The sequence below is a fragment of the Ictalurus furcatus genome, chromosome 20 (assembly GCF_023375685.1).
Source record: "Ictalurus furcatus strain D&B chromosome 20, Billie_1.0, whole genome shotgun sequence".
Taxonomy (NCBI): domain Eukaryota; kingdom Metazoa; phylum Chordata; class Actinopteri; order Siluriformes; family Ictaluridae; genus Ictalurus; species Ictalurus furcatus.
Genome location: NC_071274.1, coordinates 4682409 through 4753108, shown reverse-complemented (window position 1 = coordinate 4753108; position 70700 = coordinate 4682409). Strand labels below are relative to the sequence as shown.

At 40.7% G+C, this 70700-nt stretch overlaps 7 protein-coding genes across 11 annotated transcripts in view; 3 read left to right on the top strand and 4 right to left on the bottom strand.

The window, feature by feature from the left end:
• Window positions 1–3577: 3577 nt before the first annotated feature.
• sptssb (serine palmitoyltransferase, small subunit B) lies at window positions 3578–6125 on the bottom strand. The gene is made up of 2 exons (XM_053651516.1): window positions 5683–6125; window positions 3578–4370 (listed from the first exon to the last, which is right to left on the bottom strand). Exons 1-2 carry the CDS (start codon window positions 5701–5703, stop codon window positions 4092–4094), a joined length of 300 nt encoding a protein of 99 aa, XP_053507491.1. The 5' UTR covers window positions 5704–6125; the 3' UTR covers window positions 3578–4091.
• Window positions 6126–15574: 9449 nt separating this feature from the next.
• Window positions 15575–23934, top strand: otol1b (otolin 1b). Of its 2 annotated transcripts, XM_053651565.1 has the most exons (5): window positions 15575–15896; window positions 19503–19909; window positions 21714–21803; window positions 21932–22003; window positions 22096–23934. In XM_053651565.1, the coding sequence occupies exons 2-5, from the start codon at window positions 19510–19512 to the stop codon at window positions 22977–22979; spliced, it is 1446 nt and encodes a 481-aa protein (XP_053507540.1). In that variant the 5' UTR covers window positions 15575–15896; window positions 19503–19509; the 3' UTR covers window positions 22980–23934. The 2 variants fall into 2 exon arrangements, with proteins under 2 accessions (XP_053507540.1, XP_053507541.1); XM_053651566.1 differs by lacking the exon at window positions 15575–15896 and having other exon boundaries at window positions 19371–19909.
• A 99-nt stretch (window positions 23935–24033) lies between these two features.
• Window positions 24034–27686, bottom strand: LOC128624165 (high affinity immunoglobulin gamma Fc receptor I). Of its 2 annotated transcripts, XM_053651568.1 has the most exons (6): window positions 27597–27686; window positions 27466–27501; window positions 26912–27211; window positions 25376–25642; window positions 24774–25101; window positions 24034–24448 (listed from the first exon to the last, which is right to left on the bottom strand). In XM_053651568.1, exons 1-5 carry the CDS (start codon window positions 27619–27621, stop codon window positions 24797–24799), a joined length of 933 nt encoding a protein of 310 aa, XP_053507543.1. In that variant the 5' UTR covers window positions 27622–27686; the 3' UTR covers window positions 24034–24448; window positions 24774–24796. The 2 variants fall into 2 exon arrangements, with proteins under 2 accessions (XP_053507543.1, XP_053507544.1); XM_053651569.1 differs by lacking the exon at window positions 27466–27501 and having other exon boundaries at window positions 27597–27636.
• Window positions 27687–27879: 193 nt separating this feature from the next.
• Window positions 27880–38252, bottom strand: rabgef1l (RAB guanine nucleotide exchange factor (GEF) 1, like). The gene is made up of 9 exons (XM_053651567.1): window positions 38130–38252; window positions 36866–37058; window positions 36036–36208; window positions 33453–33625; window positions 32662–32743; window positions 32391–32523; window positions 32173–32264; window positions 31466–31722; window positions 27880–31138 (listed from the first exon to the last, which is right to left on the bottom strand). The coding sequence occupies exons 2-9, from the start codon at window positions 37042–37044 to the stop codon at window positions 30800–30802; spliced, it is 1428 nt and encodes a 475-aa protein (XP_053507542.1). The 5' UTR covers window positions 37045–37058; window positions 38130–38252; the 3' UTR covers window positions 27880–30799.
• Window positions 38253–38606: 354 nt separating this feature from the next.
• Window positions 38607–52932, top strand: znf407 (zinc finger protein 407). 3 transcript variants are annotated; one of them, XM_053651538.1, is made up of 10 exons: window positions 38607–38942; window positions 39044–39211; window positions 41690–44721; window positions 45222–45336; window positions 46273–46347; window positions 48701–48867; window positions 50134–50217; window positions 50300–50420; window positions 50500–50678; window positions 51425–52932. In XM_053651538.1, the coding sequence occupies exons 3-10, from the start codon at window positions 41724–41726 to the stop codon at window positions 52213–52215; spliced, it is 4530 nt and encodes a 1509-aa protein (XP_053507513.1). In that variant the 5' UTR covers window positions 38607–38942; window positions 39044–39211; window positions 41690–41723; the 3' UTR covers window positions 52216–52932. The 3 variants fall into 3 exon arrangements, with proteins under 3 accessions (XP_053507513.1, XP_053507510.1, XP_053507511.1); XM_053651535.1 differs by lacking the exon at window positions 39044–39211; XM_053651536.1 differs by lacking the exon at window positions 38607–38942 and having other exon boundaries at window positions 38957–39211.
• An 8747-nt stretch (window positions 52933–61679) lies between these two features.
• Window positions 61680–67326, bottom strand: LOC128624149 (prostaglandin reductase-3-like). Its single transcript, XM_053651539.1, has 2 exons — window positions 65624–67326; window positions 61680–62757 (listed from the first exon to the last, which is right to left on the bottom strand). The coding sequence occupies exons 1-2, from the start codon at window positions 65869–65871 to the stop codon at window positions 61842–61844; spliced, it is 1164 nt and encodes a 387-aa protein (XP_053507514.1). The 5' UTR covers window positions 65872–67326; the 3' UTR covers window positions 61680–61841.
• A 2835-nt stretch (window positions 67327–70161) lies between these two features.
• LOC128624516 (teashirt homolog 1-like) overlaps window positions 70162–70700 on the top strand; it is an 8736-nt gene continuing 8197 nt past the window's right edge. The window contains exon 1 of the mRNA XM_053652232.1: window positions 70162–70261. Within this exon, the coding sequence (XP_053508207.1) occupies window positions 70222–70261 (40 nt within the window). The 5' untranslated portion in view covers window positions 70162–70221. The remainder of the gene's footprint in view (window positions 70262–70700) is intronic.

Sequence of the window (70700 nt, the reverse complement as noted above, 5' to 3'; positions counted from 1 at the left end):
GCCCTGTGGGCTTTATCTCTCAGTTCATTCACTGCAGAGTTGAAGTTGCCTTTGGATATGATTTTCAGTCCTAGATAATTATAGTGTAATGAGTGAGTTATGTGGTTATTTCCTAATGTGAATGTTTTTTGTGTTCCCTGGGATCTGGATCTTTTCTGAAAGCTCAAGATTTTAGTCTTTTTGAGCTTTACTGCCACATTCAATAAGTTTATAAAATAATCCTTGGTGCTTGGTGTATTTTTTTAATTAGAGTATGTAAGGTGTAGATGTGGTCAGATGTGCTATACTTTGGTAAGAATCCAATTTGACTTCTACTCAGCACATGCTGTGTTGTAAGGAATTCTAAAAGTGTATTTAATTACTACCAGATAACTTTAACTATTAAGTTACTACAGAAATACAAGAACACAGAGAACTCTTTGGCTAGGTATGTAACGTTGTTTATGAAATTGTGGCTCTATGACTGAGTGGAGGACGGCCAGGGAGGAATCTTCCTGTGCAAATAGCAAAGTTGTCAGGCTCATCATCTTTCCCATTCTCATCTTTCCATATGACGTATACTACTGTATATATTATATTCTATTTGGAATGAACAAATAATGAGTTCTAAACAGATATAAACACAGATATAAACAGGAGGTGCACTATTCTTCTTCTTCTTCTTCTTTGCCACGAAGGTGAAGGGCATCTGGTTGAGACTAGAGGTATGCATGCTGGTGTTGATAAAGATGTCACAAGACAGCATTATTTCCTGCTGTGCTGTATTAAATACGCTAGAAGATGTTAAGGAAAGGAGCAGTGAAAACGTCTTATATATTTCTATGCTATACAATTAATGGTTCTCAAAGGGGGCTTTAGGGACAAAAGGAGTTTGTTACACACAACCAGGGGGTCCAAGATGGTTTTTGTTTGTTGATTTGTTTTTTTGTTTGTTTGTTAAAGGAAATCACGTTACTATATTTATTCTTGAGGTTTTATATTTATTTGCCTGTTTGATTGGACTCTTGAATGGAATGGATTTAATCCAAACCTTAAAGCAAGTAGACCTATATAACAATTCAACTTAGACCTAATGTTGTTGGAATGTTCAGGAATAAAAAGAGCCGATCCTCTTAACAAATATATTTTCCCCTACTAAACAAATACACTGCCACTCCTACCATTAAATATAATCCTCCTTAAAAAAAAGTGAAGTTGTAATAATTATCAAAACAATAATTATTGGGTGTTATGATTATTGAAAAAAAAAATTTTTCATGCTGCATCTCATCAAATACCACACTATTCCGATATATCCATTATATATTTTTTTATCCATTATACCTTTCAGTATCCATCAGTGTTGATGGTTTTTCTGCTTCTGGCTGTGAATTTAGCATGAGAAATACCATGACTGAACGTTGTCCTCTTGTGTGGACCACTGTTGTCTTTTAACACACATTGTAAAGCAGATTATATCGTGTTTGTCTTCAGGAAGCTGTAAAGAAAGCAGTAAGCTAACAGATTCACAAGGCAGGTCCTCGAGGCACCTTTAACACAGAGCTGGTGAAACTGGTTTGGACGCGCCACTTTATTTATTGTTCATTTTAAAGTACTTTTATCATTACGTCCGGACTGTTTTACATGCCGACTGAGCACTGTACGTTGTGAGACTAATATGGACAATTTATCAAAGACCCCATACTTCCAACATATTTACATGTAGTGTTTATGGTCCTTTTCTTGTGTTGAGTTTGGGTTGTGTTTTGAAAGTGTATCAGCTTTTCATTTCCTCATTACAGATTAAAATCTGGCAGAAAACCTTATGTACACAGCAAATGATCCTTTACTCCAAACGTATTTGATCAGTCAATGTTTGCACACTAAAGTTCATGGACAATATATTTTTCATAAATACATGCTCATAAATACTGTAAATATCTGCCTCAGACGGATCAGGTTTTTCCAGAGATGTCACACAAACTCAGTGTTGTGGTTTACGACACAGTGTAACTTACAATCTTAAAATGTTAGAATGTTATGAGACAGTCATTTTGGATAACACAGCTCTACTTTGAACCGAAATCTGTCCATTTGGATTATTGTGACTATGTAAATCATAGGTGACACTAAAGGGACAAAAAAGATCTCAGGTTCTAAGAGTCAGGATCATTGGTTAGTTTTCTTTTTTGATGATGGTGGTGGAGAGCGCTGTCTAACATGTCCCGCCAAGATCTGCTGACTGTGAAGGCCATATCATATGATTTAAATCTTATTTTCATACTCATTAAACCCTTCAACGAGCTGTGGATGTGGATGCGGCAGAGTCAACCTGGAAGAAGCCACTCCCATCAGAATAGAAACGTTTCATCATGGGATCCAAGCTGATCATCAAAAGGACTTTGTACTCATTTGCAGTGACTATTCACTCTAAGAGGTCAAGTGGAACCAACCCATGTCAAGCACAATGCCTCCTGTAGCATAACAGAGTCACAGTTTTTTTCCCTTTAATTTGTCACCTGTTTGTATTTATGGAAAAAAAAAAAAAAATGGGTGAGGTCAACTTCCATTACATTACCGTTGTAGCTCCAGGACAAAAAGAAAGAAGGAAATGTCATCCAACAACCCCAACATGTATTTGCTGATGGAGTATATTGAGGGTTAGGAGAACGTTGTGCAAACGTTGCTTGTTGTCTGAAATTTTATGTTAGGTTAAAACCCAAATCCCTTGAGGGAACATAAACATTACCTAGAGCTTCAAGATGATTGATGATTGATGTGGAATTTTCAATACTTCAGAATTTCACAATAAACATATGTTTCTACAACAGGGGGGTTCTAGGAGAAACACTTTCTAAGTAGAACCACTTTCTCAAGCATTCCAATGGGGACCTTACTGATGGAAACAAGGTTCTACCATACACTCCAGTCAAAAGTGGCACCCTTAAAGGTTATTTGATTTGTCTTATGTCCTATGTTGATGGTGTAGAGTTTGTAACACTGCAGTTCTGAAGCATGTTGGTATACAGGATATGCGAAAACCAGTAAGTATATCTTGTAAAATTACTTTATTTGTGAAAAATCAACTTCGTGTAATAAAAAAAAGAAACGTTCACTGACGAAATCTATCATGTCCATATACATATCAGAATCTATGAAATGTCCTATAAAATGGCATGACATCTGTGACTCTATATTCTATATATAGTCTCCAGAAATAAAACACAATATGATTTCCAAATTGAACATTCATAAAATACGTGTATGGCATAAAGAGCACGCAAAAGTGTACAAAACGGTTGGTTACTGACATTGTAACCAGCCAAGTATTCAGTATTCCAGTATTCTGTAGATAAATATATATATATATATATATAGATACATCATATATAAACAGACAAAATAACGACGCAACATAAATGAAGGGTGTGTGTCGATTGGTCGAGGTGATAATAATCCTTCAATCTAAATGTGAACGCATGCACTGTTCAGTACAGGACGGAAGACAGTTTGTTGAGCCAAGAAGCTTTCTTTGCATACCAGGTCATTCGAGTGTAGTTTATAAAACTTCAGGTGTCATGCTTGAACAGTAAGAGATTATATCACAAGGAAGAAGTTCAACTATTGCTCATGTGGATTTAACTTACCAGGAGTCATACACGATGATCAATATTACATCAGCTAACATTATTTTTGCACTCAGAGGAGCCTCATTGCATAGGGAACGTGAATACAAACAGGAATTCAAACAAGATTGACATGTTTGTAAAGGAAACAGACATCTACGAGAGGAAGTAATGCACACTTTGTCTCGCAGGCATATTGCAGAAATGTATAATGGGTAAAACCAATGGCGAAGCAGCCACATGCAAACGATCATAAGTGACGGATTGGTCCTGTCATGCAAAACATGAGCACTCATTCAGGGTCCCGTCCGACACCATCATGTACAATGTCACTGTGAGGCTAGATAGGAAAGGAGAAGACAGTTTGGACATGGCTTTTCATGTTGCATTTTTTTTCTTTTATCACTCCTGAATCTTCCTGAGAAAAGAGACGAAAAGCTCTAAAACAAGAAAAAGAAAAAAAAACTCCATTTCCCCCTCAGTTTTTTAGTTCATAAGCGCTACGGTACTCTCTGGCTGTTCCCCGCACAGTCCTGAGAAGAACTCCAGTGCCAGGCGCACGTGGATGGGCACGAAGACATAGGAAGTGTAGACCACCATGGCCACTACGGTGAAGAGCACCGTATTGAAGATAGACTTCTCCCATGGTTCCAGGACGTAGATGCCTGTGATGAGGAGATACTGGTAGTACAGCCAGCCCATGTATTCTCGCATGTTCTTCACATCCATGCTTCTGGATTTGTCCTTCCCAGATGCTGGTTGGCACTGGACAGCATGATGATGAAAACAAGACAAAACACAACAGGCTTCATGTTACAGAAGTGTTGCAAAGTTGTTTGTCTAGAACATTCCCCCCGTTTTTTCCCATAAGGGCATTCTATTACATATTTCCTAGGCTGAAACTTTCCTAAGCTACAGCCTTAATTTCCCACGGGGGCATGGAGAAAAAGGGAGATCAACAAAATCAGCCAGCTCTGAAACATGGAAAGAAGTTTTCAAGCACATGGGTTCATCAATGTTTACATAGTACAACTCTGTAAATATGTTTAAATGTGTTTCTGCAAGGAATATGAGCACAGTATTAAAGAGAAAGAGAACGTGAGAGAGAGAGAGAGAAAGAGAGAGAGTGAGAGAGAGAGACTCTGAGATGGGATTCTCAAAGGCAATTAGCGGTGTAACTCAGCATCTCCCAATCTGTGGTAATACCCTGAGGGGTAATCACCAATTGTAAGGGCAAATCTTTGGTGAAATTCTAGTACATGCGCATCCTCTCCCTGCAGCTACTTCAAATCGTCACGTATGCTATTAGCAGGTTATTATCCTACCATGCTGCAAGCCTGAAAGACTCCTGTCTCAAGGCTCTTATCAGATCTCCCTCCACTTGCTGACTGCTAACACTAAAGGCACTTGAGACATGAGGGAAAACCATTTACCATGTACCATCTTGCACCGTGAGCACAATGGTACAAAATCTCTTGCTTTGATCAGATAGATGGTTGACACCACAGTTCCAGTGAGCTGAAAACTCACCCTTCCTTCCAGTCAACTAAGGAGTAGTGGAACGGTCCATTTCATAATTCTTGCCCAAATTATAGAGCCGCTCGATGAAACCATCAGCCGACGTGTTTTAACAAGTCAATTAGTCATTTGTGTTAATCATTTGTTTAGAGTCAAGGGCAGGTGTCACAGTTCACCTGCGTCAACTGAGACAGTCGGAGACAAACAGCATAAACAAAGCTATAACCGCTAGAACATTCCTCAACAGTCCAGATGACAAGCACTTAGGAAATACACATTCGATTCAACGACAGACACGCTTTTGTGATTTAGTGCAAGATTTAATAAGACATTTAATATATCTGTATTGGTATCAGTACCATGGATGCTACTTTATTAATCAGGTAATCTGTCAGTTAATCTATCTATCTATCTATAAAAGCATCTATAAAAGATATCATAGACATCATTTTTTGCATCCCCATCCTCTGAAAATAAAGTTAGGATTCACAATAAACAGAATAAACAGATTAACAGATACAATAAACAGATAGAAACACAAGTTGTGATGATCACTCACCTCTGCGAGTCCTTCACCCATAAACACACGCACACACGCGCGCGCGTACGCACACACACACACAGACTAGTGGATAAAGTTGATCGCGGGACACTGCTTTGTCCATACGCAAAGCTGCTCCACCGGTCTGGGAATGTCAGGTGCACACACACACACACACGCGCGCACACACACACACGCACACAGCTTTTCTACTTTAGATCAGACACCACACCCACCCTGGCCTTTTTTTTCCTTTTCACTCTCACCTGTGTATACTGAGTGACTGCGCGCGTGAGCGTGCGTGCGTGCGTGCGTGAATGCGTGGGCGGCTGATTTACGGTCCGTGAAGCTGAGACGCAGGGAGACTCATTTGCGCAGAAACACGTCCCAAAGGCAATCCGCAGCGACAATGCAGGGGTTGTGCCTTCTTTTACATCGCTCCCCGTTCTCCAGTTTGGCGCAGAGACTCTGCCCTTCCTCCGGTCATGATGCAGCACGGCGAGTGACGTCATCGGGACCGTGCAACCGACGAGCACGCGATCCGAGCCGTTAAACCCGACGCCTCTCGCGATGCGCAAAAGAGGCTTCTCTCTCTCTCTCTCTCTCCTGACATGCAGCGGTCAAGAGATTAGCGTGCTCTGTAGTAATTCTGTGGCTATCAATGAAGAAAAACCCATTTGCTTCAGCCAATTCTGGCCACCGGGAGCACCGGGAGATTTCAGTCTCATCTGTAAATACTGTAGCTAATCAATACAAGTATTAACCACAGTTTCACTACTAACAAACGTTAGCACTGTTACTGTCAGCACACAGAATATGCTACAGGACAGCATTATCTACTGTATAGTTATAATACTAAGTAATTTAGCAGACAAATATCCAACGTGCATTTAGGGAGCCTTAAATGTAAATGTTGAAATTACAAGTACAGCTAGGGCAAACAACAGCAGCAAGAATAACAAACCAAAAAAACACTTTTCCAAGCTGTGAGTCATAAAAAACAACATCATGTTCAATATTAGGCCGTTAGAACATTCGCTTCACACCTCCAGGGTCGGGGGTTCGATTCCAGCCGCTGCCCTGTGTGTACGGAGTTTGCATGTTCTCCCAGTGTTGCGGGGGTTTTCTCTGGGTACTCCAGTTTACTCCCCCAGTCCAAAGACATGCATGGTAGGCTGATTGGCATGTCCAAAATGTTCAGAGTATGCATGGGTGTATGAATGTGTGTGTGATTGCGCCGTTCGATGGATTGGCATCCTATCCAGGGTGTACCCAGGCTTGTGCCCGATGCTCCCTGGGATAGTCTCCAGGTTCACCGTGACTCTGTAAGATAAGCGGTATAGAAAATGGATGGATGGATGGATGGATGAAGTAGTTAGTATTCCGCTAACAGATATTTAAGCAATTTAGAAAATTATGCCTGCCCATATGTGAGGTTGGGGAAAAAAACCCCCTTATTTCTCCTGTTTTTCACAATAAGGTGGAGAGAGTTAACCCGGCACTAGCTTTGGTGCAGTGGTCACACTTCAGGGTCAACCTGAGATGAAATTAAATGTGCTTTAATATATTTCTATGAAATATAGTATGGTTAAATCTCAGGTATTTTAAGTATTTTTTAAAATACCTGAGTATTTAAGATAAAAAAAAACCCCACATTGCCCTAATGTGATGCTTTAATTTTAACTAAAAGACATTTAGAGTCAGGTTAAAAAGTTGTCGTTTTCCAACAATGTGGAGACAGTTCTGTTCATAGCAGTAGACCTGGTAAAGAAGTGACAGGTACATGAAAAATGGCCTACAGTTGATAGCCTGCTCATTATCCTGATACATACAGGGATTACGGATAAAGAAAAATAACTAAATACAAAAATACAAACACAAACAACAACATTCAACAACAAAATTCATTATTTGTCAGCAGATCTTTAAAACATTAAAAACTGAAAAATGCTGCTTTCATAAGTATTCAACCCCTTCAGACTACATGATAGAACCACCTTTTACTGCAATTACAGCTTTAATTCTGTTGGGGTAAGTTCCAACCAGCTTTGCACACTGTTTGGGAGTGCTTTTCATCTATTCTCCCTGGCAGATTTGCTCCAGGTTCTTCAGATTGCTGGATGTTGTTTGTTAAATGCAACTTTTGAAGAGCACCATAGATTCTCACTTGGCTTCAGATCTGGACTTTGACATGGCCACTATAGAACGTTCCATGTTTTGTTTTTAACCCCTCCTCCAATGCCCTGGTCTTGTGTTTGGAACCATTGTCCTGCTGAAGGTGAAGTTTCTGCCACGCTCTAGTTATAGGTAATATCCCCCTGTATTTTGCTCCATCCATACTCTATTCAATTATGAGATGAAGCCCAGGTTCTGAGAATGAAAAGTGCCTCCAGACCAACATCATATTTCAATGCAGGATCAGTGTTGAACCTTGCCCAAATACAGTATCTCAATCTTGGTCTCATCGCACCAAAAACAAAACAAAACCACATCTTCACTAAACCACCTGTGCTTTCATATGGCACTTCTTGAGCAGTGCGTTCTTTTTTAGCCACCCTCCCATAGAGTCCACAATTATGCAGAGCTCTTGAAATGGTTGTCTGGTGCACCTTCACTCCACTCTCATGGAATTTCACACTGTGCACAAGGTAAATCAACAGAATGACTGTTGGCCTCACTGTGGCTACCCTCACCAGTCACTGTCTTGTAATTGAGCTGAGTTTTGAGGGATGGCCTTGCCTAGGTACTGCTTGGGTGGTGTGATGTAATGGTCTGCGGGGACAGTTTCATCTTGGGCCACTAGAGGGCACCCTGATTATCTGGTGTAGAACTTCTTTTTCTGTTGTCTCCCTCATTTCCTGTCTCAACCATGCTCACCTGTTTGTCATTGTTCTTAATTAGTTGTTCTATTTAAGTTCCTTGAGGAGTGCGTTCAGGTTGTGTTTCTGTTTGTGCTTGTATTTTACTTGCATTTGTTATAGTTTGAACTATTCAGAGTTAATTTTGATAGTTTAAGTTTGTCTATCTTTGTTTTTTTTTTTTTTCTTTCTAGTTTTACCTGGTTTCTGGTTGTCCTGCTATTCTGGTTTGTTTCTCCCTGTGTCTGTTTCCCTGGGGTTTTTGTTCTCTAAATAAAGAGCTTCCGCATGTTCATCCACCTCCACGGACTCGCCTCATGATCGTCTGATGTAGCTTCTATTTCCTCACTATTTCTTCAGCAGTGCTTACAAGGATGTCCTCTTGGATATAATTTTACACCCTATTCCTAAGTTGTGAAATTCTGCTACCATATCTTTAACTTCCATAAAATACTCCTTAGTCTTCATTTACACTCTTTTCAGACTGGACATTCTCTTCAACTGAGGTAGTTTTTGTTTGGAAAATGGAAGCTGTTTAATGTTTCTCATGTGATAGACAGTTATAAGTAAATCGTTTCCTGGTTAAGACAATATCTTTATCTGGAGCTTCTGGAACCTGTGGGTTGAATACTTATAATTACCAATAATTAATTTTGACTCAATTCATTGTGAGAGAAGATGAGTTTGCAATAAAAAAAAAGTACTGATGGAAGGAAAATATGTATTTATCACTTGTTATTTAGACAAATCTGTTCAATTCCAGAAAAGTTGAATACTTTTACAAGCCACTGTACAGTATAAAGACGCAGGGTCATACCATTCCTACCTTATCTTTACCTGCAGTAAATACAAGAGCTACATTCCTATGAGGTAGTCCTGTTTCTGCAACTGTTTATTATGCTGTGGGAACAGTTTATTAATATAGCTTCAAGGCAAATATTTGAAAGCCTTAGCTTTTTAATGTAGCCATAGTGATCAAGAGATATGAAACTCATAGCTGTGGCATTTGTTGCCATGCTTTATTAAACAACCTGAATGTCACCTCAGCAGCTTTATTGTGTGCTGTATCTGCCATACATAGAATATGGTTATGATTTTTAGCAAACCTGTTCATGTTATCAAGAATCATTCTAACCAATGATTAGAAATTTATAGCTAATTGTATAGAATTGAGAGAATCCACTTAAATTGGATGATCAGAGTGCTGGCTCTTATTGGGCAATGAAAAGCAAGATGTGGAAAAGTATAACGATCAAAATGTATAGAATATCAATAGACTGTAATGTAAAAAACTTTGGTGTGGCTCCTGCAACATGCCAGGAGATAAACTAAGACCCATGGCTGGAACATGTATTAAACCTGCAGTGACTATGGAGAAACATGAACATTAGCCTTAGCCTAAAACAGGTACAGGGATATGACAGAGATGAAAGTAAGCAACAGATGTGTCAATGGTATCCACTGACCAGTTTCTTTCAGAACTTTATAGTATACACTGTCTATCCAGACAGTGACTCTATCCATACACCTTTTTTTTCTTTGTGTACATCTTAACAGCTATGACTGAGTACCCTGAGAGCTACTTAAAGGCACAGGGTACACTAGGGTTTATATCAGAGGCTGAGCAAGGAGTAAAAACAGAAATGAATAGGAACAGAAACGACAGAGGTACAGTACATAGGTTAAGCCTGGGATTGGGACTAGAGCAATTACTAGACTACAATTTCTTCTGCCGTCACACTGATTTCTTTTGTTGTTATTTTAAAATACATGTGTGTATACCCTGCTCTCACATGAATTCAATCTTCACTTGTTTAGAGATTGGGTGCACTTGCATACCTTTTTTGAGCTCAGCTTTCTTGCTCTCATATTTTCAGTGCAAAGATCACTGCCAAGATCTGCAACCAGTTAGAATAGGTTACCGGCATTGGCCAGTAAAATAGCACCTGAGCTGAGGTAAGTGAAAGGCAACATGACACCTCTTCTGACTGAAAGCTACATGATGACCCTTCTTCTTGGTGCTGGGTTGAAATGAGCCAGAGTACGGCGTTCAACCTTTGCACTGTGGGGCATTCAGTGTTTCTTTCCAAAAGTTAGGCTCCCAGATCACTTATTAGTGTGATAAAAATATTTGCCTTTTCAGAAAGGGTTCTTCTTACGAGATGTCCCAAATTTTGTCCGGATCTCCATCATAAGATCACTATAAAAAAGCACAGCCAACAGCTTTTGAGCTGCCAACTCCACTTACCAAAGGACAAATCTGCTGGATCCTGTGACAAAGTCTGAAAGAGGACTGTAAATGTAAAACTTGAAATCCATGAGGAAAAAACAAGAAAAGAACCAAAGGGTAGAAACAGAGTAAACAGAGCAGTGGATGAGCTGATCTTACAATGCATGGACTCTGGATATAATATACTAATGGGGAAACAAAAACAAGGTTAAAATAAAAAGCTAAAGAAAAACTCCACAGAAGAAGGAAGCGAAGATTGAAATGATAGTAGGCAAAAACAGGATACGGAGCATGATGAAACAGACTTAACAGGGTACATGTGGAATGTTATGAATTAGTTTTTCGTTTTAGAAATGAAAATGGGAAAACATGGAAACGGCTTTAAACCTTGATCCCCCCCCCCCCAAAACCAATACAATTGTTTAAAAAAGTCAACTATTGACTCCTTTTTAAATGTTTCTACTTGTTTCACCACACAAAGTCTAGAAATCAACTCTATTAGCAACGGTGAGCTTTAATCTACTCTCTTCTTTCTACTCGCTAAACAATAACTGTTGCTACATATCCAGGTCATTCAAGATAATTTATTCATTTTAACCCCCAAAATAAATAACTGATGAAAAACAAGTAGTATTTATTCTCTTAAAACAAACAAACAAACAAACAAAAAAAAAAACATCTCAATTTGCATAGAATTGAAACGCAATGTAAGTGGACCTATATTAACAGTCAAAATCTGTGGAATGTGTAAGTGGCAAAGTTTTTTTGTTTGTTTGTTTTTGTTTTTTTTTTGGTTGCGACTCTATAGCCCTGGAATAAAATACATTCATGTCTTCTTTATGATAAGATGCTTGTACCTTGGACAGCAATGAATTAATGCAGGACCAGTATGTTTTATTATTATAAAAAAGAAAAAATAGGAAAGTAGGTGGTTTAGAGTGGTAAAGTGACGCTTTATACTGACTGTAGCAGTCATTGTAACCTTATCTTTAGGTTAGGTCTGCCGTTATATTCACAGTGATGAATTTGAAAGCACTCAAGTGATCAGATTGAATTTAAGCAGCTTTACAGAAACATATAAACACAGGATACAGATTTTAAGTGTGTGAATTTATCCCTATTGAGCGAGCCGGTGTAGACTGAGGCGAGGAAAAACTCCCTAAGATGATTTCAGGAGCTATGAAGTAGCAGTGTTGCTGCTGTTCCAGTCAGCTTATAAATAGCCCTCGTGGGCAGGATTGAGGCAACAGGCAATCAGTTTTTACTTAAAGAAACCTGTAATACCCATAGCTTCCTCAACCCCAAGGCATACCAGCAGAGGACAGGAGTGTTGGATTAAAGGTGTAATACTACAGAGTCTCTAGAGTTTTTCATCCTAATGAAAAACTATCCACTAATTCTGTGCTATATGAATGATTACACAAAAAAAAATTATGGACATCTAAGAGCAGTTGCTGAATTCCAACAATATGAGTTCATAACTACAAATGTTACCATATAACGGTCTTTATAAATATAAGAGAAAGTCTTACCCAAGCTATTCTTATGAAGTTTTATCCAACTTTCCAGCACTGGTGCAAAACAGTAAACGTTTAACCTTTACTTACACCTTTCTGAAGTTTTTGTGGGCTCCATTAACGATCAAGCGGAAACTGACTATCCTGATAACACCTCTTTGTCCAATCTCTGAAAGGATAATATACAGATTTCGGCGTTAATTCACAAATCATATAAACATTTTGCAGAAATGTCCTTAGACTTTTATGACAACTGAGTTAAGAAGGTTTTCCGATCGTTTCTCAAGACAGTGAAAAATATCAAGATTCGTTTCACGTTTAGTTGCACAAGTAATACAAAATTGGTAGAGATTTGCATTGTTTGATGGCTTTTCTGTTGTACATTTCGCTTTAGCACTTATCCTTTACACTCTTCAGGGAATTTAGAGAATATAAAATGCAGGGAGAATGCAGGGACAGCGACGGCTGTTCAGATCTCCCAAACTACAGGTAGGATCATATTTTAATGCTGTGACAATGATCATTTACGCTTTACCCTAGTAAACCTTATGCTGTAGTTTTGATGATTAGATGATTATACTGTATATACTGTATATATACTGTATATATAACTTATACACATACTGTATAAGTTATACATCAGCAATGTGACAGCCGACAGCTACAATGATCTTACAGTGGTGAAGGTGAGCATTGGATATGAAAAACACAGTCTTTGGTATTAGTGTAAAGTTGTTATTGATGGTGACCTTCACCTCTATGTGCACCTGTAATTGTCTCTTCTTTGTTTTAACCAGCAACCTAATACATTTTATTGTGCCTGGAATAATAGGACAATGAAAGGTACTTAAAGGCATCACAAATAGACAGATAGTGTGGTATTATGGGTTCTATTCATTTCTACGTAGCTAGTAATTTAGTCAGTGCCATTGTATTTCAACAGTTACGAAACAAACAATAGACACAATTACATAATATGTTAAATGGGCGCACGATGGCTTAGTGGTTAGCACGTTTGCCTCGCGCCTCCAGGGTTGGGGGTTCGATTCCCACTGTGGCCCTGTGTGTGCGGAGTTTGCATGTTCTCCCTGTGGTGCAGGGGTTTTCTCCGGGTACTCCGGTTTCCTCCCCCAGTCCAAAAACATGCATGGTAGGCTGATTGGCATGTCCAAAGTGTCTGTAGTGTATGAATGGGTGTGTGAGTGTGCCCTGTGATTGGCACCCTGTCCAGGGTGTACCCCGCCTTGTGCCCGATGCTCCCTGGGATAGGCTCCAGGTTTCCCCGTGACCTTGAAGGAAGGATACGTGGTATAGAAGATGGATGGATGGACAATACATTAATCCAAAACACAGCATTGAAATGAGACAGCATACATGATACAACATTTTTATCAATGTTACCAGAAATATAATATTAAACAATGCTGCATTTATGGAAGCAATCAGTAATAACATTCTGCCATAAAATATACAAAAATGTTACATTTAAAGGCTGTTTACTTTAAAAATGCTTCATATCAAGTTTTCAACATGACAAATGTGTGCCAAAAGGATGATAAATGATTGACATGTAGACTTCCTGTGAATGATTTGAGGATCACTTCATCTGAGGAGTCGTCAAATTTAAGGTTAATGTACACTGCCATAAAATATAGTTCTTACTTTTTTCACAAATTAAGCATTTTTATGTTTTAAAGATTGCTGCGTTCTCCTTTAACGCTGCAACTTTCTCCTTTAATGTTATCATGTTGTTCCTGAAAGCTGTCCTGTTCTTATCTTTTGTTTGTTTTGGAGATACTGTTGTGCTTTATGCCGGCAAGGTGGGTAGCGTTGCCTCCTGTAGTATAGGGTCCCCAGTGTGAGACTGATCTCTGCTTACTGTTTGTGTAAAGTTTCCCATGTTCTCCCCATGTCCGAGTGGGTTTCCTCCAGGTTCTCCGCTTTCCTTCCACCTCCCAAAACCGTGCTGGTAGGTGCTGGGAGGTGCTGTCTATGTATATTACCCCTAGATATGAATGAGTGTGTGAATGTGTGTGTGCATGATGCCCTGCGTTTGTCTGGTGTCCCATTCAGGGTATATTCCCATCTCACACCCAGTGTTCCCAGGGTAAGCTCCGAGACCCAGGATTAAGCAGTTATAAAGATAAATGAATGAATGTTGTGTTGTAACTCACTGAGCTCCTGTACTTTTGACACTGAACAATAGAACCACTGGATTACTCAAAAATCTGTTTTACAGACCTTAAACCAAACACATTATCTTTCTAAAAATTGTTCCTAATGTCCTAACGAGGACAGGATATAAATTTTTTTCTGCGTTGCCAAAGTCTAACCAATATCCCCCTCTAGTGGGTAAAGAAGTATTGGTAAAACTTTACAACAATAGTACATGAATCACTAATACTACCTCAATTAATACTTATATGAACTAATGATGAGTTAAGGTATGTACTAATCACGAACTAATAAAGAACTAATCTTATATGAATTCATGTGTGAGTACATGTTAGTACATGTTTGTTAGTTAATATATTAATTAACACGTAGGGGTAAACTAAATAAAACACTGGTTTTAAATGCTAATAGATAATAGCCTCTGCTAAATGAATACATGTTACTGTATTAATGTCACCCATGTGGGTAAAGGGGCAGTGCCCTGGAGCCTATAGCCACCCAGAGCACATATTAGTATAGAAATCTGAAGAGAAATGGATGGAGAATGATGCAGAATGGGTTGAGATGAAATTATTGGTGTTTATTATTAGTGCATCTTTCTTTGTTTGATAAGGAGGATCAGTGTAAATAATGAAAGTAATCCAGTATCATCCAGTGATGTTTGTGTACGCAGCTGCATATGGCAAATCATATAAACATTTTGAAATTATGCATGTTTAATTAATATTCTAAATTAAAGTTCTTATAGAGCATGTTTGATTTAGAAGGATATAGAAGTGTTTCACGGCAAGATCGTTCTTTATCACCTCTAGAAATAATCTTAAAGTAGAGTCAAGACAGATTTATTATTATTATTATTATTATTATTATTATTGATTCATCTCTGTATTTGGAGGATGGCGCAACAGTGAATAATAGTGAAATACGTTTTGTCTTTAATTAGATTTCAGACACACAAATTGCAAGATAAACCTCAGTCTCGAATTCTCGTATAAACTTTTCCCTTTTAATACATTATACATTAGAGGAGAGATGGATGGATGGAGGGAAAGAGAGAGAGAGAGAGAGAGAGAGAGAGAGAGAGAGAGAGAGAGAGAGAGAGAGAGAGAGAGAGAGAGAAGGATAAGCAGGTGAATGAAGTGCACAGTGCTCTGAGGGCCTGGGTCAGGTTTCTGGGTCACTCTCGGCAACAACACTTTGTTCAGATTCAGTCTGGGTGACTGCAGAGCACTGGGCCAGAACCAACATAGTCCACCCACTTCTGGGAAGTGTGTGTGTGTGTGTGACTAAGGAAAAAGAGGAAAAGTGGGTGACACTCCTCCTTTGGCAGGTATATCTTTATATCCAGTGCAAGAATCCTGATTAGAACATTTCCTCTCTCAGTTCTGGCCTTTAATCAGATGGAAATAGCTGGACTCACAGGAAAATAAGGCAGCACGATCTTGACATCCGGTAAATAGTTTTTCTAGATGCTTCTGAGTAATAGATCATTTCTGGAGACTATTATTACTGAGATTTAGACTAGATTGTATAATGTAAGATGTCAAATGGATAATGAAATGATATGCTAGTTGTTTCGGAAACACAGTGTTGAAATTTGAATATTGGCCATATTTTATAATTATGCTTAACACTTAATATGGAAATAAATTATTCCAGTGCATGATGTTATCTATTAAAGAACAACAAACCAGCATTACTATGATGCTAGGATATAACCAAAGACAGACACCTTCATCTTAGAGCAAGGTTCCTAGGTCATTTAAAACAAGTTTATTTATTTATTTTTTTTTTTCACAGATCTGTTTTCTTTTTGAACTAAAATCTACAAATTTGCTACATAGTGTATAGTAATAAATTACTGACAATGTTTTAAAGTTAATGTAGCTGTGCATGAGCTGTATATTACTTGTATCTTGGTTGTATCTGGTATGCTGTATATGTGTTACATTTTTCATCTATATCAATACATCCTGCTAACACAGTGTTGTCTGGCACACTATAAGGAAGATCAATATATATCTTTTTACACAACTTAGATCATTCAAACTATATTTTTATATGGATCTGTTTCTTCTTGAAATGAACAAGCTGGTTATATAATATTATTATTATATTATATTATATTATATATACATATATATAACATGTATATAACTCTAACACAGTCATATCGGAGATACATACGTGTTTTTAAAGCTTCTCAAATAAGGATGAAAATTAGACAGCATGGAGAGCCTGAGAAACAGAATGAGGTAGATGAAAAAGATAAAGAAATAGAATGAGGCTTTTTAGGCAATGGTTCAACAGCTACTCCTTTCTTTACAGGGTCATAGTGAACCCCATTAAGGGCTTACCACTCGAGCACAGCCTGAGCTGTTACTCTACCAGAGGCTAAACACACCTTGGGCTCGGATGGCAGAAATGCCCTCCCTTTACAAAAGGGGAAAGGGGCGCACATATGCAGACATATGCTCAGTGCACCTACACCTAGAGCACAATTCTTGTGCAAGTTTAAATATCTCAGTCAAAGACTTTTAGTCAAAATGATTTCTTCTTGTCAGCTTAGCTGGGTTGATGGAGCTGTATTGTGAGATAGGCTCTCACCTGTCTCACCCTATCTCTTCTCAAGGCTTGAGGGGTGCAGAGGTATGGGGGTGGCATGGGGACAAGATGAGAGCCTTCGCTAAGTGAAAGTGTTGAGTGGAAGGGAAGTAAACTGAGCACTATGGTTGAGGCTGTTGAATAGTGGAGTGATACCAATAGGTCAGTGTGCAGTAATACCCTCCGGAAGGACTCTTCAGTATCAGTACCTCTTATGCTATGCTTCCGATGTATATCGTTGAAAAGGGAACAGCTAGCATCCAATCTGTTAATTCATCAGTCAGTTTCAAGAGATTCTGCCGGTGATATATGGTTTAAAATTTTTGAATGGCTGTATTTTTAGTGTGTGTGTGTGTGTGTGTGTGTGTGTGTGTGTGATCTGTGGAATTTTCTCCTTTCTCAATATGGTCTTCATTCATTTTACCTGAACAGATGCTTCATTAGATAAGCTCTTTCCTCTGTTTAAAAAAAAAAAAAAAAAAAAACAGCTCAGGTTTAGGCTATGGTGAGATTATCAGTGCTCTTTTGGGCAAAAGCTTTTTTGGAGTAACACCAAATAGCTTGGAATAAAACTCTGATTCCCCGAGCTAACACATGGGGTGAATCTGAGACCCAAAACACAGGGAAGAAATAGCCAAGAGTTAAAATTAGACCTCAGGTGACTTTGTAGGTGTACAATTACTGACTGTTTCCATCTGTTGCTGTGCATGTGCACACCAACTCCAGTGCTTCAGTGTGAAGGTACCGTTATAGAGCCACTGCTGAACAGATATTAATTGGTGGACCATTCTCAGCATTACCAGCACAGCAGTGGCATTGAGGTGTTAAAAATTCCCAGTTATATACTATTCCCTCTGACACTTGTACTAGCAATATACACACTTATGCCATAGGTTATTGTATATCTACATGATGCATCTGTGTGCTGGCATGCTGGTATCTTAAAGGAAATTTAATGTTGTTTAAAGGAAAACGTGTTGGACCACTACAAGCCACCAGAACAGTTTCAGTGCACCTTACCATAAATTCTACAAGTCTGTGGAACTGTAATGTAGTGATGAACACCATTCGTCCAAAAGATATTCCCTCAGTCGGTGTTTTGAGAATGGTGGTAGAGAGTGCTCTCTAACACTTCCAAAATCCTTCATAGGTGGTCAATTAAGTTGAGATCTGGTCACTGCCAAGGTCATAGCATATGATTTACATAATTTTTAAACCAACCGGTGATCCCACATCCACAGTGTATATATATATATATATATATGTATGGACAATGGAGCATCCAATGCAATTGCAAAGTGAAACATCCTGCTTCAGTAACATGACATTGTTGCTGCTGAGTGCCCAAACCCTTAGCTTTGCTGCTTTAACCCTAAAGCTTGGCAGCAGTCCATTCATTGGGGTTTGGTAAAAGTGCTAAAGAAATTCTTCCCATATTGAATGACTAGTCTCATTGCCCTAAATCCAGCTGGCAAGCTGCATCTTTTTTCGTGTTGTTTTTTTTTTCTTCTTTTCTTTTTTGGCTGTCTACTAGATGGAGTGATTCATGAGGGTGCAGTATCCCATGTCACAAAAGCACGACACACATGAGAGGTAAAGAATCTTAGCCACTGTAGCAAGGTTTTGCATCGCCCAGTCTTGGAGCATTAGGATTAGAGAGTCCGTATTATCACCTCCTTATTAGGGGATATGCAATATCATTAATCAAAGCTATAATCTCAGATCTCTCTGGGACTAACTCAACAAGCAATTTACAAAAAAGACCAAAACCCACACACAAAAAAACTAATATAGTACTACAAGGCTGTATCCTGGACCAATATCCCTATTGTTAGTGAGTAAATGCAGACTGTAGGTTTTCGTTGTCAGTATAACACTTTATACTTTTATATTTTCTTTCAACCAGGCAAAAAAATGTAAAAATGATTTTAACATCAGATATCAATGTTATCATGACTAAGAATATGTTTGTATTTCAGAATTTGCATCTTCTATTGCATAATAAATTGTTGCCTGAAGAAAAATTTAAACATAAACATTCCTGAGTTTAAATATAGAACAAGTAATCATAAAGAAATATTTGGTTTTATTATTATTATTATTAAGGACAAAGCACACATCTGACATTTCTTAAACATCTTGAGATGTAATATGCAGTACTTTAACGCTTTGCACTTCATCACAGGTGACAGACCATTCAACACTGTTGAATTAATCAAATTTGTGTCAATAGATATAGAGCCCTTTATAGAGCCCTTTATGGTTCAGAGATTTTGGCAGCTAAGAACCATTAACTAGCCAAAGAACCATTCAGCAATCATTTTTAGTAAATTATTTAACTATAAGTTGGTCATCTCTCAAAATCTCCTATAGATCGGAGAAACACTATTGAGTTGTTGGGCATATAAAATGCATAATTCTAAGATAATTCTCAAATTTCTTCTTTATTTACAGGTCCACAATGACTGAACTCTGTCTTCAATCAATCTTTTTGGCAGTGACTGTACTGCTTTTGTCACCCATGAGCGATGCCATTAAGATAACCCCACGGCCTAAGTACCAATACACCAAGAAGCCTCCTCGAGAGTTGGCCCACACTACTGCGTATGTTGGAAAATCCACAGCCACAGCAAGGATAGTGGACTATACCAAGGCAAAAGACCGTGTTTCTTCTGTTATCACAGAGAGTACCACTGTCCCTGCTAATGCGTATGTAGGTTACCACCCAGACACCACAGTAGCACCCAACAGTGTGCAGGATAACTACACTCTGGACTATACAGAATGTTACCTCAACTTCTGCGAGTGCTGCCCTCCAGAACGTGGACCTGCTGGACCAAATGGTGAGATGGGGCCTCCAGGTTAGTGGATATATATTGTGTTTCCACTGTGTTTCCAGTTTATTAGATACTTGTCTCATTGGATTTTTCTTGAGAGTTTTATATGTTTAACATGCTTTCAACTTGGCTAAGAATCACATACTATCATAATATAAGGTAGTTTACCTGACTTGGTCAACCACATCTATGCAGTATTGTTTTGAAGAAAACGTTTAATTAATTTTAAAGATAATGGGAGTATATCTTGCTCTGAAAAGCTCGTTATGTCATTGTGTTCGTTGTGTGACATACAGAAGTATCAGATTTCAGCTTTTTAGGTTCCAATGTTTGTGGCGAAACAGATATAACAAAGATATCAGATGCTCCGTGAGATGTAAGTGGAGCATATACATCGATCAGCCATAACATCAATATTACCAGCCTAATATTGTCTAGATCCCCCTCGTGCCACCAAAACAGCTCTGACCCCTCGAGGTATGGACTCCACAAGACCTCTGAAGGTGTGCTGTGGTATCTGGCACAAAGACAGCAGCAGATTCAGCAGATCCAAGTGCTGTAAGTTGTAAGAGGTTGGGCCTCTACATATCGGACTTGTTTGTCCAGCACATCCCACGGATGGTCGATCGAATTGAACTGTGTGGAATTTGGAGGCCAAGTCTAATTGGGGCAGCTGTGGCTCAGGTGGTAGAGAGGGTTGTCCACTAATCGTAAGGTTGGCGGGTCGATTCCCCGCCCACGTGACTCCACATATCGAAGTGTCCTTTGGCAAGACACTGAACCCCAAGTTTCTCCCGATGGCAAGTTAGCGCCTTGCATGGCAGCTCTGCTACCATTGGTGTGTGTGTGAATGGGTGAATAAGACACAGTGTGAAGAGCTTTGGATAAAAGCGCTATATAAGTGCAGGCCATAGACCATAAGTCAACAAATTGAACTCTTTCTCATGTTCCTCAAACCATTCCTGAACAATTTTTTGCAGTGTTGCAGGACGCATTATCCTGCTGAAAGAGCCCACTGCTATTAAGGAATACCAGTGCCATGAAAGGGTGTACATGGTCTGTGACAATGTTTAGGTAGGTGATACACGTCAAAGTAACAGCCACATGAATGCCAGGACCCGAGGTTTTTCAGCAGAATATTGCCCAGAGTGTCCAACTGTGTCCCTCGACTTCCCAAATGAATCCTTGTGCCATGTCCACCTCATGCCCATTGAAGGAGCTTTCAGCAGTGGACAGGGGTCAGCATGGGCACTCTGACCAGTCTGTGGCTGTGCAGCCCCATACGCAGCAAGCTGTGATATTCTGCATATTCAGACACCTTTCTATCATAGCCAGCATTAACCTTTTCAGTAATTTGTGCTGAAGTAACTCTTCTGTGGGATTGGACCGGATGGGCTAGCCTTCATTCCCCATGCGCATCAATGAGCCCTGGGTGCCCATGACCCTGTTGCCGGTTCACCGGTTGTCCTTCCTTGGACAACTTTTGGCAGGGACTAACCACTGCATATCGGGAACACCCCCCAAGACCTACCGTTTTGGCGATGCTCTGACCCAGTCATCTAGCCAGCACAATTTGGCCCTTGTGAAAGTCACTCAGATCCTTATGCTTGCCCATTTTTCCTGCTTCCAGCACATTAACTTCGAGACTGACTGTTCACTTGCTGTCAAATATATCCCACCCCTTGACAGATGGCATTGTAACATGATAATCAATGTTATTCACTTCAACCTGTCAGTGGTTTTAATGTTATGTCTGATCAGTGTTTGTGACATTTATTATATGTGATTTACTTCAAACTTGAGCTAGGCTAATCTGTTTGATGTGTAGGACCTCCTGGTCGAAAAGGGGACCCGGGAATCAAAGGGGCTCTAGGACCAATAGGCCCAACTGGGATGCCAGGATTGAAGGGTGACAAAGGTGAGAATCATAAAAGACAGGTGAAATGATAAAATTTTGCAACTGCAGATGAGCTGTAACAAACCTGTAGCACTATAACGATAATGATATATTAGATCATATACATGTTCTCATTTGCAATGCTTTAGGAGAAAAGGGTGAGAAAGGAAGCAGTGGATTTGCAGGCTCTCCAGGCAATACAGGGAAGGCTGGACAGAAAGGTATATGTCCTACATTAATCTAACAATAAGATGTACAACATACTTATTATCACGAGACACACTGTATTACTTGCATTTTTAAATTTATACAGGTGATACCGGACTTAAAGGCGAAAAAGGTGCAGGTGGTATGCCTGGACTCAAAGGTGCTAAAGGTGACAAAGGAGAGCCTAGTGAAAATGTAACTAAAGGTGACAGAGGTGAGGCAGGAAAAGACGGCCTACCTGGACCACCAGGCATGATTGGAGACAAGGGCGAAAAGGGTGAAAGGGGAGAATGCGGACTGCTGGGAGAGAGAGGACAAAAAGGAGAACCAGGCGAACCTGGGCCCCCGGGTATGAGGGGCGATCCTGGCTCTTCAGGGCAACATGGAATGCATGGAAACCCTGGCATACCTGGAGAACGTGGTGAACCTGGGAGCCCAGGCATCAAGGGGGAGCCAGGACCAAGAGGTCTTGAAGGAGCTCCAGGTTTAAGAGGTCTAAGGGGACCAAAAGGTGAAAGGGGTCTTCCGGGAAAGCGTGGCGACCGTGGTCTTCAAGGTATAAAAGGGACAGCGGGTGACACTGTGGGGCATTTGCGCTCTGCCTTCAGTGTAGGTCTCTACCCAAGCAAGTCATTTCCACCCTCAGGCTTCCCAGTGCGCTTCGACAAGATATTCTACAATGGAGAAAACCATTACGATGTCGCCACTAGCAAGTTCAACTGTACTTACCCAGGGGTTTATGTATTCTCTTACCAGATAACTGTGAGAAACAAGCCTTTGCGTGCGTCACTGGTTGTGAATGGAGTGCGTAAGTTGCGTTCACGGGATGCACTTCAGGGCCAGGACATTGACCAGGCCTCCAGTCTGGTCCTTTTGAAGCTTGCTGCTGGAGACCAAGTGTGGGTGGAGACCCTAAGAGATTGGAATGGTGCCTATTCCAGCAGCGAGGATGACAGCACCTTTTCAGGGTTTTTGCTGTATCCTGACTGACATCAAAAACAAACCAGGGTCAGGTATTGCACTGAAATCCACATAACCATCATCTGTGAGATTGAGATACAGATTCAAGAAATGTGCTCGGGACTATTTTTTTTAATTCCATTCCTGCCCACACTTGAGGGAATTCTGACCAGTCCCTTCCACCCGCACAGACCCTCTTGACCCATCCTGCCATTTTTTTTTTTTGTTTCTACCTACCCGTGATATTTTCTAATGAACGTAATCGGTTCTGGTTCTCAAAATATAAGCAAAATTAGTACTTTAAACCATATATAAACTAACTAGGATGCAGCAGTTACTATGGATGAATGAATAAATGCTGGAAGTTCATTGTACAGTGCGCAAACCACTGCATCCAATATTAAAGAATGTGGTCATTCTTCCTACCACAATCTTCATATCTGAATGCCTGCTCCTGATCTCAGGAAAGTAAAAAAAAAATGCCTACTCCTATGACACGTTTTTTTTTGTTGTGTCCGGCGGGATCCCAGTCCTGATGCATACCCCTGAAACACTGTCTACTTAACCGTGTATCCGGTCGACATTCCCTACTACATCTTCTGTTCCTGTATTTTTATTTCAAATTCCTGTTATTTTTAGTCCGATGTGACTCCCTATCTTACCACCAACTTACTATACCCATAATCATTTTTGTGACTTTATTATTATTATTCTTTTTTAATTATGGAAAAAATATTAATTCCTTTTATTTTTATTATTTTTTTCCTTTCTATAAATCTCTAATATTTTTGTCTTAAGCAACTAAGCCTTGATAAACACCATACAATATAACCAATATGTCCATTTTTAGGCAATCTATGTATTATGTTCTGCATTAATTAGAACAATCAGAAGCTTGTTAGCCTACAAATATATACATTCATGCTGTATTCCCCCATATATGAAACAGTAACATTTGCTTTGAAATTTGTTTGACCAGCGTCCTATAAAGTCAGTGATCACCATCATCTTTACGTCACCAGTGATGTATTTCTTATTATAATTTTTTCCCCTTTAATAGCCCATGTTATAAAGTCTAGAATCATGTGTTCCATGTGTTTATTGATAGATTGTTAAAAAAAAAAAAAAAAAAAAAAAAAAAAACAACATTTATTACACATAGGTTCCAAAGTAAAATGGTATTGCATTTTAAGATTTAAATAAGCCAATCATGCATATGTATTCAAATCAAATAGGAAAACTGTTATTTAAGGATATATCTCTGTTCTTGTAAAATGAAATAAAAGGTATAAAAGTTTCTCAGATTCAAAATATAATTTGCATCATCAATCCAGTATATAACATACATTTAAAGGTCAGAATTGTGATCACATGGATGGGAGAAAGGCAGAAAACAGTGAACAATGCAAGAGTATTCTAAAATAGTGAAGAACTTGGATGATAGCTGAATAGCTGTGTTGCTTCGTGCATTCCAGGGCTGGAGCATTGGTACACTGGCTCTATTGGTAGCAAAAAAAAAAAAAAAAAAAGATACACTGTAAAAAAATTAAAATAAAAAATGGAACCTGATAGCATTTTAGTTTTATATTCTATGACATTATTATAGATTACCATAAAAAAGAAGTCATTTATTTTTTATGCACAGTTCCCAATCAGGGCTAAACAAAGCATTTTGAATGAGCTTGTACTACTTTCCTTACAGTGTGTACTTACAATGGATATAATAATCAAAATTATTATGTCTTGAAGACCTACACTAGAATAATGAGGTGTGTTAGATATTAAATAAATGTACTGCGACTAAAAATCCAAAAATCCTCTTACCTTAGAAACTTACATCCCAAGGTCTACAGGTTCACAGGAGGCAGGACCTTCAGGTTTACCTGGTTACTCCACCGCTCCACATTCAGAGCCCTTACACGGACTTTGCAGGTGTAGTTTCCGGTATGATTTATGTTCACCTCTGGGATGGCGTATGTGTCTCTGGCAGAAGCAGGTCCTAGCCTGTTGCCATTTTTTAAGTAGAAGTATTCTATATTCAGGCCTTGTTCTCTAGCATTTACTTTGGTAATACATCTGAATTCCACTTTGTTCCCACTCCTTACTCTACCCCGACCTCCGACAATCGTCATCGTGGGAGTTTCCAATATATCTGGGGTCAAACAGGGAAGAGAAGTTCTGTTATGTTATCAATTGGATGTTGATAACAGTGTATGAATGCTGCGCGAGTTAGCATGCACGATCATGCTTTCATCCGATCATCCATCACTTCTAGCTTCCCCACCGTCTTAGCAACTTTGTCACTTGGACTCAGACCTTACCGACATAAAACATCTGTGCTAAGGTTTTCTATGGGGCAGTTAAAGTGTATTATTTGATGGAGGATTTTTGTTTAGCTAGGAATCCATTAGATTAATTTGTCTTACCTAATACAGTCACATAAGAAGGCAGAGACTGGGAAGACTGATATTCCATGTTCTTAATCCATGTGGCCCTGCATGAGTAAATAGCAGCATCCTCAAGCGTGAGTTTGGTGAACACCACATCTGTGCCTTTCTGCTTATTGAACTCCACCCCATCCTTGTAGAAGATCACATGTGACAGGAGGGGGTCATCACGGACACGGCAGGTCAGAGTCATTGTTTCCTTAATAATTAATGGCTCAAATGGGGTTTGTAGGAGAACCCAACCACCTAGAGGAGAGTATAAATAATACTATATATACAGTATCTCACAAAAGTGAGTACACCCCTCACATTTTTATAAATATTTGATTATATCTTTTCATGTGCCAACACTGAAGAAATGACACTTTGCTACAATGCAAAGTAGTGAGTGTACAGCTTGTGTAACAGTGTAAATTTGCTGTCCCCTCAAAATAACTCAACACACAGCCATTAATGTCTAAACCGCTGGCAACAAAAGTGAGTACCCGCCTAAGTGAAAATGTCCAAATTGGGCCCAAAGTGTCAATATTTTGTGTGGCCACCATTATTTTCCAGCACTGCCTTAACCCTCTTGGGCATGGAGTTCACCAGAGCTTCACAGGTTTCCACTGGAGTCCTCTTCCACTCCACCATGACGACATCACGGAGCTGGTGGATGTTAGAGACCTTGTGCTCCTCCACCTTCCGTTTGAGGATGCCCCACAGATGCTCAATAGGGTTTAGGTCTGGAGACATGCTTGGCCAGTCCATCACCTTCACCCTCAGCTTCTTTAGCAAGGCAGTGGTTGTCTTGGAGGTGTGTTTGGGGTCGTTATCATGCTGGAATACTGCCCTGCGGCCCAGTCTCTGCTTCGAACTGCAGCTCCCGAGTGCTGGCAGCACTCATGCAGCCCCAGACCATGACACTTCCACCACCATGCTTGACTGTAGGAAAGACACACTTATATGACGCTGAGCACATGTACTCAACTTCTTTGGTCGACCATGGCGAGGCCTGTTCTGAGTAGAACCTGTCCTGTTAAACCGCTGTATGGTCTTGGCCACCGTGCTGCAGCTCAGTGTCAGGGTCTTGGCAATCTTCTTAGCCTAGGCCATCTTTATGTAGAGCAACAATTCTTTTTTTTTCAGATCCTCAGAGAGTTCTTTGCCATGAGGTGCCATGTTGAACTTCCAGTGACCAGTATGAGGGAGTGTGAGAGTGATGACACTAAATTTAACACAACTGCTCCCCATTCACACCTGAGACCTTGTAAGACTAAGTCACATGACACCGGGAGGGAAAATGGCTAATTGGGCCCAATTTGGACATTTTCACTTAGGGGTGTACTCACTTTTGTTGCCAGCGGTTTAGACATTAATGGCTGTGTGTTGAGTTATTTTGAGGGGACAGCAAATTTACACTGTTACACAAGCTGTACACTCACTACCTTACATTGTAAATGCACACACACAAATACATTCTTGTTAAATAGTTTGATTATTAAATTACATAACATTTAGTTCAAAAACATTTACCATCAACATGTATTTTAAGAGGGTCGCTTGGAATTGATGGCACTATATAGGGCCAAGCTTTTATCGCCTTCATTCCTTTACAGGTATAGTTTCCACTTTGCAGGACTTGTGCCTTGTTTAAACTGTACACTTCTGTGGCGCTCAAGAGTTCACCATCATGGAACCACTCATACGTCCAGTTGGATGAAGGCTCATCTGGGACACCGCAAGTCATCTGCACATCTTCCCCTGAGAACAGCCGCGGCTCTCCCAAACTCACTGTGGCTTTGGCTTTCACTGGGGGTGGTGTGGGATCTATATCTACAGTACATGTGTAAATTAAACAAATTATCCCGTGAGATCCGAAAGGTTTGCCAAGCGTATTGGTTACTAGCATCTACAGCAAAATGTAACACATTTTGGTTAACAAATTAACCAAAACGTAATTTCCACTCTTTTACAAAATCGATCCCTCTTTTTGAACATTAAGTGTGTAGCCAGCACTTAAATTCCTTTAAGCAGTTCCAATGACTGTTAGTAACTACTGTACTGTATTTACATGCCATAATACATACCATCCATCCTGACACATGCAAGCAATGTTATAAAAACTGCATAAAGAAAGAAAAAAAATGGATCAGCTTCAATATAAACCTCAAAATACTGCCATGATACGCATAGCTTCTTAATATTTGCATGCACTCACCCATGAAGATGTGGAAAAAGTGCATGGTGGTTGTGTTGCCTTTGGTTCTGTGATAAGTTTAAAACGGACTAGCTCTTTACATTCTGAAAGAGATCCAGAAACTCCCCCTTTTATGCTTCAATCGCACAAAAAAACAGGAAATTATCTCTTCCTTTACCGTAACAGAAAAAAAAGTCGGCTTCAGCAAAAAACACACTGTCACTTGCACAATCAGAGTGAAAGAATCGCTGGAAATGTCCGCTCAACATATTAAAAGCGAACTAAGCAAAACAACAAAACACAATTTATTCCTTCAATCATTCTCAGGCTTTAATTCTCAGTTTTTTTGTTTTAAAAAAGTTTCACTGCATAAATAGGCTTTTACAGTGAACTGCCAAACCTGCACATGGGCATAACCTAATAATGTTGCAGTAATATATGCAGTAGATGCATGTGGCAAAAATGTCTCGCAAATGACGATTTATTTTTAAGATACATACATAAATACATACAGAGTTCTGATGCACTCTACAGCGATCCATAATATACATCCATGCCCTTTAGCTACAGTTAGGTCATATATTATCAAGCATTTTGGCTCATAGACCTCAAGCATACTCTGAACAAACACTAGAGGAGGCATTCGGTGTTCATCTTACCCAGAATGTTACAAATACATCGATCTTAATAACGGAGGTTTGCGTCAGACAGCATCGGTATTGTGACCGGTATTAAAAATGACTGCTCTTTATCTCATACGCAGAATAAGCAAGACTTAGTAGTTTTTTTAAACGTCAAATCAGGAAAATTCAAGCCATTGCTACTGAATTTATTGGGCTACTAATTTCAGCAAATCCTCGTTAGTGGTCCAGTAAAAAAACTAAACAAAAGAAAAACAGAATCACTGTTTAACATCGCATTGTTTTTGACTGGTATCCTGAATGCTGCACTTAAATTGTAGTGTCTATTGAAGCAAGAAATACATGCGCTTTAGGGATGAGCTGGTGTTACGGAATTAAACCTGTTCACAGTGCATCATCAACTTCATAATTATAACACAATGCACAGTATGTGCATGTTGGACAAGATGGATTAAAATGACATAATGCTAAAATTATTATTCACACGGCTTGAAAGTTTATAATCCACTGAATAAATTGACTGCAAACCCACAATATCAATTAAATATTCTAAAAATAAATAACACGTAGTCCGTGGACAAGATAAAATCCTACATGAATTCAATCCGCTGTGCAGAAGAGGAAGGTATAAACCTGAATAATACTTAAATTCTAGATACTCGTATTTTTCGCATTAATAAAAAGGAACAATAAATGCATTTTGACTTGGCTTAGCTATGTGAAGCTGGTTTAGATACAGTTCCTTTCAACTGAATTTCCTTACAGCAAACAATGGGTAAGACCAAGGAATACCGAGGAATTTAAGTGCATAAATATAGCTACCTTAAGACAGTGAAAGTTACCATGGCAGAAAGGATGAGTGAGAGAGTCGGCCAACACTCATTCAATGGGCTGTGAATGCACACTGAGGTCATGTTAATAATAATAAACAGTCAAATGGTCCAGAATAACCTGCTCACTTGCCTTCCAGACATTGAATCGAACTGAAGCTATGTTTACTACGCAAATATTGTATGTTGCCTTATTAGAAACTTTTAATATTCCATAGATACAGTGTCCTCCACTCATATTGGCACGCTTGGTTAATATGAGCAAAGAAGGCTGTGAAAAAGTGTCTTTATAGTTTAACCTTTTGATATTTTGTTCAGAAAAATACAATGCGCTCATGGATATCAAACAATTGCAAACATAACACAGGTTTATGCAAAAAACAAAACAAAAAAAACTTTGTTAAATATAGGTGTGCGACAATTATTGGCGCCCTTTTAGTCAATACTTTGTGCTACCTCCCTTTGCAAAGATAACTGAGTCTCTGAGTCTTTGCTCTGATGAGGTTGGAGAATACATGGCAAGGGATCGGAGACCATTCGTCCATACAGAATCTCTCCAGATCCTTCAAATTTCGAGGTCCATGCTGGTGGACTCTCCTCTTCAGTTCATTCCACAGGTTTTCTATGGGGTTCAAGTCAGGGGACTGGGATGGACATGGCAGGACCTTGATTTTGTGGTCAGTCGATTGTGATGTATGTTTTGGTGTTGATTTGTGATGTATGTTTTGGATCACTGTCCTGCTGGAAGATCCAACCACGGCCCATTTTAAGCTTTCTGGCAGAGGCAATCAAGTTTTCATTTAATTTTTTTTTGATAGACCTGTGTTGTGTTTGCAATTGTTTGATATCCATGAGAGCAGAGTTTTTGTAAACAAAATATCAAAATGTTAAAAGATAAAGACAATTTTTCACAGCGTTCTTTGCTCATATTTACCAAGGGTGCCAATATCAGTGGAGGGCACTGTACATGTTTCTTCAGTAATTGTAAAAATGTACAGAACAAACAGATTTTCTTTCTTTCTTTCTTTTTTTAAAACCTTTTACTTATTTTTTTTTCTAATTCTAGAGTTCATGAACTGCAGTGGAGCTTACTTCTTGTCACCATGCAGCCTGCTACCTTTACAGGAGCAATTTATCATTTTTAAAGCCCGTAGCTACCTGCCTGAATAAATTAAATGAACCTTTTCAGAGTGTCAGGGGGCGGAGCTAATTTCGGGAGGGGGGGGGCAAAAAAAAGAAAAAAAAAAGAAAAAAAAAGAGCCATAGTGAACTAAATAGATCTGTTAAAAGGCAATTTTGTGAATCAAATTTTTTTTCCTGAAGTATAACTCAAATGATATGTTTATAGGTTTACAGTAACGCTTTTAATTATTACATACTGCACCTTTAACTTTTACAATTATTTTGCTTCACGTTGCCCATGCCTGTCAAACATAGTGACAGAAAGTTAGCTAGCCATTGGAAAACCTCGTGTGCTGTCACTCTAGAGTGTTGGCTAACTCGATCATAAAATATGAAGTTTTACCGGAAACGTAAATGCTGAGAGTGCTGAGCTCAGCTGTAACAGAATAAACATGTGCAAATCCCTTTCCCCAAATAACGGAAAGATAAGGAGACAGATTGCTGATTAAGTGAGGATGCCATCTCCCACTTCGTATCAGCTTGCAGTCAGTAGGGCCCACACACAGGAGCATGTTAAATACCAACAGTCAATTACAGAGGAACTCAGTGGGTGGTGCGATCTGGTACAGAGCTACCCAGCAAAAACCTGAGGCTGTAGAGGAGGCGGTAGCCCCTCGCTGTCTACATTGTCCGAGTCGATCGCAGAGGTGGACGGAGCGCAAGAGTCCAGGTGAAGCCCATCCAGGACATCCTGAACAGAGGCCTCCACTCCATCTCCCCAGTCGATGAGGTCGTTCTCCGGCCTGTCCGCTCTGGGGCCACTACGTGATGAAGAGGACGAGGAAAAAGAGATTCCAGGGGCCTGTGGCCTGTCAGGGGACGCCTGGTCAGACATGTAGAGTTCAAATTCCTCTGGACTCAGGTTTAGAGACTGAGCATCCAGCTTCTCTATGAAAGCTATGGCACAGCACTAAATGAGAACCAACACAGATAGAGAGATAGACATTCAGTCAGGCACTGTTTAACATGTTTCTCATGGGCACGTCTTGAACTTACAAACCAATTACCGTAATAACGTTTATATTAGAGTATTATAAATAGTGCTCAAAACGTACACCCACACCAAAATAAAGGCGATATATATTTGAGATACCAAAAAGTGACCCCAAAATTCATTTTTATTAAAATGCTATTATAATAGAACTAGGGATACGTCACATGCCAATCTCGCTTCCTTTTCCAGTTTACAGTGTTCCTGTTGAAATATTCGCGAGCAGAGTTTAAGTTAAAGGCGCACCAGGTTGGTGAAGTAATATCCATCCTCGCCGCTCATGAGGCGCCTGGGGTTGCAGAAGCGGGTGATGTACTGGATGTTGGACTGCAGCCGGGGCGGGTTGGCCTTCAGCACCACGTAGATGAGCGCCGGGAGGAAGTCGTCAGCCGACGCAGCCTCTCTCTTGCTGCGCTTAATTGCGCTGAAGATGTGCTTACTGCACCTGGTGACGTAACCCAGCTTATCCCTGGGCACACGCTTGGAGTCCATCTCAATTATATCTGTAGCAAGGAGCATTAAAAAGCCGTGCTTAGTGGGGCTTTGTATGGATCATCCCAAAACAAAGTGAGAAACATCATCAAGAAACAGAACACCTAATCATATCACCATACACCCGCACCTACAGTATAACCACACTAAAGAATGTTGATGGGGAAAAACAAAACAAAACTATGGAAACAGTGAGTTTGCTTTAAGTTAGAATAAGCAATATAAAACCCAAAACAGCTGTGACATGTTAACTCTTAACTGATAACAGGAACTAATGCGTTTTGTGAAAAGTTCCACAACTTTAAACGTAACTAAAAATGGACAGGTGTGGTTGTTCTTTAATAGGTATACAACTGCTTTGCATTGTGATGTAAGAGAAATAAAATACTTCATGGTGGTTAAAGTAACTCTACTTTGGAACAGACTGCATCACACCATTCCATCAACAACGGATACCTTACCAGTAATGGCCTTATCCAGACTGTCCGACACTGCAGGGATCTCCTCTTTTAGTGGAGCGCACAGCATCTGAACCGTAACCCAGTGCAAAGCCCTAAACATACACACATGCTTTTAATTAGACTCTCAACTAAAATACACAATGAAGGAAAATGACAATTAGTAGATTTGCTGACGAAATAAGTGTGTGATTGGCCACTGCTGTCCTCTAATGTCCCACCTGATTCTCTTCTGGATGGCCAAGTCTTTGACCTCATCGTCTGCGGATTCAGGACAGAAGGCCTGTTCATACAACTGCAGCGTTATGTACTTCTCCACTTCATCCATTATTACCTCGATTCGCTCTGGACTCCCTGTCACACACACACACACACACACACACACCCAACAACACACAACACATGAACAATCCCATTCATAATCATCTGATCTATAAACCCTTTAATAACGTTTGGCTTTAATGCTATGTTTTAACTTTGTATTCTCAGTACCTTTGTAGACAGTGTGTAATCGGTCAGACAGGTTCTGGTAAAAGTCTTGCACAGATTCTGAGAGATCCTCCGCGCCAAGATCCTGAAAGAAATGTCAGAGAAACACACGCATGTCAACTAGCAAGCAGATATCAGGCATTGTATTCAAACTGCATCAGACTAAAGTGTTAATTGTAAATGTACATGAAATAACTTGAATATAGTACCCATGATACACTGTAGCAACAATGATGATAACCAAATATGAATACATCTTTGGAACAAGCAGATAATGTGTTCTAAACAGATATGAATAGAGATACAAATAGGAGTCTTTTTCTTCCACGTTACATTAGGCTGAGACTAGAGGTGTGCATCAGAACCAAAAAAAAAAAAGGTCGCAAGATATGAAGCTTGCTGCACAACCATGTGGTATTGCATGTTGCATCATTGTTCATTCATTCATTCATCCTTAATAGCTGCCTGGTCAGGGTCACAGTGACTTAATATTAGGCTACTATTTTGTTTATATTTTGGGAAGTAGACCCAACTAAGCTCATTAGAAAATACTGCTGGCAGGTATGAACACAATTCTACATATTTGTTAATTAAAAAAAATAAAATCTAAATAAATAAACAAACACACACCTGTTTTAGACCACACCCACTTTGGGTTTAAATCCAAATACAGATACGGATATTTGGAGCACTAAGCAGATACATATGCAGATTGTTGCATTGAGTTGCACCCCTAATAAACAGAATTCGCCTCCTTTAAATAAAAAAAAAAAAGCTGAATACAATTTAAGTACCTTCTTGTAAGCTACACTGTGACAGAACGAATGGCACTGTTTAAAAATATCCCGTCCAGGCTTTTGCACGGTCTTCAGGAAATCGATGAACTGTCTTGTGGCTTGGTCTGGTTCTACAACAGGCTGCTGGCTGATGGAGGTGGTGGGAGCTGGCTGGCTGGGAACATTAACATCTGATGGGGGGAAAAAAAAAACCCAAGCAGTTCATCATATATTGTATTATCCCTTACCGCTTAATACCACCAAAGCACGTTAGACAATAATACATAAACAAGCAGGCTCTCTTAACGTTCTGAAAGCACCTATGGGTGTAAGCTACCAAAATAATGATGGTACATTACGTATCTGGGTTAAAAAAAAATACAAATATTTTACTGAATATTGATGTTGTCAGTATAGAATGCCAGCAACTGTCATTTCCTTATATGACGGCCATTTTATAAATGCTTTATAGAAAAATATATATATATAAAACATGTCTAATGATGCCACACGCCTTTTCGAGGCTTTTTATTTTTTAAACACAACAGGAAATAAAGTGTCATTCAACTAAAATGGCAAAGAATGCTGACAGTGCAGGGGCATGAACTTCTGTATGTATGCGCACACACACACACACACACACACACCCTTTCCCTTACAGCTCTTGAACAGATAAGCAAAACACACGTCCAGATTTATCTTTCCAGTAGGAATGCTGTTGTGGAAACTTTATCATCACTTCTCACACGATTTAATCAGACTAACAAAGCAGCACTCTGTACGTAACACTGCTGCACACTACTGACTGATAACACACATGATCCAGCATGAACATATCCAACACCCAACCCCCGTCCCCCAAGACAGAGAGGGTCAATGAAGTCAATGAAGACATTTAAATACTACGACACCACAATTCGTCTACTCCATTAATGCTGCAAAGACAAATCACAGGTTTATTATTAACGCACTTGGTCTAATATGTTCTTAGTTTCTATAGTAACTGCTCATACACAGGGACTTACATATAGGCGTGGCACATAATCTACAGTGCTGTGAAAAAGTATTTACCCTCATCCTGATTTCTTCTGTTTTTGTGTGTCTCATACTAAAGATATTTCAGAAATGAAAACAAAATCGAAGATAAAGCAAAGGCAATTAACGTGAACATTAAATGATAATATTATTTATTGAAGCAAAAAAAAAAAAAAGTTATCCAATAACAACTGGACCTGTGTGGAAATGTATTTGCCTCCATCGTTACTAATTCCCCAAATCGATGAAACTGCATTTATAATGGGGTTCAGCTGGACTAGACTTGCTTGTATTTCCTCATTTGTAAGTCGCTTTGGATTCAAAGCACTGCAAGTCTAATAATAATAATAATAATAATAATAATAGTACATGGTTTCTTAAAATGTTGTCACAGATTCTCCGTTTTTTGCAGTTCTCATGGCAAAAAGCACAACAGCGGGTTTATGTCCTGTCACTGGTTTGCTATCCAGCTGTGTTCAGCTGTTTTGTGTTAGTTTTTGATTAGTTCTGCTGGGTCAGAATTCAATGTCTCAGTATACTTTCTGGTTTTGAATAACGCCTGTTTCTCTCATTTTTGAGAACAGATTATGCTTGTTTTGTGTCGCTTGCCTGTGTTTTGACCCCTGCTAAGGATACAGATTACGATCTTTGGATTTTCCCTTAATACATGCCAAGCATCCTCGCCCATAGCTTCTCTAATTCGCCCGTGCATTACAAACCTGTTGTTATTCAACAAAGAAAAATATAATCATTAACATAGTGAAGAAACTCTTCAAGACAGAGGACTCTTTGTGGTTTCTCTTTATTTTTTTTTAAATATATTTTTGTCTTATTAGCTTCAAGACAAAGTTAGGGAATGACTGCTAATGGCTGCTCTAAAATAACAGATAACAGGAACTAACTTGTTTCCACTTCTAACTTAAAATGTAACTACAAATAGGCCTAGATAAAATGTACAATGTGATATTCTTTATTAAATAAAAATACTAGGGCCAAAAATTGCTGTGGTAGAAGAGAAACAACACATGTTAGGATGTGCTGCTAGTAGAGAACAATCATTGATATTTATTTTCCTTTAATAGCATACTCCCAAGTGTTTTATTCCTTACACAATAGAGTCATGAACACATTTATAAAAGATACATATAGATAATAGTACCAGCGTAATGAGGGCCCTTATTCTTATGTGTGAGGATTCTGGCATCAGCATTTTAAATGCATTGTACAGAAGTATTAGAGCTCTTGAGTCAGACAGATAAGGCAGAATTACAGTAATCCAATCTAACGGACACAAAAGCATGTCAACCCTCTCATGATCACAAGCGGACAGAACGTCACAATCCTTAAAGACAATACAGTGAGCTGTTTTACAGACATTACTCATGTGCTTTTTACACAAGGTGTTGTCAAAAATGACTCACAGATTCTTCAAATTTAGAGAGACAACATCTTCATTTCATGTCTCATCTGGAATAACCAGAACGTCCATCTTATATTCGTCTAATCAAAAAAATTTGTAATGTTAACAGATTATATCTTCGAAAAAAAACAACACCACAGACTTACCTCTCCCTAGGGTCGTCTTTGCAAGTGTGGAGAAAAATTTCTTTCCTGCGGGGACAGTGAGTGGTTTTTGACTATTCCTTTTCTCTTCTGGTTTGCTCAGCTGGGTGGACGAGTTCCCTGACCGCGCCCCCGCGTTGCTGCCTGCATAGGTTGCCTCTTCTTCTCTTTGTAGTCTGGTTGACAAAAAAAACAAAAAACAAACACAAGAACAACAACAAGAATAAAACAATATACACAAGAAGTCACGCATAGCATAAAACTACAATACAAAAAAACCACATGTGTGGAGAGTATGAGGCTGTACAATATCCACTTTATATAAATGTGATAAATGTGGCTAGGTGTTTTTTTTTTATGACAAATGCACATATCTTCAATCCATTTCCCCTTATTTATCTCCCCAACTTGTTCACCTGCCAAATCCCCCCCCACCAACCAGTCAGCTCTCCCCTGTCAGCTACCAATCAGGGAGGGTGAAAGCTAAGACATGCTTCCTCCAAGAAACGTGAAGCCAACCAGCTGTATCTTTATGAACTGCTGTTCATGCTGTGTCACAGGACAGCGTAACACACTTGAAAGAAAACGCTATATGCCGTCTTCCACATACATGGGCTCACAGGCACCCATGATTGGTCAGTGTCACTGTGACTGACAGGTGAGAGAGAGTTAGTAAGCCATCCTGCCTACCCAGAGAGTACGGGCAATTTTGGTCTCTCGTCCCCTGGTCACAGACAGCTGCATCATTGTCGGGCTTTGAACTCAATAAGGATAATGACATGAAGTCATTCCTTGTTTGACCCTCTCCTTTCCTCAGCCACATTTAATCTCACCTCTCTGCTAGCGCGTGGTCCTCCTCAATCTGCTTGGATCGATCTTTCTGGTTCTCCTCACGCCAACATTTGGAGCAGAAACCTCCCCAGGCTGAGTTACCAAAAAACCCGCAGCCTTTCTTGCAGAGCAGGGCTGCCTGATCCACGTAGATTCCTCGCCGTTCAGTTTTTGAACTCATTCTTCTTTGTACACCTGCGTAGGGAAAAACCAGACTACAGTAAGCTTTGACAGGAAGCAATGTCATAGATCATCATAATAAATTATCATATATTGATACTATAAGACGCAAATGTAATCAACGCAATCGTAATTAAGCGTTATTATAAAAAGTGAACAGCCATCAAGTCCATTTCTGTATATTACAATGGCTCACAATATTGCACAGTATCAGGATTTCGATTCGAAAGATTCGATTCATAGAGTCAATCCGGAGTCGGTTGAAAGATTCAGAGTCAATTCTACCCAGTAAAACCGATTCGGCTCACATATGAAATAATGTGAGAGTAGGAGAGAACGGTGGCTGTCTAAAAAGCTTTCACTTATACCAGAAGCATCTGCAATCTTGTAGTATTTGCATCGAAAATGAGTAAAAACGTTGCTTGTTTGTGTGGTATCGACTCCGGAGATTATCAACACCAAGAAACTGAAACCGAACAAGCTAACAGAATACAATACACAATAGAATAGAATAGAATATAAAACACAATAGAATAGAATACGCAATAGAATGCAATAACAATACACACGGTATAAAAATGATAACTTTTCGTGTAGACAAAAAGAATTTACACGAGCTAATGCTACATATCGTTGACATTAGCCGCATCCCAAATACTTCCCTATTGGACAGGTAGTGCACTAACTAGGCTGAGTGGAGGAGTGATGACAGCACGGCCTGTGTAGTAGTGTATACGTAGTAAGCGTTCATTTGGAATTCAGCCGCTTGACAGATTCAGAACAACAACGTTAAGCGTTACTGATGACAACATATACATATTGCTAGCTAATTCTATCAAAGTTTTACTTGGATAGTCTGTGTGGTTTAAAGAAGGTCAGCGGACCAATAGATAAACAGTTAACATTTGCTCAGAAACACGATATCATTATGTTTTCCTCCCTTCTTCTTCGTCTATCAGCGAACACTCGCTAGCCAGGAAACAACCCAGCTCACCTCTGTTAGGTGGAATAAACTAATAATAAAACAATATACAAGCCGACACCACAAACAGGCTTAACATTAATTAGTTAACATCTTGTAATTACCGGACACACCAAACGCTGTCAATCAATTTTTCTCCACACTCATAAAATTATAAAGATCGCCTGAAAGTCAGCCAAGACAGTCAACACAGCTGTTTCCATTTCCTGTGTGTCACTCAACACAGCCTGTCAAAATAAAAGTCGACCATGTACATTGGCCGTGTCCGAAATGGTATAGTACAGCGGTTCCCAAACTTTTCCAGGGCAAGGCCCCCCAAAGGGCATTCAAATTTGACCGAGGCCCCCCTTTTGCAAGATGTCTTTAAAACACATTAAAAATACAGACTTCTGAATATATCCCTTTTTTTTATTATTAATAATTACATCTTACATTTTTACATTACATTAGGAATTATATATATATATATATATATATATATATATATATATATATATATATATATATATAAATCATGCATTTACTTATTTTTCACACCAAATTGTTGAGGCCCCCCGGGCCCCCCCTGGCGGCCCCCACTTTAGAAACCACTAGTACAGTATACAAACTATTAATACCAAACCCCACTTATAATATAGTAGCCAGTACGTTCATTCATTCTTTCATTCATTCGTTCGTTCGTTCATATTTAGTAAGTGCTTCACCCTAGTCAGGGTCACAGGGTATATGTGATAATAAGGAGTCCAATTTTGAAGAGAAAAAAACCCCCACTACTATTGGTTCAGAAAATCGCCGCCATTTTATTTTCAGCCCCTCATACTGCGGACTTGAGCGTGTGACGTCACGACCGCACTACGGAACGCCGCTGGTGACTAAGCTCAGAAAGCGCGGACTGAGTGAAACGGGAATTATTTGAGGTAAACAAGGACAAACTGTCGTTTTGGTGGCATTTTTAACAGCGTAAAATATTTCTGTATGGCCGGTGGCTGTTACAAAACATATTCGTGTTGTTTTATAGCGTGCAAACTCATGTGTTTTGGAGGTCGCAAATCGTGGCCTTTTTGGGCCTCTGTGCTGCCGTCGTTTTCTGAGCCTGACAACCCATAATCCCCGCCTCTGGCGCTTCCTATTGGTTAGTGACACCCTGTTCAGCCTTCCTATTGGACAGATTACACGCCGTTCATGGGTTTGTATCAATAGGAAGTGTGTTTGCGCTGAAATCCGTTGCGTTTTACATAAACGTTCCGGTTGTGTCAGGGTTTGTTGTGTTAAATTGGCGATTTTGATCTAATAACATAATAAATAGTAAAAATTAAAAAAAAAGAAGCTGGATGTTGAAATCGGGTCTATCTTGGCGTTGTAGCAATGGTAGGCTTGGCTGTTTAGGCGGGATGGGTGTATTTTAAACACACTGCTGTTAAATCATTCCTTCTATGTGCATGATTAATATTTCTAATTAAACAACTATATATATATATATATATATATATATATATATATATATATATATATATATATATACACACACACACACACACAAACTGCATGAACAACTTCTGAATGTTTGTTGTTTCAAAAGTATGTGGACACCTGACTATTACACCCATATGTGGATCTAACCCAAACTGTTGCCACAAAGTTGGAAGCATACAATTGTATAGGTTGTCTTAGTACGCTGTAGCGTTACAATTTCCCTTAACAGGAACTAAAAGGCTCAAACCTGTTCCAGCATGACAATGCCCCTGTGTAAAACGTGAGCTCCATGAAGACATGGTTTGCCAAAGTTGGGGTGAAGAACTCGAGTGGCCTGCACCTCAACCCCACTGAACACCTTTTGGGATGAACTGGACTGCCAACTTCACCCCAGACCCCATCACCCAACATCAGCATCTGACCTCACTAATGCTCTTGTAGAATGAATGGACACAAATCCCCACAGACACGCTCCAAAAGCTATTGGAAAGCCTTCCCAGAAGAGTGGGGGGATATTATAACAGCAAAGGGGGACTAAATCTGGAAGGGGATGTACAAAAAGCACGAGTGTTATAGTCAGGCGTCCACAAACTTCTAGCTTTATAGTGTGATATAGTATATGTGATCTATACTTTATACAACCTATACATTTTCACCTCAGTTTCCTTTACTATAATTCTTACTTTCATTAAAAACTGGAGAACCAATTGTGTACAGTATGTGTCCAGACTTTCGACAAGTGAACACTTGTAATAACTTCAAACAGTACACACTGTATTGTTCAGTCTGTGGTAGTTTTTGACATGAGTTGTGATCACACAACTCCAGAAGAGTTGTAAAAATCATAAGAGCTTTATATAAGAAATGAAACACTTTCAGACATGCTGTTATTAGAGCATTAGAGTGTGATGTGGCCGTTACCACCCAGAAGCTGATTGTATTCCATTACCAGTACGTCGCATAGTGTTTTATCCTTCTTCCACCACAGCAATTTGCGTATGATTACAATTAAAAAAAAATTAAATTAAAGAATGTCTCATACTTTATCTGTTTTTAGTTACATTTAATCTTGTGGAACATCTGTGAACATTAGTTCCTGTTATCACTCGATTTACGGCAACCATTTTCTCACCAGCTTCCTTTTTAATCACTCTGGAATTTAATAAGACACGAAATGCAGCGTTACGTTACATGGAATTTGGAAAGCACAAACTGTGTATTCTTAGTCTTAGACTATTTTGTAGCATCTGCCATAGAATCCCAGTGAATTAGCCATTAATACAGACACGATAATGTATTAGAACGAGCGCAGTAAAATAAACCTCTGATTTTAATTATAGCCAGCACTACTTTCAGAGCTACTGTTATGTAAGGAATAAACATAACGGGGGTGTGCTTTTATAGGAAAATAATCAACGACGGGGTGGTGTGATGCAGCCCGAAGTGAAGCAGAGTTACTGATACCACCCCAAATTAGATTTATTTTCTAACAGCAGCATATCTCAAAAGGTTTTTATCCCTATTATACCACAGCAATTTATCAATGGTTACAATTTATTTTCTATGGCACAAAGTCCTCTGTCCTGAAAACTCCTGTAGCAGAAAACTTAAAGTTACAAAGTGCTCAGAAAACTGTTTTCTACGTTTTCTGTTAAACGTAGACACAACATATTATTAATAATAAAATAATGCAAATGAAAAATGCATCTTTTTAAAAAAATTTTGTAACAACAGCAGCAGCAACAACAATTAGAATAGTAATAGTAATAATGTGTTAAGTTAATGACATATCTGTTATAATTGTTAGAATGTGTGCCAAGTGGAGAAACTGGATTTTACACATAGTATTAAAATTTTAAATCTCATATGAAATGCATTATCCAAGACCCATATTAGCATCTAACCTTAAGCTAAATTATTTTTGTACAGATTTTTTTAAAAATATACACATACATACATACATACATACATACATACATACATACATACATACATACATACATTCATATGTATATGTAAGCATTTTTCTAATGCGAGTTTGATAATTCAACACTAGATGGCAGCAAAACCTAAACCTAAAAAAAATTAAACTCTCCCCACCATCACAAGCATGAGTTCTGTTTCATTGTTTGCCGATTTATATTTGTCCAGAATTACTTGTGTATTGATTAATTTTTAACCTCTCTCACAGCTGCTTTGTGAAATGGTTAATTAAAGCTGAAGAAATGGATTGTCCGAAGAGGAAGTTACGATCAGGGAAGGAGACGTGCGAGGAGCGGCCTGAGAATAAAGACGAACGAGCTCTCCCTGATTGCGCTATAGATAATGGTGAAAATGAAGGAACTTCGAGTCAGTGTGAACGCGTGCACACAGCTTCTGTAGCCTCTTCAGAGGAGAATAATGGCCGTGCGTGTCGTGAGTGTGACTTTGTGGCTAAAACTCCTACTGCTCTGAAAATCCACTGCAGGAGGAAACACAATAGCTTGCATGCCGAGGCGATGGGAACGACAGATGCAGAGGAAACACGCACAGTTGAAAATGTTGCAGAGGAGTTGCCTGCTAAAGACCAAGTGAAATCTACAGTCCCCCCAATAGACCAGCTCAGCACTGACGCACCCCCTATAGACCAGCTCAGCGCTAATGAACTCCCTATAGACCAGCTCAGCTCTGGTGTACCTCCTATAGACCAGCTCAGCACTAATGAACTCCCTATAGACCACCTCAACACTGATACACTCCCTATAGACCAGCTCTGCACTGGTGTACCCCCTATAGACCAGCTCGGCTCTGGTGTACCCCCTGTAGACCACCTTGGCACTGGTGTACCCCCTGTAGATCAGCTCAACACTGGTGTACCCCCTGTAGACCAGCTCAACACTGGTGTACCCCCTGTAGACCAGCTCAACACTGGTGTACCCCCTGTAGACCAGCTCAACACTGGTGTACCCCCTGTAGACCAGCTCGGGTGTGGTGTACCCCCTGTAGACCAGCTCAACACTGGTGTACTCTCTGTAGACCAGCTCGGCTCTGGTGTACCCCCTGTAGACCAGCTCGGCTCTGGTGTACCCCCTGTAGACCAGCTCGGCTCTGTTGTACCCCCTGTAGACCAGCTCAGCTCTGGTGTACCCCCTGTAGACCAGCTCGGCACTGCTGTACCCCCTGTAGACCAGCTCGGCTCTGGAGCACAGCGTTTTGAGCGTCTGTACTGCAGGTGCTGCAGTTTTTACACCTGCACAGCAGAGGAGATGAGCGCACACTTGAGCGATGAGTCCCACCGAAACTTGGCGATGGAGAAAAACATTGGCCCGCTGTTTGAGCAGTGTGTTGAAAAAGTGCTTGTCATTCTATCAGACGAACAAAAACGTAGAGACGGGGAGAGTGAACATGATGAGGGCATCAGTGAGGACATCAGTGAAGATGTTCGTGAGACAGAATCAGCTGAACACACTTTAGCAGAGTTATTGGAGGCTAATGCTCCACACAAACGGAAACGCGGAAGGCCCAAGTCGTCTCAGGTAATGAGCTGCAGTCACTGTGGCCTCGTGGCCTCCAATCCCACAAACCTCAGCGTGCACATCCGCCGCAAACACAGCCGTCTGTACAGTTTCCACTGCAAACTGTGCAACTACTCCTGCGTGACCAAAGGTGACATGGACCGGCACTGTGAAACCAAAAAGCACATTAAACGAGTGCAGAGCGATGGCAACGGACAGGAGGCAGTCATCATGCTAAATGCTGAACAGCCAGCTCATAGCGGCGAGGCAGGGCCAACCGAGAAATCGCACAATGCCCCGAATGCCACACAGCAGGAAACACCAAATGATGCAGATACTGCAGGAGAGACGGAGGGAACGGGAAGTGATGTTCCCTGTAAAAAGCCCAAGTACGACTCGGCTTACTCATGCGATCATTGTTACTTTGTTGCACATTCTGCACTTTCGCTGGCCCTGCACGTACGCCGCAAACACACGCGGGATTTCGAGTTTGTGTGTCTGGCATGCAGTTATTACGCAGTGACCCGCAGAGAGATGTCACGCCACACTGCGACCGAGAAACACAAACTCAAACGCCAGAGATACCTACAGAAACGGCACAACACACACCAACATGACAACACAGTGGATAAACACAACGAGAACACAAGCCAACTTGCTGAAAACACGAACCGACAATCAGACAGCACAGACAACAATATAGAAGACGCACACCAAAATCCTGACAACTTGCACCAACACACTGAGACCAAACCCCAACTTTGTGACAACACGCAGCAAAACAACAAAACCTTGCACCAGAACATTGATCCAGAACCAGAACCAGACTCTGGTGGTAATGACGATCTGAATAACGATGCAGGAAATGCAGCAGCAGCAGTAAAAGGAAGTGCAGGTGAGAAAGAGCTGAATATTAACCCACAGATGAAGTCCAGTGAAGATACAAATGCCCCTCAAGACTCATTAGAGTTCCCTGATCCATCAAATACTGAGGAGGGTGAGGAGGAATACAACAACAACGACGATGATGATGATGATGATGATTATAATAATGACGATGAAGAAGAAGACGAAGAAGAGGAGGATGTGTGTGAGACGACTGCTGAAAGTCCCTCTAGTGAGAAGCGTGTGTTCAGAGCAACTGCGTTTGACGAGTGCGTCTTTTCCTTGAAAGCGCCGACAGACGGACCGTGCGACGAAGATGACGGAGAGTCGTATAAATCCCTCCATCAAGCCTCAAAAATGCTAAAAATGTCAGAGGGCCATGAAGTGAGCACGCGGGTCCGGTGTGATGACTGCGGGTTTTTGGCGGAGGGGCTCAGCGGACTGAACGTCCACATCACGATGAAACACTCATCGAAGGAGAAGCACTTTCACTGTCTGCTATGTGGGAAGTCCTTCCACTCGGACAGCAGCCTGCAGCAACACCTAAGCAGCTCGGCACACCTGCGGACGGAGCGCGGCAGTGTGGACGAACGGCCTGACGGAGGCGCTGCCTTCCGGTGTGTGCGCTGTAACGAGCCCTGCAACTCGGAGCAAGAACTTTTCGTTCACATCAAAGAGAAACACGAGGAGCTGCTGCGTGAGGTGAATAAGTATGTAATGGAGGACACGGAACAGATCAACCGCGAAAGAGAGGAGAACCCTGGAAACGTTTGTAAATACTGTGGCAAGGTGTGCAAGAGCAGCAACTCCATGGCCTTCCTCGCACATGTCCGCACACACACAGGTACACACTCTGTCTCCTTCTACACTAACAATAACACCTAATAAGGACAGTGAACTACACAAGCACACAGTATACAGTAATAATAATGTGTTATGTACAGAATGGTGGTGCAGCAGGTAGCATTGCCACCACTTGGCTCCAGGATCCCCAGTTCGATTCTGTCTGGCATTTTGCATTTGTTTGGGTTTCCTCCGGGTTGTCCGGTTTCCTCCCACTGTCCAAAAACATGGCGGTCGGATGAATTGGCCGTGCTAGATTGCCACCTAGGTGTGAATAAGTGTATGAATGTGTGTGCATGGTGCTCTGCGATAGACTGGTGTCCCATCCAGGGTGTACTCCAGCCTCGCACCCGCTGTTCCCAGGATAGGCTCCGGATCCATTGTGACCCCGACCAGGATAAAGTGGTTACTGTGGTTATATGGTTAAATAAATAAATCTAAAAGATCTAAATCTCTGAGCACACCTTTCCACGTTTTCTGATCTGTATATGCTTTTTGTAGGTTCAAAGCCATTTATGTGTAAGATCTGTAATTTTGCAACGGCGCAACTCGGAGACGCCAGAAATCATGTAAAGAGACACCTCGGCATGAGAGAGTACAAATGTCACCTCTGTGGGTGAGTCTGCATATTTTCATAATTAATTATTAGTTTAACTGAAAGAGATCATTTCACTTTTTTAAGTTAGGTACAAACTTAATAATAATCAGACTTTATAGATCTGATTGGTTTAGGCCACAGAGGCACTGAGGGGTGTTTTTGTAGAGTAACTTGTAGTTTGTCTAACTATATCTTCTTGCACAGCACTGCTGAGTCTTAACACACACATTATTGCTTTAATAAAAGCCTACTGCTCAATTAACCCAGGTTCATTTGGGCTGTAATGTGTGTATTTGTGTGTCATACTGTGGTATTAGTCTGCCTTTTTAAGTGCCCTCAATGGACGAGTGAAAACATTTTTAAAACCAAAACACTGAGTTTTTATCGATATGAGATAAACATAATGAATGCCAACTGACTGACTCAGGAGAACACACACCAAACACACATATACAGTGTTGCTTGAAAGTTTGTGAACCCTTCAGAATGATCTATATACAGCGAGAGAAATAAGTATTGGATGCGTCAACATTTTTTTCCAGTAAATATATTTCCAATGAGGCTATTCACATGAAATTTTCACCAGACTTTGGTATTTACTCCAGAAATCCACATGTATAAAGAAATCCAAACATTAAAGTCCATCAATAAAGTTATGTGTAATAAACAGGAATGACGGTTATTGCTGCATGGGAGGGGTCACACTAGATACTGAAAGCAAAGGTTCACATACGTTTGCCACCCACCAATATGTCATTTTGGATCATTTTCCTCAATAAATAAATAACCAAATATATTATTTTGTTTCTCATTTGTTAAATTGGGTTCTCTTTATCTACTTGTAGGACTAGTGTGATGATGTTTAGATGGAATGTATGCAGAAATGTAGAAAATTAAAACTTTTAAGCACCACTGTACATTTATACTTTCTCACACACTCTGTTGTTGTTGTAGGTGGGCTTTTGTTATGAAGAAACATCTGAACACACACTTGCTGGGAAAACATGGACTAGGCCAGCCAAAAGAGAGGTAACACACACACACACACACACACACACACACAATCTCTCCCTCTGCAGTCAGTCTCAATGGTCACTGTGTGTATAGTGATGTGGGTAATGCAGTCCTGTAGAGGATGTACACAGTGTATACATTATCTGGTTAAATGTAACAAGAGTATCCCCCCAACTATGGAAAGACACATACCTGGTTCTTAGTAGACTTAGTAGACTGCAGGAAGCTTATTCTACTTTTCCTGTGACCTCAGGAGGTCACAGCTGATCTGGCAGCCTAGGGTATAAGCCCAGGAAGCATTTTCTTGGGTTGGCGGTTAATCCAACCCTTCTCAGTGCCTCCAGAGAAGGTGCACGTCTATGAATGCACAGCATAATCTAGGTACAGTATGTGGTAGAGTACCAGTGACAGGCTTAAAGAAGGATGTCCATGAACCATTGGAAACTCACATACCTGTTTGGAGACCAAAAAGAAGGGCTCGATACCACCTTAGACCTCTGGGGATGCTGAAGATGATCTTTGACTGTGCTTTTGGGGCCAGGGGTAACTGCCAACACTACCTAACCAGATCAATTATTAAGAATTACTTAGACCTTGCAAGGCATCAGACAAACTTGTCAACTCTGGGCATCAAGTAGGTGTCAGACTCTGACACCTAATTCAGCTCACGAAAAAGTTGTTGCAGGACTGGAGAAATCCAGGAGTGGGGAATGAAGAGATGACTCCAATACCTTGTTCAGCACCCCAATGTTGTTCCAGGAGTGGGGGGATCACTCCAACACCTCGTTCAACACCCAAAAGTATTTGCAGGAGTGGAGAGATCTATCTGGCTTTGACATTATGACCATAGGTTGAACCACATTTTCTTGTATACTCTTGGTGGCTGTCTTAAATGCCAGTACCTCAGGGTAGTCAGTGCTGTAATTGAAGATCACCAAGATTCATCGATGTTCCTGCACTGAAGTGACAGTGGTCCATGCAGATCCCTGCTGCGGTGTTCAAGGGGCACCTTGGTGATGTAGTGGGATCACAAAGGGAAACAGCTCTTGACTTATAGGGTATTGTTACATTGCAGCACTGACATACCACAATTTTGGACCATTTGTGGAACCAATCCCATAGTCCTGCAAGGGTCCACCAGTGTTGGCTGTACCAGATACATCAGTGTCTGTCTTGGAGCTGGGTATCACCAGTAGGTTAGTTGATGCCATTCAAAGCACAAGAAGAACAATAAGTCCTCTGGTGGGAGAGGACATTGTGTCTATAAGAGGTCCCTCTCCACTACAACCTGTATTGTTTGAGGCTGTCATTAACTTGCTGTTCCCATGTAAATACCTCTTTAGCTTGTATCTTTTGGAATGGATTGATGTAGGATTAAGGGGCTCTGGTCTCTCAGGTTTGGGATGAACCTCGTCTTCTCCATTGTCCTCAGCCAGAAGTACTGGCCAGGCCCGTAGTTGGCAGGGTAGCCTCCTCGTGCTCCTTCAGAAGTCCTCCTGCAGATTGTCCAGACACATGGGTGTCGCCATGAATTCATGTGACCAAGTAGGTGAATTCAGACCCAGGCAGTGTTGAAGGGTGAGCTAGTGTGACAGCCATGTCTGAGTCTACGAATACTTGAACCAGCTTTCACAGAGCAGGTCGGTCCTGTCCCACAGTGTGTTATCAACAAATTGCAACTGGAACAGTGGTACTTCCCTTCTGTCACAGGCTGAATGTTAACTACAGATTCAGAAATAATGGAGTAAGGGAGAGTGTGGGAGCAGGAACTCTGCTTTGTGTGAGAGAGAGAGAGAGAGAGAGAGAGAGAGATTACAGCCAAAAAGCATCACATACTTTCATCCCTGCAATCCATCTATCCATCACCCGAAACCGATGGATGTTTTTACACCACTAAGGAGACGTGTGTATGTTTGTGTTTGACAATTTTTTTCAGAGACACAATAAATAAATTCTGAAATATGACAGAACTGAATCCTAATTATACTCCTGACCTTTAATGCAAGGTATCATGGGAGCTGAGAAATCATCACACACTAATGATTTCACATTAATAACCGTTTTTTTATTATAAACTGTGTTTATTACATTGTGATTATTGCTCAAATTAAACATAGCGAGCATTAATTGGCTGCATATTCAGCAGTGTATGAGTTTGTGTGTGTATAATATTAAGATCATTACTCTCTGTTGCTTTGTTATATGGCCATATCAGTACTGTTGACCCAGCAGCACTTTCCATGGAGAGAGACCACTGTCTCTCTGTGCAGTCAGTCTCAGTGGTCACTGTATGTAGCACTCTGGTACTTGATATAATTTTACTATATTACTGTTGTGTTTGATGATTTATTTGTGTGTGTGTGTATAGGAAGTATGATTGTGAATTGTGTGAGCGGAGTTTTAGTGAGAAGTGGGCCCTTAATAACCACATGAAGCTTCACACTGGAGACAAACCCTTTAAGTGCCCTTGGTCATCTTGTCACTATGCCTTTCTCACACACTCGGCCATGAAGGACCATTACAGGACGCACACAGGTAAACACACACACACACACACACACATCCTTCCTGCATCCTCCATCTTACACTGTGTGTGCAAACTCAATGAGAAGAAGAAAAATTGCTATATTGTTAAGGGGTGGAGTTGAAGTGAATTTGTGAGGGGGTGTAGTGGGGGGTGTTGGTATCGAACATGAGGCTAATTTCTTAGGGGGGTACTTTTAATTTGTGGAGGGTGTGGTTAACATAATAATAAATTTACACCGATCAGCCATAACATTAACCACTGGCAGGTGAAGTGAATAACCTTGATTATTTCATTACAATGGCACCTATAACCACAAGGGGTGGGATATATTAGGTAGCAAGTGAACAGTCAGTTCTCAAAGTCAATGTTTTGGATGCAGGACAAATGTTCAAGCGTAAGGATCTGAGTGACTTTGACAAGGGCCAAATTGTGATGGCTAGACGACTGGGTAGTACCTACCAAAAGTGGTCGAAGGAAGGAGAACCGGTGAACCGGAGACAGGTTCAGGGTTTTACATCATGTGGACGGCCAGGTGCGTGTGCATCGCTTACCTGGGGAAAAGATGACACCAGGATGCACTATGGGAAGAAGACTAGCCTGCAGAGGAAGTGTGATGCTCTGGGCAACATTCTGCTGGGTCCTGGCATTCATGTGGATGTCACTTTGATACGTACCACCTACCTAAACATTGTCACAGACCAAGTACACCCCTTCATGGCAACGGTATTCCCTAATATCAGTGGTCTTTTTCATCAGGATAATGCGTCCTGCTACACTGCAAACATTGTTCAGGAACGGTTTGAGGAACATAACAAAGAGTTCAAGGTGGTGACTTGGCCTCCAGATTCCCCAGATCTCAATCCGATCGAGCATCTGTGGGATGTTCTGGACAAACAAGTCCGATCCATGGAGCCCCCACCTCGCACCCTACAGGACTTAAAGGATCTGCTGCTAATGTCTTGGTGCCAGATACCACATCACACCTTCAGAGGTCTTGAGCAGTCCATACCTCATTGGGTCAGAGCTGTTTTAGTGGCACAAGGCGGACCTACACGATATTAGGCAGGTGGTTTTAATGTTATGGCTGATCAGTGTGCATGAGTTAATCAGTGGCTAATTGTGAAGGCGTGGTTAATGTATTGGAGGGTGTGGTTAATATACAAGGTTGGGGTTAACAAGTGTAGATTATGGCTGAGCTATGGGGGGGGTGTTTCTTCTTTTTTGTTTGGAGTGGTTTGTACGTAAGGTTCGTTGTTAATCTGTCTCTTTTTAAGGTGAAAAGTCATTTCTGTGTGATCTCTGTGGTTTTGCTGGTGGAACTCGACATGCTCTCACTAAACACCGGCGCCAACACACAGGTAACACACACACACACCTAAACATGTTCTTTCATACATATACAACTGTGTGACTAATCTTTCTCTGTGTGTGTGTGTGTAGGCGAGCGTCCATTCCGTTGTGATCTCTGCAGTTTTGCCTCCACAACTCAGTCTCATTTGACCCGTCACAAACGCGTTCACACAGGAGAGAAACCATACCGCTGCCCCTGGTGTGACTACAGGTAACATCCTATATATACCCTAATCCCTACACCCTACTCCCTACTCCCTGCACCCTTACCTTCCGTCTCTGTCCCTCAGGTCAAACTGTGCAGAGAATATCCGTAAGCACATCCTCCACACGGGGAAACATGAGGGTGTGATGATGTACAACTGCCCTCGTTGTGATTTCTGCACCAATTCACCATCCGAGTTCCGTAACCACCTTAAGGATAAACACCGCGACATTGAGAACCCTGACCTCGCTTACCTTCACGCAGGTAGCACAGTCCACTCCACTCCACTCCACTCCATTCCACTCACTCCATCCCTCTGTCACTGGCTGTTTATTCATCCACCTACTTCCTCTTTGCACTTGTTTACCTTTCCCTTCATTCATCTGTCCATCTCTCTCTGAAAAGGGTTCATTATGAATGAGCTGGTTTTGTGTGTGTGTGTGTGTGTGTGTGTTTGAGTTTATGGAGCATTTGATTCTCATTGCGTGCACACACACACACACACACACACACACACACACTATGCATAAAATCTGATACACGCAGGAGGAAAAATTAGAGAGAATGAAAACCCTGTTGTGTTTGAGGCTCCTGTGCATGTGTATGTGTGTGTGTGTGTATGCTGTCACTCTGGTTGATTGACAGCTGTGAATCCTCTGGGTGCGTGTTTGTCATTCTGTGTTGATGTTTGTATCTTAAACTCTGTCGCTCTGTGTGAATGACAGCTGTCAGTGCTGCACTGTATGCAGCCGAGTCTGCCTTCGCACACAAACATTTTCATACATAAAGTAGAAGTTGACAGAGACAGACAGAAATTGAGACTTTTCTTTCCCAGGTATTGGAGTGAACTCCCCTGACTTTCTTCACACACAGACCGAAGACTTGTTTCAGTTCTGAGAGAATTTTTTTTTTTTTTTATATGAATACAGTAGTATGAGTAGAATTTAAATATATGGTGCATGGGTTTCCTATAGAGAGCTGGATTTAATATTCTGTGTTCGTGTGTCCAGGAATTGTATCAAAGTCGTTCGAGTGTCGGCTGAAAGGTCAGGGGTCGTCGTTCGTGGAGGCCGACGCCCCCTTCACACCAGAAGAGGGCCGTTTAGGAGCCGAAACACTGCAGCAGGTCATCATCATCCAGGGATACAGAGAGGAGGCGGAGCTACAGGGCACAGAGATGGAGGAGGCGGAGCTGGAGGAATCGGCAGCTGCGACTCTGCAAACACTGGCCATGTCGTCTGTCAACGGTGAGCTGCTTCAGGTTACGCAGGATGGATGCATTATTCCCTACACACACAAAAACTACGTCCTGGTGGAGTCGTCAGGCTCGTTGGAGAGGGTAGAGCAAACATCGCATGAAACCAATCAGGACAGGGCTACAGCGCCCTCTACAGCGCTGGATGCTCTGCTGTGCGCAGTGTCCGAGATCGACCAGCAGGACGGTGCTGCTCAGCAGGACGTCAGAACCACAACCGAACAACAAGCACACGCCCAGGGGGAAGGCCAGGAGGCAGTGCAAGTTTACGGAGAGGTTGTACAGGTGTTGGGCCACGCCCATGAGGAAGTCCTGCAGTTTGCTGCCAGCCAGCTGATGATGAGAGAAGGGCTAACACAAGTGATTGTAAACGACGAGGGAACGCATTACATCGTAACAGAGGTGTCTGACAGCTCCGAATATGCACAGGGTGAGGGGGCGGAGTCTGGACAGGAGGTAGGGCTTGTGGATGATGCAGGAAACCAGACCAGTGAGGCTCCAGTCACATATGAACCAGTCAGCCTTAAACAACAAGCTCAGGAATGATTGTGGCAGGGCTGAAGAGTTTAGCCCCACCTCTTTTGCAATGCAACATTTCTGGCTCCACCCAATTATTTACATAACTAAAAGTACAGCTGCTGAACCTGCTGTTGTGTGATGTAGGAGGTTATATGATGATGATGATGATGATGATGATGATGATTATGAAAATTAATATTGTTTCAGAGGAATGTCTGATCAGTGTAGTTGTACATAGATGTTTTCCTATCTAAAGCATGAAGTATCTAAAAATGCCAACACATAAATGTAACATTTAAGCTGATTGGGGCTGAGGGTGGGTCGAGGGAGACAGAGGGTGGGGCCAAATTGAAAGGGGCCAAGTGGATACAGTCAGTGAGCCAAGGGGGTGGAGCCAGATGCCAAAGCACTGAGGAGGCTGGGCTAAAACACAAACCAGTGAACTATAGATTTGTGTTTTGTTAAAATTAAGACTAGAGTTGCATTCAAGTACAATCAGCTTTGTGAGGAGCATGATCCAATTTAAACAGTTCAAATCAGAAGAGTAACACACATCTCTCTCTCTCTCTCACACACACACACACACACACACACCGTGTTGAAACTCTTCTATAGATCAGATTCAGATTTTCCTGATGTTTTTGAAATGCCTGATAGCGAGTGGTTAAAAGAAATGTGCGTTTGTTCATTTGACTGAATTTCAATACTCATGATGTTGATACAACAATAAATAAATAATGCGTGTGTGGTTTCACTTCTGTTTTTGAGTGTGTCACATTGAAACACACTGACAAAATGTTGGGAAAGTTGAAAAGCAGCTCTCGTTACAACAGCTGGCCAATCAGCGCACACTACGTATATTCACATACACACTAACATCCATCCATTTTCTGTACCGCTTATCCTAAACAGGGTCACAGGGGAGCCTGGAGCCTATCCCAGGGGACTCAGCAGTCCCTCCAGGGTTTTGCGATTTTCTACAGATTTGGGCCAAGATGCGTCATGTGACGTACATTCAACCAAAGCCCACTTTGATTCATGTGCTTTGAACATTTCGCCAATTCGAGCAGTTTTCAGCAAAAAAGGACAAAAAAACTTGCATCGTAATTTCGGAAGAAACCCGCAGCAAAACCAAACAGTTTTGGCTGCAACAATCACAAGGAAGCTCAGGGTACAAGGCCGGGGACTCCCTGGACGGAGTGTCAACCCATCACAGGGCACAATCACTCACCCATTCACACACTACGGTCAATTTGGAGATGCCAATCACCCTACATGTCTTTGGACTGCGGGAGGAGACCGGAGTACCCGAAGGAAACCCCGAAGTACGGGGAGAACATGCAAATTCCGCGCACACATGTTGGAGGCAGGAATCGAACCCCCAACCCCAGAGGTGCGAGGCGAACATACTAACTACACACTAACAATACAATCCTTACCTGATTTTCATATTTAATCAGATTACTCAACAGCATATGTAAACAGCACACTATAGTATCTTGTGGTATTAATCCCTTAACTTCTGAAATCTGATAAAGCCACCTAGCATCTATTCCAAAATCCAGGATATTCAGTGCATACACACATTTAATCTGAATCAGGTCAATCAAATTTTTATTCAAAAATATGTCAAAAGAACGCTTACCACTCAGTAAAAGGGTCAGATGAACCAATCGACATACGGCATGAATCTAGAATGACTGACATGGCAGTGTAGGTGTTTTGAACTGTCCGATATTAACACCCCCTGGAAGCTACGCCCCTTCCCTCATCGCTCTTCAATAATCTTCTGGCCAGTGATCTTGCCTCTCCTCGATTTTCCTGCTTGAACGATGCACTGACGTTCCTGTCTCATGTTCTGTGCAACATCTACGCAACATAGCCAAGTACCCAATTGAGGGATGTACCAAAAAACCTTTCATCCGAAAATGGTTTTTGGAAAAAAATCCTACCGCAAAGTATCAAATCAACCAATAGAAAACAAATAGCAAATAGTTTGAGCAACAGTGAAAAATGTGGGCCTCATGGCACCATTTCGAGCGTTCTACAGTACAAGGGCTTTGTAAAAGAACTCTACTGACATACTGTTACGTTTTATTTTATTACTTTACATTTGTCTTACATCAGTTTACATCACTCCACTTTTAAAATCCTGTTTTAACCCCCAACCAGCATTTACATCACTCAAACCACACAATAATGACATCAACACACCGCAAAGGTTACATCATCATTCAGACATTCATCAGCATTAGCACACACACACACACACACACACACACACACACACACACACACACATACACGACAGACAGAGACAGCCGTCCTGAATGGCTTTAGATGACTCTCTTAGGACTAATTACGGTTCTCAATACTCTAACACTGAGACTGTGAATGTGTGTGTCCCTCTAATCACCAGTGTCATTAACCCTTTACTTTCACAGCTTAGAATCACCATGACGACGAGAGAGACATCAAAGTCCCTGCGTCCCAAACCGAAAAAAAAAGAGAGAGAGAATAAAGTGTTTGTGTGGGTGGGGTGTTCAGGGTTTCACCTTCTCAATTAGAGACACAGTTCTAATTAATGATGTCTTTACTGTAATGTCCCTGTGAGAACCAACTGGTGCAGTCAGACGTCTCATTAGCATAAATCATGAATATTCATGCTTCTCATGAAGACCACCTTCATTGCATTACATTTACACTCACCCTCTCCATCCACACTGTATTTTTTTCTGTCGCTCTCACTTCCGTCTCTCTGTCTCTGTATGTCTAACTCTCTATAGATGTATAGTAAGTGTTTAAAGGGCTTAAGTCTTAACAATTAAAGCTGAAACCCTGTTCACTTAATGCAGTAAGTCTTCTGCCTCTCTCTCTCTCTGGAGACAGTGTGTGTTCTGTCTTCACTGGTGTGTGTTAATTTAACGAGATGAACACTTACTCTGTTCACTAATGAGAAGGAGTTACAAACCTACTTCAACTGTCTCACTGTCTTAATGCACCTGTCTCACTCTCTGTACCAGTGAGGCTACATCGTATGGCTACCGTAACACACATTATTGCAAATAATATTCGCACATGGTAAATTAGATAGATGTTTTTTTTTTATTATTGATCCCCAAAAACATTTGGGAAGAAATATACCGTCATGTGAAAAAATAAGTACACCCCATGGAAATAATTGTTGTGTTTTTTGTTTTTTTTACATATTTGGACAAGCAAACATTTGATCCTCTTTGAAACAGTGAAAACTATTAATAAAGTTGATGCACTCTATTAAATGACATAAAATTGTTATTACAATTTGTTATAAATTTCATAATTTAAATTAGCAAAAAAAACCCCAAAAAAAACAGATCAGTCAAATAGAAAAAAATAAGTACACCCCTACATTGATCACACTTATCTTGAAACTGAAAGACTATTGCGTGGAAGAGTGGTCAAAAATTCCAGCAAGCCGATGTCAGACACTGGTGAACAATTATGCGAAACACCTACAAGATGTTATTCCTGCTAAATATTAACAGCATTGCGTAGGCGGGTTTCTACTTGCGCAGATGCTAGACAGATTTAGACAAAACACACAGCACACTACAAAAATAAGTCTTTTCAAAATATAGAAAATACATGTGTCAGCTATAATAAAGGATGGCAGTTGATCAGCTTATTCAAAGAGGTAATTAAATGAATACATTCATCATAGGTATTTGATAGCACAGAGACACACAAACAGAAACTATAACCCAGTATTCCCCGTATCTAAGGTGTCTTAATAACAGTTCATAATATAAGAGAGTACATGATATGAGAAGAGAATTCCCTTCAGGGGGCAATACTAGCTTCTGAAGCCAAGGGTGTGCTTACTTTTTCCAAAGAAGAATATCACTTCTATTGATATTTCTGTTGAATAAATGATTGAAAAACTAATTTTCCTTGTGAGTTTGTTCAAGTATATCAACTTCATTAATAGGCACTGTTTCAAAGATGATCAAATGTTTGCTTGTCCAAATCTGTCAAAAAAAAGCCAACAATTTCCATGGGGTGTACTTATTTTTTTCACATGACTGTAGTATCAAATGCATTTAAAAAAAAATCAGTCTAATTTAATTTCTGCACTTCTACTAATTAAAAACTGAGATTCTGTGAGAAATGTGTGAGAGATAAGCTGCAGGATAAACACAGCTTGCGTCCAATGTCACGGGCAGAAAAAAAAATAGCAATGACAAGCGTTTCTCCTTCAAACGTTAACTTATTTTTTTTTTACACTACACTTTATTCAGAGGTTAAAGTTCAACAATGACACCATCACGTTAATAACATATAAATAATATAATAATTAACGGTGCAGAGCAAGTCAGGGTTTTTATGTAAATCATTTCCTTTTCGGAGGAAGAACGAATTTCTGTGTTTGTGTGTGGCTCAGAAGGAGGCGCTTCTGTCAGTAGGGGGGAGAGGACAGGACAGGACAAGACAAGAAGTGCATGCACACACACACAAACTTTTTCAACGTCCTAATTTTTGTTTGTTTGTTTGTTGACCTTGCTCGGTCACATGACCTTTAAAAAATCTCAGATCGGAGGAAAAAAGAAAAAGGAGAAATTGTGACAGCAAGGTGAAATTAAACTGGTTTCATTACAATGTGTGTGTGTGTGTGAGAGAGAGAGAGAGAGAGAGAGAGAGAGAGAGAGAGAGAGAGACACAGAGACAGAGAAAGCTCCCCCCTTCTGAGATCTGACATGTCACACTATGCCTCCTTCTGCTTCCTGTCCACCTTTAACCATCAAACACACACACACACACACACACACACACACACACACACAGTAAATCTCTAGTTCCTTATCTTCTCGTCTGTGATAAACCCATATTTTCCCAGTAGTCTTTGTTCTTGCTGGAGTTCACACTGTATTTGTGGTTTTTTTAGGAAAACTATTTGAATTGGCAAAATTTCACTTGGACAAAATATTTTGTTCTGCACGGTCTTTCCCAGTGATGTTTGTTGGTAAATGAGACCTTTTAGCTTTACTCTTGTTTGACACATGTGATTCGAAAAGGGTTTTAACTGAAAGCGCGTTTTGTTGACGTCACTTAACACGTCTTGGCCCACATCCACGGAAAATCTGCGGTAATTAAAGAAAAATTCAAAGCGCCTCCAAATATTGTGGAGTTTGCTTGATTTTGTGTTCACTTCTGCGCTCATAAAAATGCAAAATCCCAGAAGGACTGCCTAACCGTTTGTAATAACTTTTTCCAATATTATTCTCTTCAGTTTTTTTTTTTTTAAACTAGCGAATAGTGTATGTCTTCCTCGAAAAAACGAATCGTTTAGTGGTGTCTGTTTCCCTGCTAGAAATTAGCACACAGAGGATCTTAAACACCGTGTGTACACACAAGTTCCAAGATCAGTCATATTACAGCCTTCAAGATCCTGAAGCTAATGGCCAGAGAAGTGTATAAAACATACCAGACCCTCTGTGGCACGTGGGCTGAGAATACAGTGGACTAGTGCTTTCATTATGAAATCTTGGAACTCTGTATTTTCTGATATGTTTTACTACATCCTGTTTCAGAATGTTCTCACAAACTGTTTTTCACCCAAATTGGTCTCTTGCTAATTCCCACCCACCAGCTAGCTCTCCCCGATCACACGACAGCTACCAACCCACGAGGGTGAAGACTACCCGCTGCTCATCCCACGTCACAGTAAGACTGATATGCACGTCTACGATGTTACCCGAACGCCTGTCAGAATGTCAAAGCCCCGCCCCTTGTGTTGAGCTAAGTGTAAAAAACAACAACAACAACACCACCACAACTGGTTTACTTTACAGGTTTACCTCCTGTTCCTAAAATGAGATGGAAATCCATCAGCACAGGTGTGTGTTCAATGTAGATTACTTAACTGCGAGTTCTTGCCACAATGCATTATGGGATATGTGCTATGAACCGCCCTCTCGCTACTGTGTACTGAAACCGAAGACCCAATTAAACGTGTGTGGGTGTGTGCTGTTTGGCGTGTGGAGGAGCTCTAACATTAATTGGTGTGTGAAGGTGCGGTAATGTGAGCATCCTGTGAAACCCAGAGAGACACACACACACACACACACACACACACACAGCTGCTAATTGCAGGGAGACACACAGTAACAACTTCATTAACACCCTGTAGCATCTTAGAGCTTTGAAACACAGTGATCTGTACAGATATAAATATCAACCTGTCATGGATTATTCTATTAAAAAATACTGAACATAATAATCTAGAACGATGAATGGTTATGAATGGCGCATTTTTCCTCTTTCTGTGTGTACTCGTGGCATTTCAGGTCCCGCCATGATGTCGTTGTCCTTGGAATTTTATCGGCTACGAATTTCCCAATTCCGATTTTATTTATACGACGAGTTTAACATTAGGCGTCGTCACAGAACGGAGCAGCTTCACACCTATCCTGATCCAGACATCAGAAACCGAGACTCAGAAGTATTCGGCTGCATGAAAAAAGCAAGCTTTGAAGACATTATATTATATACACTCACCTGCCATCCAATTGTCCAATTAGCCATTCGTGTGGCAGCAGCGCAGTGCATACGATCATGCAGATACGGGCCAAGAGCTTCAGTTAATGTTCACGCCAAACATCAAAATTTGGAATAAATGGGAATCTGAGCGACTTTGACCATGGCTTGGGTGTTGGTGCCAGATGTGTTGGGTTGAGTATTACAGAATCTCCTGATCTCCTGGGATTTTCACATGCAACAATCTCTAGAGTCGAGAACAGTGGGCGAAATTTCTTTGTTGATGAGAGAAATCAGAGGAGGCTGGTTTGAGCTGAGATAAAGGCTACAATAATAAGCACACTTTACAACCGTGGTGAGCAGAAAAGCATCTCAGGTCTCAGGATGCACAACATGTCGATGTTTGAGGGGCTACAACAATGGAAGACCACATCAGGTTCGATTCCTGTCATCCAAGAACAGGAATCTGAGGCAATCATGGGCCAATGTTCAGTGAAACTGGACAGCTGAAGATTAGAAACCCCTTGGTCTTTTTATCAGGTTACTAATTATTTGCTTCTTGTGGTTGACGTCTCCAGGGCGCACAGTGGCTTAGTGGTTAGCACGTTCACCTCACACCTCACACGGGGGTTCGATTCCCACCGTGGCCCTGTGTGTGCGGAGTTTGCATGTTCTCCCCATGCTGTTGGGGTTTCCTCCGGGTACTCCGGTTTCCTCCCCCAGTCCAAAGACATGCATGGTAGGCTGATTGGCATGTCTAAAGTGTCCATAGTGTATGAATGGGTGTGTGAGTGTGTATGTGATTGTGCCCTGCAATGGACTGGCACCCTGTCCAGGGTGTACCCCGCCTTGTGCCCGATGCTCCCTGGGATAGGCTCCAGGTTCCCCATGACCCTGAAAAGGATAAGTCGTATAGAAGATGGACGGATAGTTGACGTCTCCCCCCCAAAAAAAAAAAGTAAGACAGGTAGATAGATGGATCGATGTAGGAAAAAAAGAGGCAAGGCGCACTGAATAAGGTTGGGATTTCATGCAAGGATCAGCAGTAAAGCTAATGTGGAGCAAATTACAATTTGTAACACAGCAGGCGTTTAAAAAGAGGTAATAATGGCCTGTGTGGTCTCTGGGTAGCCCGGAGCGTCGGGAGGGTGGAGGGCACACACAGCTGCCTCACATGTGCACTAGTAATTACCTATCCTATTAGGGAAGCCTCGTGTAAGTTTAGATTTAGCATTAATCTATCCTCACTCGTCAGGAAATGAAATATAGTGTTAATATAAACTAAAATGCAGCATACTGCATAATGAGAATATAAATTCTGTGTCCTTGAACTATTACAATTCAGTGTGTGTTTGTTTATTAGCGTGTCGAGTGTGAGGCTTTTTACCTGCTGAAATCTCACCTGAGCTAGTGTGTGACACCTGCAGCAGGAAACATGTGACAACAAGTCGAGACACACACACACACACTTTCCAGACTGAGCGATGAAAAACAACAGACAAACAAGCGCAAACCTGGAAAATTAAAGTTACTAAAATGAAGGATACCTGTAACACATTGTGTGTGTGTGGGGGGGGGGATCATATTTCCATCATTCGGTTTTCCTTTAATTATTTATTAAAGGCTGCATCTTTGACGAATTATTTATTTTATTTCACACAATGATGACGTTCCATCATCTTAACATCATATCAACATAATGTAATTTCTGTATCTGCAGTAAAACCGACTATATAACTCACAGCACTGGTTCTGCACTAATGAGCAGTATTTTGTGTAAATATTTACACACTAAGGTGTCTCTGTGGTCTCTTATGAATTGTTTTAATTTTGTTTCAAGGTGCTACGATGCGGTTATAAATCGATTCTTTATGCGTTTTGATTTCCACAGGCTACACTATTTATTTTTCTATTATACTCCATTCTGCTTTCAAAACACTTTCTGTTATTGTTACATCACTCATTGTCGTTTTAAAAATAAATAAATAAATAAATTTAGACATTCAAAAGGGGGAAAAAATGAATTGTTTAAAATTCTATGTTCAGTCTGTACCGGCATAAAAGTGCGAGCTTATTAATATTCAAATTACTAAAGTAATTGAAATACAAATGCAATAAAAAAAATAATAAAATAAACATTGTGCAGCCCTAACCTAAAAAGAATTCATTCATTCAGTAATCTATGGTTGATCCAAAGCTTATCCTGGGAACGCTGTGTGTAAGGTCTAGGGGAAATTTACTGTAGTCAATCCACCTCTCAGTATGTTTCTGGGAGGTGGGAGGAAACTGGAGAACCTGGAGGAAACCCACACGGAACCGGTTAGAACATGTGAAACTCCACATAAACAGTAAGCTCAGGATCAAACCAGGGATGCCACTGTGCCACCAAGCCATATGTAAAAATATAACTATGATGTTCCTTCTCAGCTTCTTGAACACAACGCTTCATTAGGAATGATCGATCGAGTGCTTGAAGCTTCACGTCGGATAAATCATTTTAATTTGTTTTTCTTTATGTTGACTACACGAGTGAACTTGAATGACGGAATTCCTAATAAGAGGAATTCCTATGAATTAGAGGATTAAATCAGTATTACAACCAGTCCATCCAGGATTTTGCAATCGCAGAAATGAACAAGCAAACTCATTTCGACGAGCTTGCAATGTTTCAAAATTACTGCTGATTTTCCAGAGATTTGGGCCAAGACGCGTCATGTGATGTCATCACAACCCGCATTCAATCGAAGCCCTCTTCGTTTCAGGTGCGTCAAACATGAGTACAGCTAACAGGTCTCTTTAATCACCAAACATGACTACGAAAGACCGTGCAAAGACAGACTGATATAACAAAATATTATTTCTTTTATAGCTTAATAATATTTTCCCTGCCAGATGTTTATTGGTGATCCAGTACATTTTAAGCAATTGATGCTATTGAATTGTGCACCAAATGACCAGGGACATTTAAAACATACTTCATTTACAAGCTCTTTATTAATAAACATAGATTATAATTTGCTGTTCATTAGATTAATCAGGCTTTTTCTGATATATAGCAAAATAAGACGTATTTTGGACACAACATATGTTCACTGAAAAAAGCTGTTATTGATTTGATCTATCAGTTTACGCTCTCCTCAGATGTCGGGAGGACTAAGCTCCACCACCACTTTGCCTTGGTTCTTTCCGGCGTACATATAATCTATTGCTCTGTACACTGACTCCAGTCCTATAAACCTCCCTCCCTTGTCCAGCTGTCCATCATCGATGACGCACAAAAGCTTCCCTTCCTCCTGCATCTGCATTGCTTTCTGCATACACTCCCTATACTCTGACAGGAAGTGAGGAAGGAAGAAGCCCCTCACGCTGGCTGATTTCTGCAGGAGTTTGGCAGGAAGTGTGGCTCCTCTGACAGGCTGCAGGCCTGATTTGCTCTGATAACCTGAGATGAAGCCCACCACCAGCAGGCGGCCATGTTGGGCCAGATTGTTAACGGCCAGGTCAAACACGGCGCCCCCTACTGACTCATACACCACATCCACACCTTTAGGATACTCCCTGCGTAACGTTGAGGCCAAGTCCTCTTCCTTGTAGTTGATTGGCCGATCACAGCCGATGCTCTTCAGAAACTCCACCTTCTCACAGGAGGAGCATGTGCCTACCACATGGCACCCAGCCATCTTGGCAAACTGGACGGCAAAGTGTCCGGTTCCTCCGGCGGCAGCCGTCACCAACACTGTTTCCCCCTGTTTAAGTTCCCCGAGACGCTGCAGGGCGATGGACGCAGTTGCTCCGCTCACAAGCAACGCTAATGCTTCTGGCTGCGACTCCTTTAACGGAATCACATTTTTCGCAGGTACGAGTGTGTATTCGGCAAATGCGCCTTCGTTGAAATACGCCACTGTGTCGCCCACTGTAAAATGGGAACTGGCACTTAAACCCAATGCCACCACTTCTCCTACACCCTCAAACCCTACTGGGAATGGAGGGGTCACTGAGGGGTCGTAACGACCAGCTGAGTAGTTAATGTCAGACGCGTTTATGCCAACGTATCTAAAGAGAGAAGAGTAAGAAACCACGAGTTATATATTGCAGCCCTTTTTAACAAATGATATATGATGCAGTACTAATGTGACTTATAGACTTTGTTCAGACTGGTGCTTCATATTGTACACTACTGTGAATATATCTTAATATTTATACTGTTAATAAATCTTTTAGCTAAATAAAATGTACTCATCTTCAACTTCAGCCTGGTCAGGTGGATCTAGAGATATTCCCAGGAACACTGGATGGGAATACGAGATGGGAATACACATGCATTCACACCTAAGGGAGCAATTTAGAGTCGTGAATCCATCTACCGCCATGTTTTTGAGAGAGGAAATGGGAGAACCCCGAAGAAATCCATGAAAACAAAGGGAGTACATGTGAAACGCCATATAGGCTGTAACCTGAGCGCAGGATTGCTATGTTACTATGGCAACCAGTAGTAGGAACGCCTATTGGCGACTTCATAGCACAGCGATTGGTGACTGTGTGTAAACGTACCTTTGGATGTCATTAAAGCTAGTACAGTCCAAACAAACAAATCAGATTTTCTCGCTTCTTACAGAGGCCTCCACTAATATTGGCACCCTTGGTAAATATGAGCAAAGAAGGCTGTGAAAAAACGTCCCTGTTGTTTAACCTTTTGATCTTTTGTTAAAAAATTTCACAAAAATACTCTGCTCTCATGGATATCAAGCAATTGCAAACATAACACAGGTTTATCAAAAAAAAAAATCTTTATATTTGAAGTATATTCCCACTGATATTTTAAATATTTTAGTACACCTGGGTGACTTAGAACAGGAAATTATTAAACCATGACTTCCTGTTTCACAGGGGTATAAATATGAGGTAACACATAGGCCAAATTCCCTTAGTCATTCATAACAATGGGTAAGACCAAGGAATATAGCTGTGATGTGCAGCAAAAGGTTGTTGAGCTCCACAACATGGGAAGTGGCTATAAGAAAATAGCACAAGCATTGAAAATACCCATTTCCACTATCAGGGCAATAATTAAGAAGTTCCAGTCAACTGGAAATGTTATGTAATGAAATGTTATGAATCAACCTGGACGAGAACGTGTGTCTATATCGTCTCAACGCACTGTGAAGAGGACGGTTCGAGTGGCCAAAAAAATCCCCAAGGATCACAGCTGGAGAATTGCAGAAGTTAGTTGGGTCTTGGGGTCAGGAAGTCTCCAAAACTACAATACAAGGTCACCTACATCACCACAAGTAGTTTGGAAGGGTTTCAAGAAAAAAGCCTCTACTTTCATCCAAAAAACAAATTCAAGCGTCTTCAGTTTGCCAGACACTACTGGAACTTCAAATGGGATCGGGTTCTATGGTCAGATGAACCCAAAATAGAGATTTTTTGGCAATAAACACCAGAGGTGATTTTTGGCACACACAGAGTGATAGCCATATGGAAAAGTTCCTCATGCCCACGGTTAAATATGGTGGTGGCTCTTTAATGTTTTGTGGCTGTTTTTCTGCCAGAGGACCTGGACATTTTATTAGGAGACATGGCATCATGGACTCTATCAAATATCAACAGATATTAAATGAAGACCTGACTGTCTCTGCCAGAAAGCTTCAAATGGGCCGTGGTTGGATCTTCCAGCATGACAATGATCCAAAACATACATCACAAATCAACACCAGAACATATATCACAATCGACTGACCACAAAATCAAGGTCCTGCCATGTCCATCCTAGTCCCCTGACTTGAACCCCATAGAAAACCTGTGTGGTGAACTGAAGAGGAGAGTCCACCAGCGTGGACCTTGAAATGTGAAGGATCTGGAGAGATTCTGTATGGAGGAATGGTCTCAGATCCCTTGGCATGAATTCTCCAACCTCATCAGGCATTATAGGAGAAGACTCAGAGCTGTTATCTTGGCAAAGGGAGGTAGGACAATTATATATATATATATATATATATATATATATATATATATATATATATATATATATATATATACCTGTTTTGTTTGCAATTGTTTGATATCCATGACAGCAAAGTATTTTTGTGAATTTAAAAAAAAAAAAAAGATCAAAAGGTTAAACAATAAAGATAATTTTTCACAGCCTTCTTTGCTCATATATACCAAAGGTGCCGATATTACAGGAGGGCACTGCATTTCACGTGTTGACTCATAAATAAATCACGTGATTTATTTCTGAAATAAATAAATTTACCCTGCTGTTATTTGTTAGTTCAGGATCCTCCTGAGTCACTGAAATGAAATGAAATAAAACCATCACAAGTTTCCAGAGTGTCTCTAATAGACAGGAGGAACTTCCAGCACACTAAACACCAATTTAAGGGAGGAAACATTGAAGTGTATTATTATGACGCAGGGCTGTACAGTGATTTAGAGTCCCGGGTTCGATCCTGACCGAAGGTTACTGTCTGTGTAGAGTTCTACATGTTCTCCCAGTGTCTGTGTGGGTTACATTTGGGTTCTCCAGTTTCCTCCCACCTCCCAAAAATATGCCAGAAGGCTGATGGGGTATGATAAAGTGTGTAAACAAATGTGTGTGTGTGTGTGTGTGTGTGTGTGTGTGTGTGTGTGTGTGTGTGTACGGTGTCCTGTTTAGGGTGTGTTCATGTCTCATGCCCAGTGTTCCTGGAATAGGCTCCGGATTCACAGCAACCCTGACCAGCATAAAGAGGTTAATGAAGTTGTATGAATTAATGTTTTGAAAGAAAATTCCAGTCAAATCATTTTTTTTAAAGCAAGCTGTTAGTTCTGGTCCTGCATATTTGAATTTCCAGGAATTCTGTGACTTATGTATTTGTTTGTTTACTTTATGTGCAGGTGCTAACATGCTAAGCTGTGTGAAACCCAGTGAACTGACCGGTTCCGGATGAGCAGCTCGCGGTCGCTCGGCGTCGGAACCGGAAATGTCTGCACGAAAACAGCTTCACGAAAGTTGGGGCTCCGCTTCGTTACCATCATCTTCTTCATACTGCTCGGTATTGACGAGCGTTTATCATCCATAAAGTGATGTGAATAGGACATGTCGATAATAAAACGCTTTTGAAAACGCGTCTGAAAAGCCCAGCGACATCTGGGCACAGATTTACATATCAGTCCAACAGACATGTTTACACAACGGGCAATCGATACAAGTTTTCCAGTCCCAAAATAATGGATAAGGTCACGTCCAAAACCGAACACTAGCTCACTAAATAGTACACTATTTACAACAATACAACACCCTGCTGCTACCAGACTCGAATATCCGGTTTGGGACGGAACCGCAGGGACTGCACTAACTTTATTAGCCTCTGTTAGCCTGGCTAGCTTACTCTGCTAGCTCGTATCAGCTTGTCGAGCATTTAATTACACGCCAAACGTATCAGAAGCACCAAATTATTCGTTTTTGTCGTTTTGACTAGCCTGTTTTTCATTAAACCCAGAGTTTAAGCTGTATTTTTTTTATTATTATTATTTTTTGCTCATATCTTTAGCAGGTCACTGTGCTGTAATTCTTAACTAGCTCACTTCCTCTTCCTGTCATTCTGCTTCCCTTTGGGATACAACTAATCAACCTATGGAAAAATGCTTAGGAAATAATTGAAATTGTCCATAAATGAATTTATAATTCAATTATAATGCATATTATGTAGTATTCAGGTATATGAGCTTTTCTAAAAATGTTAAGAATGTCCAAGAAGAATGGTCTAAATTAGCTGATATATGGAAAAGGTTGAGTGTAGGTAATACTCCTACTGTCCCTCAATTTGACTTAAAATATAAATCCCACCCATTTTATACTGGGTCACGAGGAACCTGGAGCCTATCCCACAAGGTGCAAAGGGCACAAGGTGGTGGACAGGGTGCCAATACAGCGCAAGCACAATCATATACACATTCACACACTACCGACTCTTTGGACACTTTGGACATGCCAATCAGCCTACAATGCATGTCTTTGGACTTGAGGAGGAAACCGGAGTACCCAGAGGAAACCCCCTGCACACACAGGGCAGCGGCAGGAATCAAACCCCCAACCCTGGTGGTGTGAGGAAAACGTGCTAACCACTAAGCCACTGTGTGCTCCAATACAAATCCCAAAAACTGCAAAAAATTAAATTCACTACTCTTGTCTACCAAGAATTTTTTGAGTTGCGACACATCTGCCTAGACAAAGGACACTTTCTCCAAGAAAATTTTTAAGATATTTTACAACCATGGATTTCCTAAGGAAGCCATAGAAGATACCATGGCATGTACCCCAGATGTACCCCAGATACCCCAGATGCACTGACCTATAAACAATCCACTGCTAAGAACATTCACCTGGTGCTCACTTATCATCCTATTAATAAAGCAATGGCTACAATTATATGTAAAAAAAAAAAAAAAAAAAAAAAAAACAATAATAATAATAATAAAATAAAATCCTTTGTAAACCTCCAGGATGATCCCAAGCTTGTTCCTCTTTTTAGTGAACCTCCTACCTTCTACAGATGGAACAACCATCTGAAACACCAAAGACACGTGAAATAAATGATCTTTCAAGTAAAAGTACAGTACACAATCATGTAACCAGTGCCTAAATTGGATTGGAGTGCAGAAAAGTGCAGCTCTGAGGCTTTGGCTCAGAGCAAGAAAAACAGCAAGAAGTGCTGTACTCCAGTATAATTTCTTGGAAAAATAAATGATAAAATGTCATAATGATAATTGCGATAAGCCTAACCTTAATTTAAAGACTTTTATTATATTGTATCATGTATCAGAAAAAATGTTGATATTATTTTGATGACAACATTTTTTAAAAAGCCTGAGGTCCAGCCATTCAGTTGAACCCATAGCACAAAAACAGATAGAGGTAAATTGTTAACAATGCTAAAAATTCATATAATAAGTTGACCGGTAGTATTAAAGTGATTGCACAGCGGCAGAACTAAGGGGTGGCCTGGGGTGGCCATGGCTACTCCTGAAATACCCCATTTAACTCAGTTACACTTTTGGTGAATGAGTGCTATTCATTTCATGATAACTTTCAGCATGCGATTAATGGGAAATGGCCCTGTCATTTTGTTTTCATATGTTGCTAGAGAAAATTAATGTCAGGCCTCTAGCATCCATCTTGTAACAGCTCCCCCTCTTGTCACTAAAGGGTCCCATGGAGCAAACTTGTGAAGGCTGGCAACAGATGCGTTTCTGACGAAAACATTGCTTACTGGGCAGTGACTCCATCAGATCAGTGCATCTTGATGGGTCTTGATGTCACAGGGATACAAAATTCAATTTGGCCTCCAACCCCCAACCTATAAATTGAAGGTGGTCTATTTGGCCATCAGTTTTTTCTTCTGAGACATCCAAGATCTTGGAAAGGTTTGGCAAGGTACAAGTGGATCTCTTTCCGATGCCAAGTCAACCCATTGCTGATTGTGGTTCTCAGCTGTCTCCACCATCTACTACTTGTCCTCCTCTACCACTGGTTCTTCCCACATTGCACAGAATTCTGCAACTAGGCCACAGAGTTCTGCTTGTGATCCTGAAATGGCTGGTAAGACCTCGGTTTCCCAAGCAGAGCTGTTGTCCCATATGGCTGGAGAAATTATGCACAGGTCATCTATGCTTGTAGATTTGAATATTGAACTGAAAGCTGGACCTTAGCAGTCCAAGAAACATTCCAACACAAGAGTCCCGAGTAGACAGGCTTAGTATGCTAAGGTGGAAGCTATTCTGTGAATGGTATGCATATCATTGACTGGTGCATTGCCCAATTCCCAAAATGCTACCTTTCATAAATGTATGGCAGCTTTTCTCAACAGTGTGAGTTGCCTTCATCCACCACAATTTCACATGAGCCCACCATGGGCTCTCCGTCTTTTGCTGGAGTCCATTAAGACCCTGCCTTATGAGCCTATGCAAGCTGACAAATTGACATGGATGTCTCTCTTAAAAGTGTCTCTTTTTTTTTTTTTTGCTAATAATCACTTCAACTAAAAAAAGTATGACAACTGTACGTTCTGCTGCTAAGCTCACCTTGTGTCTGGTGGTCAGAAGACTTTGAAGCGACTTTGTGGTTGGACCCAGGATTCCTGCCCAAGGTCATATCACCCAATGTTGTACATCAACAGATTTACCTTGCAGTGTTCCATAAAAAGCCAGCCTGCAGAGCATTCCTTGTTGTGCCCTATGGTACTCTTTAAACTGGAAGGTGGCCATCCATTCCTCAGACCAACTGTTCATCTGTCACCGAGGGACTCTCTTGGTGGACATGACCACCAAGCCCCTACTCTGACATGTCTCCTGATGGACATTACTCAAAGACATGCTGCTTCAGGAAGTCTGCACTGCTAAGTTATCCAGGTGATTCTTACTGCCCCTGTAAGTTAGGAGTGCTAAACTGGAATGCTAATGACATCTGTAAATATGGTCCTGTATACCTCCAGCTAACTGCTAGGATTCCTTGTAATTCATAGCACCAACCTGGCAATAAGCTTCCAGTAAAAGATACCTGTATGATAATGATATTTATTACAAATACTGCATCGCATGTCACACTGCAGTGTTAACGGATTTGGTGGCCAGGTTTTGTTTTTTTTATCTCTTGTTGTTGTAATATACAAACTCCAGACTTCTAAAAATTTAATTCATGCATGCTTTAATACAATTTTATAAAAACATAACAACCTGCAAAAATAATGTTTCAAAGCAAGCAGGTTGACTTATAACCCAACAGCCTACATTTAAAACAAATTATCCATCTGTGGCCAATTAGCCAGTGTAAATATAGAAATATATATGTGTGTAAATATAAATATGCAAGCAGTAGGAGGAGTGTAACTGAGGGAAAGGCTCGCGGTGTGTGTGTGTGCGCGCACGTGTGTACTAGAGCCATTAGCGCGGATTCCACATACACACACACTCACACCCACACACACACACATACATGCGCACAGTTGGATTTCTGTACCGTATTTAACACTCTTTCTGTTTGTATTTTAAAATATCGGAGATGTGCAATATTGATATATTGGGACACACTTCCAGCGGCTTTTAAAGGACCAACGGATTAAACAAACAACAACAACAACAAAAAACCTCCAAAAGTTTTTGCCCCCTTTTTTCCTGGTTGGTGGTGGAGTTGTTTCCTCATTTTTTCTCAGTTTTTTCTGCATTGATGATGATGATGATGAAGAGGAGGATGACTCTTTATCAGTCTGGCATGATGCTGTGTGAGATTTCCGTGTGTTTAACCGCTGATTGAGTCTGGATGAGTAACAAACCCGCACGCAAACCGCACGCACCGCGCGTTAAGCACCGCGCTTTACGCACCGCAGAGTGAACTTTACCGGAGTTTGATTTATGTTTGTTTGTACTTGTTGTTGCTGCTCCGACTGAAAGAGAGAAAAGGTGTGTGTGTGTGTGTGTGTGTGTGTGTGTGTGTTCGTGTCGTGATTCCTGCACAAGAAGATCAGCACAGACAGAAGGATGGCGAGGAGAAAACAGAGAGAACCCAGGAAATCTGCAGGTACAGGAACATCACATATACATTAGAGAGATGGTCCTCATGAGCATGCACTGTAGCCTAGTATATACACCACTTCAAAAATATATCTAAAACAAAACAAGAAAATAAAACAGCTGTGCGTTGTATTTTGAACAAGATATTGCAGTGTGATGTAATATTTAGATTAGAAAACTATATGCGCAGTCAAAGTGCACTACAGTAGCTGAGACTCAGAAATAAGCAGCATGGATACATATATAAGTGAGACATATAGTGTTAACAACTTGGCTATGAATTTGACTTGTGCTGGAAGTGCTGGAAGTTTCTTAGCTGTAGTTGTGTTTGCAAAATTGATTGATTTGCATTATTGTGTCATGCATTTTTCTTTTTAGATATTGAAAATAAAGTGCACTTTTTCTTTTCTAGGCCTGATTTTTGCACCAAGTAAAGACTTGCATGA

Excerpts from the sequence above, each read along its gene's own strand:
- sptssb (XM_053651516.1), bottom strand. The coding sequence starts at position 5,703 with ATGGGTGAAGGACTCGCAGAG. Across the intron at positions 4,371-5,682 it reads TGGGTGAAGGACTCGCAGAG|TGCCAACCAGCATCTGGGAA; the intron begins GTGAGTGATCAT and ends CATGCTGTCCAG.
- otol1b (XM_053651565.1), top strand. The coding sequence starts at position 19,510 with ATGACTGAACTCTGTCTTCAATCAATCTTTTTGGCAGTGACTGTACTG. Across the intron at positions 19,910-21,713 it reads TGGTGAGATGGGGCCTCCAG|GACCTCCTGGTCGAAAAGGG; the intron begins GTTAGTGGATAT and ends TTTGATGTGTAG. Across the intron at positions 21,804-21,931 it reads AGGATTGAAGGGTGACAAAG|GAGAAAAGGGTGAGAAAGGA; the intron begins GTGAGAATCATA and ends GCAATGCTTTAG.
- LOC128624165 (XM_053651568.1), bottom strand. The coding sequence starts at position 27,621 with ATGCACTTTTTCCACATCTTCATGG. Across the intron at positions 25,643-26,911 it reads TCTTAAAATACATGTTGATG|GTGGTTGGGTTCTCCTACAA; the intron begins GTAAATGTTTTT and ends ACTCTCCTCTAG. Across the intron at positions 25,102-25,375 it reads TTCTTATGTGACTGTATTAG|ATATATTGGAAACTCCCACG; the intron begins GTAAGACAAATT and ends GTTTGACCCCAG.
- rabgef1l (XM_053651567.1), bottom strand. The coding sequence starts at position 37,044 with ATGAGTTCAAAAACTGAACGGCGAGGAATCTACGTGGATCAGGCAGCC. Across the intron at positions 36,209-36,865 it reads GACCACGCGCTAGCAGAGAG|ACTACAAAGAGAAGAAGAGG; the intron begins GTGAGATTAAAT and ends TTTGTCAACCAG. Across the intron at positions 33,626-36,035 it reads AAAGACGACCCTAGGGAGAG|ATGTTAATGTTCCCAGCCAG; the intron begins GTAAGTCTGTGG and ends TCCCCCCATCAG.
- znf407 (XM_053651535.1), top strand. The coding sequence starts at position 41,724 with ATGGATTGTCCGAAGAGGAAGTTACGATCAGGGAAGGAGACGTGCGAG. Across the intron at positions 45,337-46,272 it reads TACAAATGTCACCTCTGTGG|GTGGGCTTTTGTTATGAAGA; the intron begins GTGAGTCTGCAT and ends TTGTTGTTGTAG. Across the intron at positions 50,421-50,499 it reads TGCCCCTGGTGTGACTACAG|GTCAAACTGTGCAGAGAATA; the intron begins GTAACATCCTAT and ends TCTGTCCCTCAG.
- LOC128624149 (XM_053651539.1), bottom strand. The coding sequence starts at position 65,871 with ATGTCTGTTGGACTGATATGTAAATCTGTGCCCAGATGTCGCTGGGCT. Across the intron at positions 62,758-65,623 it reads GAGCTGCTCATCCGGAACCG|ATACGTTGGCATAAACGCGT; the intron begins GTCAGTTCACTG and ends TTCTCTCTTTAG.